The sequence below is a fragment of the Bombina bombina genome, chromosome 2 (genome assembly GCF_027579735.1).
Source record: "Bombina bombina isolate aBomBom1 chromosome 2, aBomBom1.pri, whole genome shotgun sequence".
Taxonomy (NCBI): domain Eukaryota; kingdom Metazoa; phylum Chordata; class Amphibia; order Anura; family Bombinatoridae; genus Bombina; species Bombina bombina.
Window position 1 is genome coordinate 389,236,264 of NC_069500.1, and position 72,089 is coordinate 389,308,352.

General features: G+C 42.0%; 1 protein-coding gene across 2 annotated transcripts; it reads left to right on the top strand.

Annotated features, from left to right (window-relative positions):
- Positions 1-24,727: 24,727 nt before the first annotated feature.
- Positions 24,728-45,357, top strand: RAN (RAN, member RAS oncogene family). Of its 2 annotated transcripts, none has more exons than XM_053701859.1 (7): positions 24,728-24,831; positions 26,235-26,279; positions 26,369-26,453; positions 27,317-27,442; positions 28,530-28,717; positions 43,660-43,830; positions 44,014-45,357. In XM_053701859.1, the coding sequence occupies exons 2-7, from the start codon at positions 26,244-26,246 to the stop codon at positions 44,056-44,058; spliced, it is 651 nt and encodes a 216-aa protein (XP_053557834.1). In that variant the 5' UTR covers positions 24,728-24,831; positions 26,235-26,243; the 3' UTR covers positions 44,059-45,357. The 2 variants fall into 2 exon arrangements, with proteins under 2 accessions (XP_053557834.1, XP_053557835.1); XM_053701860.1 differs by having other exon boundaries at positions 24,748-24,831; positions 26,232-26,279.
- The last annotated feature ends 26,732 nt before the right edge of the window (positions 45,358-72,089 follow it).

A 72,089-nucleotide genomic window follows, 5' to 3' on the forward strand; every position in this document is an offset into this window, starting at 1 on the left:
TTTACAAACAGCTTGTGCAATTATGGCACAAATGGTTGTAAATGCTTCTCTGGGATCCCCTTTGTTCAGAAATAGCAGACATATATGGCTTTGGGGTTGATTTTTGGTAATAAGAAGGCCGCCAAATGCCGCTGCATTTCACACGTGTATTATGGCTAGCAGTGAAGGGGTTAATTATGTAGCTTGCAGGGTTAATTTTAGCTTTAGTGTAGAGCTCAGCCTCCCACCTGAAACATGAGACCCCCTGATCCCTCCCAAACAGCTCTCTTCCCTCCCCCACCCCACAATTGTCCCCGCCATCTTAAGTACTGGCAGAAACTCTGCCAGTACTAAAATAAAAGCTATATTTGGGCTTTTTTTTTTTTTTTTTTTTTGGCATATTTACATATGCTGCTGTGTAGGATCCCCCCTTAGTCCCCAACCTCACTGATCCCCCACCAAACAGCTCTCTAACCCTCCCCCTCTGCCTTAATGGGCGCCATCTTGGGTACTGGCAGCTGTCTGCCAGTACCCAGTTTAGCAACAAATGTGCCTTTTTTTTTTTTAAAAAATGCCCTTTTCTGTAGTGTAGCTTCCCCCCCCCCCAAGACCAACCCCCCACCCCGTCTTGATCCCTTAGATGTTTATTTCTATATTTGAAAACATTTTATTCTTAACTTTTACCACTTTTATTTTTCTGTAGTGTAGCGGTTCCCTCCCGCCCCGTGCACGCGCCCCCCCCCCCCCCCCCCGTGCACGCGCGCGCTCCCGTCCCCCCCCCCGCCCCCGATCCCGCCCCCCCTTCCCTCCACTCGGCACATCGATGGCCGCCCACCCGCCTCCCAGACTTGCTCCCACCCACCAACGATACCGGCCACCGATGTCCGGTGCAGAGAGGGCCACAGAGTGGCTCTCTCTGCATCGGATGGCCAAGGGGGGTTATTGCAGGATGCCTCCATATCGAGGCATCACTGCAATAACCGGAAAGCAGCTGGAAGCGAGCAGGATCGCTTCCAGCTGCTTTCCAGACCAAGGACGTACGCCACACGTCCTCGTCATTAACTGTATTTTTTTTGAGGACGTGTGGCGTACGTCCTTGGTCATTAAGGGGTTAAAGGGCCACTAAACCCAAAATCTTTCTTTCATGATTCAGATAGAACATACACATTTAAACAACATTACAATTTACTTCTATTATTTATTTTGCTTAATTTTTTAGATATCCTTATTTGAAGAAAAAGCAATGCACATGGGTGAGCCAATCACATGAGGCTTCTATGTGCAGCAACCAATCAGCAGCTACTGAGCATATCTAGATATGCTTTTCAGCAAAGAATATCAAGAGAATAAAACAAATTAGATAATAGAAGTAAATTAGAAAGATGTTTAAAATTGCATTCTCTTTCTAAATCATGAAAGAAAAAAACATAATTTATGCTTACCTGATAAATTCCTTTCTTCTGTTGTGTGATCAGTCCACGGGTCATCATTACTTCTGGGATATAACTCCTCCCCAACAGGAAATGCAAGAGGATTCACCCAGCAGAGCTGCATACAGCTCCTCCCCTCTACGTCACTCCCAGTCATTCGACCAAGGACCAACGAGAAAGGAGAAACCAAGGGTGAAGTGGTGACTGTAGTATAATTTAAAAAATATTTACCTGCCTTAAAAAACAGGGCGGGCCGTGGACTGATCACACAACAGAAGAAAGGAATTTATCAGGTAAGCATAAATTATGTTTTCTTCTGTTATGTGTGATCAGTCCACGGGTCATCATTACTTCTGGGATACCAATACCAAAGCAAAAGTACACGGATGACGGGAGGGCTAGGCAGGCTCATTATACAGAAGGAACCACTGCCTGAAGAACCTTTCTCCCAAAAATAGCCTCCGAAGAAGCAAAAGTGTCAAATTTGTAAAATTTTGAAAAAGTATGGAGCGAAGACCAAGTTGCAGCCTTGCAAATCTGTTCAACAGAGGCCTCATTCTTAAAGGCCCAAGTGGAAGCCACGGCTCTAGTAGAATGAGCTGTAATTCTTTCAGGAGGCTGCTGTCCAGCAGTCTCATAGGCTAAACGAATTATGCTACGAAGCCAGAAGGAAAGAGAGGTAGCCGAAGCCTTTTGACCTCTCCTCTGACCAGAGTACACGACAAACAGGGAAGACGTTTGTCGAAATTCCTTAGTTGCCTGCAAATAGAACTTGAGGGCACGAACTACATCCAGATTGTGCAGAAGACGTTCCTTCTTTGAAGAAGGATTCGGGCACAAAGAAGGAACAACGATCTCCTGATTGATGTTCCTGTTAGTGACTACCTTAGGTAAGAACCCAGGTTTTGTACGCAGAACTACCTTATCTGAATGAAAAATCAAATAAGGAGAATCACAATGTAGGGCTGATAACTCAGAGACTCTCCGAGCCGAAGAAATAGCCGTTAAAAATAGAACTTTCCAAGATAACAACTTTATATCAATGGAATGAAGGGGTTCAAACGGAACTCCTTGTAAAACGTTAAGAACCAGGTTTAAACTCCATGGCGGAGCAACAGTTTTAAACACAGGCTTGATCCTAGCTAAAGCTTGACAAAAAGCCTGGACGTCTGGAATTTCTGACAGACGCTTGTGCAACAAAATGGACAGAGCTGAGATCTGTCCCTTTAATGAACTAGCCGATAAACCCTTTTCTAAACCTTCTTGTAGAAAAGACAATATCCTAGGAATCCTAACCTTACTCCAAGAGTAACCTTTGGATTCGCACCAGGATAGGTATTTACGCCATATCTTATGGTAAATCCTTCTGGTAACAGGCTTCCTAGCCTGTATCAGGGTATCAATAACCGACTCAGAAAAACCACGTTTTGATAAAATCAAACGTTCAATTTCCAAGCAGTCAGCTTCAGAGAAGTTAGATTTTGATGTTTGAATGGACCCTGAATCAGAAGGTCCTGTTTTAGAGGTAGAGACCAAGGTGGACAGGATGACATGTCCACTAGATCTGCATACCAAGTCCTGCGTGGCCATGCAGGCGCTATTAGAATCACTGATGCTCTCTCCTGTTTGATTCTGGCAATCAATCGAGGAAGCATCGGGAAGGGTGGAAACACATAAGCCATCCCGAAGGTCCAAGGTGCTGTCAAAGCATCTATCAGAACCGCTCCCGGATCCCTGGATCTGGACCCGTAGCGAGGAAGTTTGGCGTTCTGACGAGACGCCATGAGATCTATCTCTGGTTTGCCCCAACGTCGAAGTATTTGGGCAAAGACCTCCGGATGAAGTTCCCACTCCCCCGGATGAAAAGTCTGACGACTCAAGAAATCCGCCTCCCAGTTCTCCACTCCCGGGATGTGGATTGCTGACAGGTGGCAAGAGTGAGACTCTGCCCAGCGAATTATCTTTGATACTTCCATCATTGCTAGGGAGCTCCTTGTCCCTCCCTGATGGTTGATGTAAGCTACAGTCGTGATGTTGTCCGACTGAAACCTGATGAACCCCCGAGTTGTTAACTGGGGCCAAGCCAGAAGGGCATTGAGAACTGCTCTCAATTCCAGAATGTTTATTGGAAGGAGGCTCTCCTCCTGATTCCATAAACCCTGAGCCTTCAGAGAATTCCAGACAGCGCCCCAACCTAGTAGGCTGGCGTCTGTTGTTACAATTGTCCAGTCTGGCCTGCTGAATGGCATCCCCCTGGATAGATGTGGCCGATAAAGCCACCATAGAAGAGAATTTCTGGTCTCTTGATCCAGATTCAGAGTAGGGGACAAATCTGAGTAATCCCCATTCCACTGTCTTAGCATGCACAATTGCAGAGGTCTGAGATGTAGGCGAGCAAAAGGTACTATGTCCATTGCCGCTACCATTAAGCCGATCACCTCCATGCATTGAGCTACTGACGGGTGTTGAATGGAATGAAGGACACGGCATACATTTTGAAGCTTTGTTAACCTGTCTTCTGTCAGGTAAATCTTCATTTCTACAGAATCTATCAGAGTCCCCAAGAAGGGAACTCTTGTGAGTGGAAAGAGAGAACTCTTCTTTTCGTTCACCTTCCATCCATGCGACCTTAGAAATGCCAGTACTAACTCTGTATGAGACTTGGCAGTTTGAAAGCTTGGAGCTTGTATCAGAATGTCGTCCAGGTATGGAGCTACCGAAATTCCTCGCGGTCTTAGGACCGCTAGAAGAGTACCCAGAACCTTTGTGAAGATTCTTGGAGCCGTAGCCAATCCGAATGGAAGAGCTACAAATTGGTAATGCCTGTCTAGAAAGGCAAACCTTAGATACCGGTAATGATCCTTGTGAATCGGTATGTGAAGGTAAGCATCCTTTAAATCCACTGTGGTCATGTACTGACCTTTTTGGATCATGGGTAAAATTGTCCGAATAGTTTCCATTTTGAACGATGGAACTCTTAGGAATTTGTTTAGGATCTTTAAATCCAAGATTGGCCTGAAAGTTCCCTCTTTTTTGGGAACTACAAACAGATTTGAGTAAAACCCTTGTCCTTGTTCCGACCGCGGAACCGGATGGATCACTCCCATTAATAAAAGACCCTCAAAAGAAGTTTTGAAGACCCCTGAGTTCTGTAGAGATGAACCGGATCATGCAGGAAATACAATGAGTAACTGACTGGAAATTTTGATGCGTAGCAAAGAGCGCCAAAAACGGCCCCTCCCCCTCACACACAGCAGTGAGGGAGAAACGAAACTGTCATAATTAGAATAAGCAACTGCCAAGTGGAAAAATAGCCCAAACATTTATTCACTCAGTACCTCACTAAATGTAAACGATTCTACATTCCAGCAAAAACGTTTAACATAATCAATACATATAAAAAATTCTTATGTACTTTTTACAGAGTAATTCCAGTGAAGTACCATTCCCAGAATACTGAAGTGCAAAGTATACATACATGACATTATATCGGTATGGCAGGATTTTCTCATCAATTCCATTGTCAGAAAATAAAAACTGCTACATACCTCTATGCAGATTCATCTGCCCGCTGTCCCCTGATCTGAAGTTTTTACCTCTCCTCAGATGGCCGAGAACAGCAATATGATCTTAACTACTCCGGCTAAAATCATAGTAAAACTCTGGTAGATTCTTCTTCAAACTCTGCCAGAGAGGCAATAACACACTCCGGTGTCATTGTAAAATAACAAACTTTTGATTGAAGTCATAAAAACTAAGAATAATCACCATAGTCCTCTTACACATCCTATCTAGTCGTTGGGTGCAAGAGAATGACTGGGAGTGACGTAGAGGGGAGGAGCTGTATGCAGCTCTGCTGGGTGAATCCTCTTGCATTTCCTGTTGGGGAGGAGTTATATCCCAGAAGTAATGATGACCCGTGGACTGATCACACATAACAGAAGAAATGTGGGTTTCATGTCCCGTTAACTCCTCTGTCAGTTTTCACTGATGTCCAGCCAGGCATTGTAGGGAGTTGCGGTGCGACAGGGGTGACACCATCAGAGGAGATTAATACTTGTTTGATGGTGTCAAGAACCACCAACATCTTCTTGAGGACCACCAGTGTTCGGCGACCGCTGCTCTAGCTGAATCATGGAAGTTTAGTTTTGACTTGTATATCCCTTTAAAGGACCATAATAAATAACCCTAATGTGTATGCAATTAAATTATATAAGTTATTTTTAACCTCTTCCTGACACTAGGACGTTCCATGCCGTCCTAACTGCGCTGGGCTTTAGCGCCCTTAGGACGGCATGGAACGTTCTAGCTATTTGGCTGTACTGAAGCCAACGGCGCTTTGTGAATGGGATCGCGGTCTGGAGGGCATGCCTAGCATCATAGGTAAGCCCCCCTAACCCAATTCCATCATTGAAATCTCGCGATTGCATGCAAGATTGCGTGATTTCCATTTGTTTACATTGGAGCGTTGTTCCGATGTAGACAAATTAGCCCGGCCATGAAAGGCCCATAACAAGCTTTTCTAAAACACCCCAGAAATAGGCGTTTTCCCCCCTCTTTTCCCATGTCCAATCAGCATTGCCTTGCTGATCAGACATGGGAGCGCGTACGCAACAGCGCGCTGACAGTGGATCAAAGTGCACGCCTACTGACACGCTAGCAGAGGAACTTGTTGCCCCTAGCAACATTTACTCCAGCTCTCCTAGCGTGTCAGTTTCAGCAATGAATAACTATGGAAAGATGAGTGAAACTATAATCCAATAAAATACCCCTTGTCTAACATCTGATCTGCACAATGCAGTTTTCACAGGCCAGCATATATATCGCCCTTTAGCGATCCAAAAACTCACACAGGTCAAACGTGTCAGTGATTTATACAAGCAATGTAAGCACTTATATAACATGCATACCATATTAACTTTAGAAAGAACTGTGTTATTTTGTTTGAAGCAACAATGGCAACATCTGTGAGGGATACTATAATACAATACATAGTTATAATATCCGTGTATGGAGATGTAAATACCAAAAATCAAATGACTCTTGCAAGCTCCCAAATATTTTTTTTAGCTCTGTGAAGCTCCTTATATACAGAGAATGAACAGCTCTGAGGACGCTTAAAAAGGTTGCTATAGCAACCATTGCCTATCAGCTCATTTGTGAACGAGCAGAGGGGCTGAATCTGCTTTTAAGTGATATTGCTGCAGCCTGCGCTTCAGAATATTCAGTGAGAGCAGCTGCTTTATGCTGGAGTGCGCATGCTCCGACCTCCATGTCGGTCGTGCGACACAGATAATTATTGGATGTGGAAACTGCAATTTTGGTGGGCACAGAAATCAATAAAGAATTGTAAGAGCAATATCTTTAATACTTAACAATTTATTTAATAGGTGTATATTGATGAATTGTTATGCCTCATAAACTTTTGATTAAGCCTTTGATAAAAAACGATTATAATGGCCCTTTTGTTTGGACCCTTGTATGTGTCATGAAGGTAATTTTATTACAAATAACCCATTGCACCCAAAATAATATTGTGACAGTGTTGTTCTTTTTGTGAATACACACTTGCATATATATGAAGTTATTTGTGATACATGATTTACCAGACTTTTCCCTCTGCATCATTTTCTACCCTTCAACCATTTTGTGTTCAATTTGATGAATTTACAAATTATAATTTGATCAAAAAGAAAAAGTGTAAGGCTACTGAGCATCAGTAAAACGGTGTGTTTATTTCAAAAATTAAAAAATACACATGAAAGTGAACAAAGTCACAACAAACAAGGAAGGAGACAGCAGTCTTACATGTTTCACGCACACTTGCGCTTAATCATAGATGCTGGGGACAAGTATAGACAGCTGCTTCATTTAAAGGGACAACACACCAATAGAAACATTCATGTAGTTAAATCATGCAATCATTGGTTATCAACTTGTACATTTGTTTTGTAAAGTGTGTGTCCACAGTTAATGATGCAGATCAGATAAAAACGAAATACAAAATACTTATGAAGGGGGAACAAAATCTGGCACATATGTAAAAGATATAGGGACACACACTTTACAAAACAAATGTACAAGTTGATAACCAATGATTGAATGATTTAACTACATGAATGTTTCTATTGGTGTGTTGTCCCTTTAAATGAAGCAGCTGTCTATACTTGTCCCCAGCATCTATGATTAAGCGCAAGTGTGCGTGAAACATGTAAGACTGCTGTCTCCTTCCTTGTTTGTTGTGACTTTGTTCACTTTCATGTGTATTTTTTAATTTTTGAAATAAACACACCGTTTTACTGATGCTCAGTAGCCTTCCACTTTTTCTTTTTGTGCATTTTTTGCGGTAGTCCGCCGCTACCCTTTGGTTGGCTCCACACCATTCCCCTTGTTCACACATGGTTTGATCCGCTCTGCTTCCTGTGCCTGGCGGATGATCACTGCAGCAGCACTTCCTCTTCACTAATAATTTGATCACTATTGTTTCAGAGTAGACCTAAAGGAGGAAACTCAATGTTGAGATCTCTCACACCATACTTCACTGTAGCTTGTGAGCCATATGCCCAATGGAGACCTCAAGTCAAATTACATTGTGTGTTGATCCGATCAGTTACAGATTACATAGCAAGGTTTATGTCTGTGGCATTATTAAAACTCAGATTGCATCAACTCAATTATAGCAACTCTCTTAATTTGGGTTATTTTAGTAAACTCACCTTGGTAAAATCTTAGTTTAGCTAAAATCTTAGTTTAGCGTTCTAAATCATTTTCTCAGCCATATCTCATTATTTTCCTACAAAAATTGGTGTGGGGGTTCAGATGAGGGCTACCAACAATGTCTACCTATGTGAAGTTGCCACCCCATGTTTGTAAAAACTGAATTAAAATATACCATTCATTTGTGCTACGTTTGTGCTGATTTGTGCCGTAAAAACCAACGTTTGTGCCGGTTTGGTTTAGGAGATATTGCACATTATTTTTTTATGAAACCCCGCCCACTTTGCACCCCATGTTATGCAATTTTAAAAACAAATATACCATTTGTTTGTGCTGCGTTTGTGCTGATTTGTGCCGCAAAAACTAACGTTTGTGCCGGTTTGGTTTAGGAGATATTGTGCATTATTTTTTAATGAAACCCCACCCACTTTGCACCCCATGTTATGCAATTTTAAAAACAAATATACCATTTGTTTGTGCTGTGTTTGTGCTGGTTTGTGCCGCAAAAACGAACGTTTGTGCCGGTTTGGTTTCCGAGATATAGCACATTATATTTGCTGAAACTCCGCCCACTTTGCACCCCATGTTATGCAATTTTAAAAACAAATATACCATTTGTTTGTGCTGCGTTTGTGCTGGTTTGTGCCGCAAAAATGAACATTTGTGCCGGTTTGGTTTCGGAGATATAGCGCATTATATTTGCTGAAACTCCGCCTACTTTGCACCCCATGTTATGCCATTTTAAAAACAAATATAGCATTTGTTTGTGCTGCGTTTGTGCTGGTTTGTGCAGCAAAAACGAACGTTTGTGCCGGTTTGGTTTCGGAGATATAGCGCATTATATTTGCTGAAACTCCGCCCACTTTGCACCCCATGTTATGCAATGTTAAAAACAAATACACCATTCGTTTGTGCTGCGTTTGTGCTGATTTGTGCCACAAAAACTAACGTTTGTGCTGTTTTGGTTTCGGAGATATAGCGCATTATTTTTTAGGAACCCCGCCCACTTTGCACCCCATGTTATTCGATTTTAAAAACAAATATACCATTTGTTTGTGCTGGTTTGTGCCGCAAAAACGAACGTTTGTGCCGGTTTGGTTTCGGAGATATAGCGCATTATATTTGCTGAAACTCCGCCCACTTTGCACCCCATGTTATTCAATTTTAAAAACAAATATACCATTCGTTTGTGCTGCGTTTGTGCTGATTTGTGCCGCAAAAACTAACGTTTGTGCCGGTTTGGTTTAGGAGATATTGTGCATTATATTTTAATGAAACCCCGCCCACTTTGCACCCCATGTTATGCAATTTTAAAAACAAATATACCATTTGTTTGTGCTGCGTTTGTGCTGATTTGTGCCGCAAAAAACATAATTTATGCTTACCTGATAAATTCCTTTCTTCAGTAGTGTGATCAGTCCACGGGTCATCATTACTTCTGGGATATTAACTCCTCCCCAACAGGAAGTGCAAGAGGATTCACCCAGCAGAGCTGCATATAGCTCCTCCCCTCTACGTCACTCCCAGTCATTCGACCAAGGACCAACGAGAAAGGAAAAGCCAAGGGTGAAGTGGTGACTGGAGTATAAATTAAAAAATATTTACCTGCCTTAAAACAGGGCGGGCCGTGGACTGATCACACTAAAGAAGAAAGGAATTTATCAGGTAAGCATAAATTATGTTTTCTTCTGTTAAGTGTGATCAGTCCACGGGTCATCATTACTTCTGGGATACCAATACCAAAGCAAAAGTACACGGATGACGGGAGGGATAGGCAGGCTCTTTATACAGAAGGAACCACTGCCTGAAGAACCTTTCTCCCAAAAATAGCCTCCGATGAAGCAAAAGTGTCAAATTTGTAAAATTTGGAAAAAGTATGAAGCGAAGACCAAGTTGCAGCCTTGCAAATCTGTTCAACAGAGGCCTCATTCTTAAAGGCCCAAGTAGAAGCCACAGCTCTAGTGGAATGAGCTGTAATCCTTTCAGGAGGCTGCTGTCCAGCAGTCTCATAAGCTAAACGAATTATGCTACGAAGCCAAAAAGAAAGAGAGGTAGCAGAAGCTTTTTGACCTCTCCTCTGCCCAGAGTAAACGACAAACAGAGAAGACGTTTGTCGAAATTCCTTAGTTGCCTGTAAGTAAAATTTTAGAGCACGGACTACATCCAGGTTGTGCAGTAGACGTTCCTTCTTCGAAGAAGGATTTGGGCATAAAGAAGGAACAACAATCTCTTGATTGATATTCCTGTTAGTAACTACCTTAGGTAAGAACCCAGGTTTAGTACGCAGAACTACCTTATCCGAATGAAAAATCAAATAAGGAGAATCACAATGTAAGGCTGATAACTCAGAGACTCTTCGAGCCGAGGAAATAGCCATTAAAAATAGAACTTTCCAAGATAACAACTTTATATCAATGGAATGAAGGGGTTCAAACGGAACGCCCTGTAAAACATTAAGAACAAGGTTTAAACTCCATGGTGGAGCAACCGTTTTAAACACAGGCTTAATCCTGGCCAAAGCCTGACAAAAAGCCTGGACGTCAGGAACTTCTGACAGACGTTTGTGTAACAGAATGGACAGAGCTGAGATCTGTCCCTTTAATGAACTAGCGGATAAACCCTTTTCTAAACCTTCTTGTAGAAAAGACAATATCCTAGGAATCCTAACCTTACTCCAAGAGTAACCCTTGGATTCACACCAATATAGGTATTTACGCCATATCTTATGGTAAATCTTTCTGGTAACAGGTTTCCTAGCCTGTATTAAGGTATCAATAACTGACTCAGAAAACCCACGTCTTGATAAAATCAAGCGTTCAATTTCCAAGCAGTCAGCTTCAGAGAAGTTAGACTTTGATGTTTGAAGGGACCCTGAATCAGAAGGTCCTGTTTCAGAGGTAGAGACCAAGGTGGACAGGATGACATGTCCACCAGATCTGCATACCAAGTCCTGCGTGGCCACGCAGGTGCTATTAGAATCACTGATGCTCTCTCTTGTTTGATTCTGGCAATCAATCGAGGAAGCATCGGGAAGGGTGGAAACACGTAAGCCATCCTGAAGTCCCAAGGTGCTGTCAGAGCATCTATCAGGACTGCTTCTGGATCCCTGGATCTGGACCCGTAACGAGGAAGCTTGGCATTCTGTCGAGACGCCATGAGATCTATCTCTGGTTTGCCCCAACGTCGAAGTATTTGGGCAAAGACCTCCGGATGAAGTTCCCACTCCCCCGGATGCAAAGTCTGACGACTTAAGAAATCCGCCTCCCAGTTCTCCACTCCCGGGATGTGGATTGCTGACAGGTGGCAAGAGTGAGACTCTGCCCAGCGAATTATCTTTGATACTTCCATCATAGCTAGGGAGCTTCGTGTCCCTCCCTGATGGTTGATGTAAGCTACAGTCGTGATGTTGTCCGACTGAAACCTGATGAAACCCCGCGTTGTCAACTGGGGCCAAGCCAGGAGGGCATTGAGAACTGCTCTCAATTCCAGAATGTTTATTGGCAGGAGACTCTCCTCCTGACTCCATTGTCCCTGAGCCTTCAGAGAATTCCAGACGGCACCCCAACCTAGAAGGCTGGCGTCTGTTGTTACAATTGTCCAGTCTGGTCTGCTGAATGGCATCCCCCTGGACAGATGTGGCCGAGAAAGCCACCAAAGAAGAGAATTTCTGGTCTCTTGATCCAGATTCAGAGAAGGGGATAAGTCTGAGTAATCCCCATTCCACTGACTTAGCATGCACAGTTGCAGTGGTCTGAGGTGTAGGCGTGCAAAGGGTACTATGTCCATTGCCGCTACCATTAAGCCGATTACCTCCATGCATTGAGCCACTGACGGGTGTTGAATGGAATGAAGGGTGCGGCAAGCACTTTGAAGTCTTGTTAACCTGTCCTCTGTCAGGTAAATCTTCATTTTTACAGAATCTATAAGAGTCCCCAGGAAGGGAACTCTTGTGAGTGGAACGAGTGAACTTTTCTTTTCGTTCACCTTCCATCCATGTGACCTTAGAAATGCCAGTACTAACTCTGTATGAGACTTGGCAGTTTGAAAGCTTGAAGCTTGAATTAGAATGTCGTCTAGGTATGGAGCTACCGAGATTCCCCGCGGTCTTAGTACCGCCAGAAGAGCACCCAGAACCTTTGTGAAGATTCTTGGAGCTGTAGCCAATCCGAATGGAAGAGCCACAAACTGGTAATGCCTGTCTAGGAAGGCAAACCTTAGGTACCGGTAATGATCTTTGTGAATCGGTATGTGAAGGTAAGCATCTTTTAAATCTACAGTGGTCATGTACTGACCCTCTTGGATCATAGGTAAAATTGTCCGAATAGTCTCCATCTTGAACGATGGAACTCTTAGGAACTTGTTTAGGATCTTTAAGTCCAGGATTGGTCTGAAAGTTCCCTCTTTTTTGGGAACCACAAACAGATTTGAGTAAAACCCCTGTCCCTGTTCCGATCGTGGAACTGGGTGGATTACTCCCATTAACAAGAGCTCTTGTACGCAGCGTAGAAACGCCTCTTTCTTTGTCTGGATTGTTGACAACCTTGACAGATGAAATCTCTCTCTTGGAGGAGAGTATTTGAAGTCCAGAAGGTATCCCTGAGATATTATTTCTAGCGCCCAGGGATCCTGGACATCTCTTGCCCAAGCCTGGGCGAAGAGAGAAAGCCTGCCCCCCACTAGATCCGATCCCGGATCGGGGGCCCTCAATTCATGCCGTTTTAGGGGCAGCAGTAGGTTTCCTGGTCTGCTTGCCCTTGTTCCAGGACTGGTTAGGTTTCCAGCCTTGTCTGTAGCGAGCAACAGCTCCTTCCTGTTTTGGTGCAGAGGAAGTTGATGCTGCTCCTGCTTTGAAATTACGAAAGGAACGAAAATTAGACTGTCTAGTCTTAGATTTGGCTTTGTCCTGAGGCAGGGCATGGCCTTTACCTCCTGTAATGTCAGCGATAATCTCTTTCAACCCGGGCCCGAATAAGGTCTGCCCTTTGAAAGGTATATTAAGCAATTTAGACTTAGAAGTAACATCAGCTGACCAGGATTTTAGCCACAGCGCCCTGCGTGCCTGAATGGCGAATCCTGAATTCTTCGCCGTAAGTTTAGTTAGATGTACTACGGCCTCCGAAATGAATGAATTAGCTAGTTTAAGGACTCTAAGCCTGTCCGTAATGTCGTCCAGAGTAGCTGAACTAATGTTCTCTTCCAGAGACTCAATCCAGAACGCTGCTGCAGCCGTGATCGGCGCAATGCATGCAAGGGGTTGCAATATAAAACCTTGTTGAACAAACATTTTCTTAAGGTAACCTTCTAATTTTTTATCCATTGGATCTGAAAAGGCACAGCTATCCTCCACCGGGATAGTGGTACGCTTAGCTAAAGTAGAAACTGCTCCCTCTACCTTAGGGACCGTTTGCCATAAGTCCCGTGTGGTGGCGTCTATTGGAAACATTTTTCTAAATATCGGAGGGGGTGAGAACGGCACACCGGGTCTATCCCACTCCTTAGAAACAATTTCAGTAATTCTCTTAGGTATAGGAAAAACCTCAGTACTCGTCGGTACCGCAAAATATTTATCCAACCTACACATTTTCTCTGGTATTGCAACTGTGTTACAATCATTCAGAGCCGCTAACACCTCCCCTAGTAATACACGGAGGTTTTCCAGTTTAAATTTAAAATATGAAATATCTGAATCCAGTTTTGGATCAGAACCGTCACCCACAGAATGAAGTTCTCCGTCCTCATGTTCTGCAACCTGTGACGCAGTGTCTGACATGGCCCTAATATTATCAGCGCACTCTGTTCTCACCCCAGAGTGATCACGCTTACCTCTTAGTTCTGGTAATTTAGCCAAAACTTCAGTCATAACAGATGACACAGGTATCTTCCTCTGAATCAGACATGTTTAACACACTAGCAAATAAACTTGCAACTTGGAATACAATTCAATTAAAAACGTACTGTGCCTTTAAGAAGCACAGAAAATCTATAACAGTTGAAAATTAATAAATTGAAACAGTTATAGCCTCAATCCTTGTAAACAACACAACTTTAGCAAAGGTTTAATCCCAATAGCAAAGATAACAAATTCTGAAAGCAGGAAACAATTACAGAATAAACGTTTTTTATCACAGTCAACTATAATTCTCACAGCTCTGCTGAGAGAAATTACCTCCCTCAAAATAAGTTTGAAGACCCCTGAGTTCTGTAGAGATGAACCGGATCATGCAGGGAATACAATGAGCTGCTGACTGAAATAACTGATGCATAGAAAAGGCGCCAAAAAACGGCCCTTCCCCCTCACACTGACAGAAAAAGATTAAGCAACTGCCAAGTGGAAAAATGGTGCCCAAACATTTATTCACTCAGTACCTCAGCAAATGAAAACGATTTTACATTCCAGCAAAAACGCTAAACATAATTTCTAGTTATTAAACAGCTTTATGTACTTCTTACAGTGTAATTCTAGTGAAGTACCATTCCCCAGAATACTGAAGTGTAAAGTATACATACATGACATTATATCGGTATGGCAGGATTTTCTCATCAATTCCATTGTCAGAAAATAAAAGCTGCTACATACCTCTATGCAGATTCATCTGCCCGCTGTCCCCTGATCTGAAGTTTACCTCTCCTCAGATGGCCGAGAAACAGCAATATGATCTTAACTACTCCGGCTAAAATCATAGCAAAAACTCTGGTAGATTCTTCTTCAAACTCTGCCAGAGAGGTAATAACACACTCCGGTGCTATTTTAAAATAACAAACTTTTGATTGAAGATATAAAACTAAGTATAATCACCATAGTCCTCTCACACCTCCTATCTAGTCGTTGGGTGCAAGAGAATGACTGGGAGTGACGTAGAGGGGAGGAGCTATATGCAGCTCTGCTGGGTGAATCCTCTTGCACTTCCTGTTGGGGAGGAGTTAATATCCCAGAAGTAATGATGACCCGTGGACTGATCACACTTAACAGAAGAAACAAATGTTTGTGCCGGTTTGGTTTCGGAGATATAGCGCATTATATTTGCTGAAACTCCGCCCACTTTGCACCCCATGTTATGCAATTTTAAAAACAAATATACCATTCGTTTGTGCTGATTTGTGCCGTAAAAATGAACGTTTGTGCCGGTTTGGTTTAGGAGATATTGTGCATTATATTTTAATGAAACCCCGCCCACTTTGCACCCCATGTTATGCAATTTTAAAAACAAATATACCATTTGTTTGTGCTGCGTTTGTGCTGATTTGTGCCGCAAAAACGAATGTTTGTGCCGGTTTGGTTTCGGTGATATAGCGCATTATATTTGCTGAAACTCCGCCCACTTTGCACCCCATGTTATGCAATTTTAAAAACAAATATACCATTCGTTTGTGCTGCGTTTGTGCTGATTTGTGCCGCAAAAATGAACGTTTGTTCCGGTTTGATTTCGGAGATATTGTGCATTATGTGTACATATACTGTTTGATTCAAAAGTATTATCACAACTACAATGTTTGTAAGTACAAATAGAATGATAAAACTTTGGGGTATACAAAAGAACAGATGTGACTTCCACACCAGAAAAAAATATTTAAGAACATGTGGGTGAGATTACATCCCTGGCAACTGGAAAAAAAAACCTGTTTCAGTTTTCTATGCAGCGCAGCAGTCTAGTTACGCTGCATAGAAAACTAGTGAGACAATTTTTTCCCCATCGCCAGGGATGTAATGCCCCCCTAAATATTTAAAAAAAAAAAAAAAAGCGACTAAAAAAGAATTGACTTATATAAGAAAACTTGCTTGAGTGCTTTTAAGCGCTTGTTAAATCTAAGCAAGTTAATATTGGGCTGTCTGTGGTTAACATGACATTACAGGCGATAAATATGGCAACAAAGAGGTTAAATTGGCTAAAGGAGGTTTATTAGGCCTAATGGGGTTGAAGAGGGCTTTACTGCAATTTAATTGAAAATTTCCTTTTTCAATTAAGTAGTGGGTTTCTACGTATTCACTTTGCAGTTAAATTACTTAAAGGGACACTAAACCCAAACATTTTCTTTCATGATTTAAGAAGAGAATACAATTTTAAATAACATTCCAGTTTACTTCTATCTAATTTGCTTCATTCTTTAGATATCCTTTTTTGAAGAAATAGCAATGCACATGGGTGAGCCAATCACACGAGGCATCTGTGCATCTACCAATCAGCAGCTACTGAGCATATCTAGATATGCTTTCAGCAAAGAATATCAAGAAAATTAAGCAAATTAGATGATAGCAGTAAATTGGAAAGTTGTGTACAATTGCATGCTTTTTCTAAATCATGAAAGAAAAAATGTGGGTTTCATATCCCTTTTAAGGGACACTGAACCCAAATTTTTCTTTTGTGATTCAGATAGAGCATGAAATTGTAAGCAACTTTACTCCTATTATCAAATTTTCTTCATTCTCTTGGAATCTTTATTTGAAATGCAAGAATGTAAGTTTAGATGCCGGCCCATTTTTGGTAAACAACCTGGGTTGTCCTTGCTGATTGGTGGATAAATTCATCCACCAATAAAAAAGTGCTATCCAGAGTTCTGAACCCAAAAAAATCTTAGATGCCTTCTTTTTCAAATAAAAATAGCAAGAGAATAAATAAAAATTGATAATAGGAGTAAATTAGAAAGTTGCTTAAAATTGCATGCGCTATCTGAATCACGAAAGAAAAAAATTGGGTTCAGTGTCCCTTTAAGCTATGGTTTGGGCTTCTTCCAATCCATTACTCTTCAATAACCCCATGTATGTCGTATAAACCGGTATGTTACCATGTTAATCCTTTAATGCCCAGGGCTGGATTTACATTTCGGGTGCCCATAGGCACAGAGTGCACTAAACAGAGCACATCCCCCTTGTTTTCTGTTACCGGCGGCTTCCGTGGTGCCAGTGAAACGCCTGCCTGTGCTGGACAGACTTTTTAATAGGCAGCCTACACCGAGGTCCCTCTCTGCCCCCACGGAAGCCGCCGGTCATGGAAAAGAAGGAGGTGCGCTCTGAATAGTGTTCTTTATAGAGCACACCCTCCTTGTTGTTGCCGCTGTTCTGTCGAATTAATTGACAGAACACCAGCAATAAGGCACGGCTCCCCTCTATGGAGGGCGCCTGCGGGCACATGCCTACTCTGCCTCATTACAAATCTGGCCCGGTAAATGCCACAATATTAACCCTCTTACATTTTACTTTCTGGTGCAGTGTTAAAGGGACAGTATACACCAATTTTCATATAACTGCATGTAATAGACACTATTATAAAGAATAATATGCACAGATACTGATATAAAAATCCGGTATAAAACCATTAAAAAACTTACTTAGATGCTTCCAGTTTAGCTCTGTTTAAAAGGTTACTGGAGCACCCATTGCAAGTGGGAAATATCCAACACTCCCCCTCCCCCTTCCTTTGCATATGAAAAGACCCTTTACACAAACAGAAGCAAGGTGGAGTAGGTATACTTCGGTATTCTCCTAAAACTTTGGGGCTTGGTTAGGAGTCTCAAAATCAGAGCAATGTTATTTAAGAATAAGCAAAAACTATCAGTTAAAAAAAAAAACAAAAAAAAACAACTTTATGGGCTATATAAATAGATCATCTACAAAACATTTATGCAAAGAAAAAATGAGTGTATAATGTCCCTTTAATCACTGGTGTTCTATATTCGTTTTTGCTGCACAAATCAGCACAAACACAGCACAAACAATCGGTATATTTGTTTTTAAAATTGAATAACATGGGGTGCAAAGTGGGCAGGGTTTCATTAAAAAAATGCACTATATCTCTGAAACCAAAATGGCACAAACGTTCATTTTTGCTGCACAAATCAGCACAAACACAGCACAAACAAATGGTATATTTGTTTTTAAAATTGCATAACATGGGGTGCAAAGTGGGCGGAGTTTCAGCAAATATAATGCGCTATATCTCCGAAACCAAACCGGCACAAACATTCATTTTTGCGGCACAAATCAGCACAAACGCAGCACAAACAAATGGTATATTTGTTTTTAAAATTGCATAACATGGGGTGCAAAGTGGGCGGAGTTTTCGCAAATATAATGCGCTATATCTCCGAAACCAAACCGGCACAAACATTCGTTTTTGTGGCACAAACGCAGCACAAACAAATGGTATATTTGTTTTTAAAATTGAATAACATGGGGTGCAAAGTGGGCAGGGTTTCATAAAAAATAATGCACTATATCTCCGAAACCAAAACAGCACATACGTTTGTTTTTGCAGCACAAATCAGCACAAACGCAGCACAAACAAATGGTATATTTGTTTTTAAAATTGCATAACATGGGGTGCAAAGTGGGCGGAGTTTCAGCAAATATAATGTGCTATATCTCCGAAACCATACCGGCACAAACATTTGTTTTTGCGGCACAAATCAGCACAAACGCAGCACAAACAAATGGTATATTTGTTTTTAAAATTGCATAACATGGGGTGCAAAGTGGGCCGAGTTTCAGCAAATATAATGCGATATATCTCCGTAACCAAACCGGCACAAATGTCCGTTTTTGCGGCACAAACCAGCACAAACGCAGCGCAAACAAATGGTATATTTGTTTTTAAAATTGCATAACATGGGCTGCAAAGTGGGCCGAGTTTCAGCAAATATAATGCGCTATATCTCCGAAACCAAACCGGCACAAACATTTGTTTTTGCGGCACAAATCAGCACAAACGCAGCACAAACGAATGGTATATTTGTTTTTAAAATTGAATAACATGGGGTGCAAAGTGGGCGGGGTTTCATAAAAATAATGCGCTATATCTCCGAAACCAAAACAGCACAAACGTTCGTTTTTGCAGCACAAATCAGCACAAACGCAGCACAAACAAATGGTATATTTGTTTTTAAAATTGCATAACATGGGGTGCAAAGTGGGCGGAGTTTCAGCAAATATAATGCGCTATATCTCCGAAACCAAACCGGCACAAATGTTCATTTTTGCGGCACAAACCAGCACATACGCAGCACAAACAAATGGTATATTTGTTTTTAAAATTGCATAACATGGGGTGCAAAGTGGGCGGGGTTTCATAAAAAAATAATGTGCAATATCTCCTAAACCAAACCGGCACAAACGTTGTTTTTTGCAGCACAAATCAGCACAAACGAATGGTATATTTTAATTCAGTTTTTACAAACATGGGGTGCCAACTTCACATAGGTACAATGTCTCCAGGAACAAAAAGTGAAGCTATATTTTGGGGTGTAAAGTCCCTGTTTTCCTCATAGACTTTCCACAACCAGCCAGCTCTGCTCACCTACATGGATACATTGTATCAAACCACCTGCAGGTTTTTATACATTTGTAACTGTTTACTGTACACAGACACTTAAAGCAGCCCTCTCGGTAACAACTGTACAAACTTCTGAGGAAATAATGTTCACACAGCCTTAAAGGGCAGGATAGCACCTGGTCACACAATCTTAAAGGGACAGACAAAAAAAACCACACAGCCTTGAAAGGGTCAACTAGCACCACACGCACACAGTCTTAAAGGGACAGATTGCAGTAATGTTCACGCAGCGCAACCTTAAAGGGCAGCTCGACACCTGCGCACAGAGCCTTAAAGGGACAGATCACCGTAATGTACACGCAGCGCAACCTTAAAGGGCAGCTCGACACCTGCGCACAGAGCCTTAAAGGGACAGATCACCGTAATGTACACGCAGTGCAACCTTAAAGGGCAGCTCGACACCTGCGCACAGAGCCTTAAAGGGACAGATCACCGCAATGTACATGCAGCGCAATCTTAAAGGGCAGCTGGACACCTGCGCACAGAGACTTAAAGGGACAGATCACCGTAATGTGGACACAGCGCAACCTTAAAGGGCAGCTCGACACCTGCACACAGAGCCTTAAAGGAACAGATCACCATAACGTGCACGCAAGACACAATCTTAAATGGCAGCTCGACACCTGCGCACAGAGCCTTAGTAAGGGACAGATCACCGTAATGTGGATGCAGCACAACCTTAAAGGGCAGCTCGACACCTGCGCACACAGCCTTAAAGGGACAGATCATCGTAATGTGCACCCAGCACAACCTTAAAGGGAAGCTCGACACCTGCGCACAGAGCCTTAAAGGGACAGATCACCGTAATGTGCACGCAGCGCAACCTTAAAGGGCAGCTCGGCACCTGCTCACAGTCTTAAAGGGGCAAGCACACACAACCTTTTAGTGAGTTTACGCGCACAGTTTTAAAGGGAGCGATAGTATGCATCCCCATGTGGTGCATGCAGCCTTAAAGGGACGCTCTGTCTTAACGGGACAGGGGCACGTGCACGCACACAAACACACAGAGCACTCTCAGCCTTTAAAAGGACAACTTGCACTACATGCATACAGCCTAGTGGACAGATCACCGTAATGTTCATGCAGCACAACCTTAAAGGGCAGCTTGGCACCTGCGTACACAGTCTTTAAGGTACAGGCACACACAACCTTTAGTGGTTAAACGCACACAGTTTTAAAGGGAGTGATAGTATGCATCCAAACGCAAAGCACACCACCTTAAAGGGACGCTCTGTCTTAAAGGGGCAAGGGCACGTGCACAGCCTTTAAAAGGACAACTTGCACCATAACCACACAGTGTTAAAGGAACAGCTCACACCATACACACCTAGCGCAGCCTTAAAGGGCAGCTCACCGCCTGCTCACACAGTCTTAAAGGAGCAGGCACACACAACCTTTAGTGGGTAAAGTCACACCACACGCTCCCCCTTTAAAGTCTGCGTTTGTGACTGTCACTTTAATACTGGGTGCCCCTTTAAGGCTGTGTGCATTTGGGTATGCTTCAAAGCCTGTGTGCCTGCCCCTTATAGACTGTGCATGGTGTGAGATGTTCCTTTAAGGCTGTGTGCGTTGTGTGTGGATGTATACTGTTATCGCTCCCTGTAAGACTGTGTGGTGTGACTTTACCCACTAAAGGTTGTATGTGCCTGCCCCTTTAAGACTGTGTGAGCAGGCGGTGAGCTGCCTGTTAAGGCTGCGCTAGGTGTCAGCTGTTCCGTTAACACTGTGCCATTATGGTGCAAGTTGTCCTTTTAAAGGCTGTGCATGTGCCCCCGTCCCTTTAAGACAGAGTGTCCCTTTAAGAGGCTGTGCTTTGCGTGTGGATGCATACTATCGCTCTCTTTAAAACTGTGTGCGTTTAACCACTAAAGGTGGTGTGTGCCTGTACCTTAAAGACTGTGTGCGCAGGTGCCGAGCTACCCTTTAATGTTGCGCTACGTGCACATTACGGCGATCTGTCCCTTTAAGGCTCTGTGTGCAGGTGTCGAGCTGCCCTTTAAGGTTGTGCTGCCTGCACACTACGGTGATCTGTCCCTTTAAGGCTATGTGCGCAGGTGTCGAGATGCCCTTTAAGGTTGTGCTGCTGCGTGCACATTACGGGGATCTGTCCCTTTAAGGCTCTGTGTGCAGGTGTCGAGCTGCCCTTTAAGGTTGCGCTGCGTGCACATTATGGTGATCTGTCCCTTTAAGGCTCTGTGCGCAGGTGTCGAGCTGCCCTTTAAGGTTGCGCTGCGTGCACATTACGGTGATCTGTCCCTTTAAGGCTCTGTGCGCAGGTGTCGAGCTGCCCTTTAAGGTTGCACTGCGTATACATTACGGTGATCTGTCCCTTTAAGGCTCTGTGCGAAGGTGTCGAGTTGCCCTTTAAGGTTGCGCTGCGCCCCTCTGTCTCTCTCTCCCCTCTCTCTCCCTCCCCCTCTGTCTCTCTCCCTCCCCCTCTGTCTCTCTCCCTCCCCCTCTGTGTCTCTCTCTCCCCCCTCTGTCTTTCTCTCTTCCTCTGTCTCCTATCGCTCCCCCTCTGTCTCTTTATCCCTATCCCCCTGTCTCTCTATCCTTCTCCATCTGTCTCTCTCTCTCCCCTCTGTCTCTTTCTCTCCCCCCTGTCTCTCTCTCTCTCCCCTCTGTCTCTCTCCCCTCTGTCTCTCTATATCCCCTCTGTCTCTCTCTCCCTCCCCCTCTGTCTCTCTCTCTCCCCTCTGTCTCTCCCTTTCTCCCTCCCCCTCTGTTTCTCTCTCCCCCTCTGTCTCTCTCTCCCGTCTCTCTCCTCTGTCTCTCCCCTCTGTCTCTCTCTCTCCCCTCTGGGTCTCTCTCTGTCTCTCCCTCTGTCTCTCTCCCCCTCTGTCTCTCTCTCTCCCTGTCTCTCTCTCCTCTGTCTCTATCTCTCTCCCCTCTGTCTCTTTCTCTCCCCTCTGTCTCTCTCCCCCTCTGTCTCTCTCTCTCCTCTGTCTCTCTCTCTCCTCTGTCTCTATCTCTTCCCCCCTCTGTCTCTCTCTCTCCCCTCTCTCTCTCCCCTCTGTCTCTTTCTCTCCCCTCTGTCTCTCTTCCCCCTCCCCCTCTGTGTCTCTCTATCTCTCCCCTCTGTCTCTCTCTCTATCCCTCCCCCTTTGTCTCCTACCCCTCCCCCTCTGTCTCTTTATCCCTATGTCTCTCTATCCCTGTCTCTCTCTCTCCCCTCTGTCTCTCCCTTTCTCCCTCCCTCTCAGTCTGTCTCTCTCCCCTCTGTCTCTCTCTCTCCTCTGTCTCTCCCTTTCTCCCTCCCCCTCTGTCTCTCTCTCTATCCATCTCTCTCCCACCCCCTCTGTCTCTCTCCTTATGTATCTCATTCTCCCCATGGTCTCTTTCTCTGTCTCTCTCTCCCCTCTGTCTCTCTATCTCTCTCTGCCACCCCCTCTGTCCAATTTACATCTAATTTCCTTCATTCCCTTGATATCCTTTGTTGAAATCATATCTAAATATGCTCAGTAGCTGCTGATTGGTGGCTGCACAATAGATACCTTGTGTGATTGGCTCACCCATGTACATTGTTATTTCTTCAACAAAGGATATCTAAAGAATGAAGGCATATCCTAGCCAGTGCCTCACCTGTCTATGACCTCAGTGATGTGCAGTCACTAGAGGCAGGTGAGGCAGTGCTTCACCTCTCATATGGGCAAAAATATATTTTTTTTATTGGCTTTAAAAAAAAAATTGTAAATTATTTCCCCCAGCATTTTTTTTTCTCACAGCTATATGTTGTGCAATGAAGAGGCACAATCAGGTCTGCCCACCATTACACAACATGCTGCGCCATCTACTGGATGCAAGTGGTTAAGATCATTGCATGGCTCATTAACTGCTTATTTGAGGCAGTCCTATTTGGGCTGAACCAATCCAGTGAGAGGCATTAGTAAGTGGAACATAGGGTTGGGGCTGGATGTTAAATCATATAAAACAAAACAAAAACGCAAAAAAACAACTTTCATATATTTTGTTGCTGTCCTGTGAACCTGCTAGCTTTGCTAAAGTGAAAAAGAGAGTTCTGTTCTTCCCCTCTAAGTGCAGTGGAATGTGCCACTGTCACTTCCTGAATCCTTACAGAGCAGGAGAGAGGCACAGAGAGCAGTGTTTCACCCACATCTTATTAAAGTAAGATTTTACTGAAAGATTCTGTTAGTTAAAATGATAATTTAATGAATGTGGTTTAGTGTTTTTTTACTCTTTTACAGCAAAGGATCGTTTTTGTATTTTGTTTACTCAAACTTTACACCCACTAACTTAGCAGCTTGCCTCTGTACTTCACACTAAATTATAGACTAATTTTCTGAACTCTCTGTAGCTCTGCTGTTTTATTACTTTAAAATGCAGTGGTCCCCCCCCCCCCCCCCTGTGTGTGTGTGTCTCTATCTATCCATCTCTCTCCTTATGTGTTGTTCTCCCCCATGGTCTCTTTCTCTCTCTGTCTCTCTTCCTCCCCCTCTGACTCTCATCCCTTATGTAATGAAAGAATCTATAAGCATAATTTGCAGCATCACTGCACGTCACCCGTGCTATCCTGCCCTTTAAGGCTGTGTGAACATTATTTCCTCAGCAGTTTGTACAATTGTTACCGAGAGGGCTGCTATAAGTGTCTGTGTACAGTAAACAGTTACAAATGTATAAAAACCTGCAGGTGGTTTGATACAATGTATCTATGTAGGTGAGCAGAGCTGGCTGGCTGGCTAAAGTCTATGGGGAAAACAGGGACTTTACACCCCAAAATATGGCTCCCCTTTTTGTTCCTGGAGACACAAACACTGCAGTATTGTTGGTAGCCCTCATCAGAACCCCCTACGACATTTTTTGTAGAAAAATAATGAAATATGGCTGAGAAAATCATTTAGAACGCTAAACTAAGATTTTACCCTCACCTTTTGCGATTTACTCATGTAAAGTACACAACGCAAACTAATTTATGAGTTTGAGAAAAAAAATGCTGTTAGCAGTTTACACACATGTACTAGTTACATACTTTATTTGCTTTAACGTTGTTCTGCATTTATACATTTAAAACGGTCCTTTATTCATTTGTTTTATGATATTGCTGTGATGTCATAAAATATATTATACTAGACGCGTGGTATAATGCAATAGTTATCCAATATTACATAGCATACTTACAATGAAAACCATTACTAAACTCTGTACATTACAATTTCCTAAATGACTTTTGTACAAAACATTGACTTCTTTCGATTCCGAACGCGCCTCCCATTTAATCTTCCCGCCCTTCTCTCTCAGAGCGCCGCAGTGTCCCCTGCAATGACGTCAGGCCAGTTGACGTGACGCTCCTCCCCAAGCGCGCCTTGGTATTTGAATCCTGTTTCCGCCATTTTCTTTCGCTGCTTCACAGACGCTTCTGGAAGGTGAGATACTGAACCTGCGGGTAGATTGTAGATACGGTTTGTTCATCCGCGCTGTATCCTGGCCATCCTTGATTGCAAAGCGTTGTGGATACTTTTGAGCACCTGTTTTAATTTAACACTGCAATCCCTCAGGTTTTGGGTGGGATTTTCTCGGCGAGTTTAGACAGGACCGGGCGGCGGCGGCTGGTGGTTCTCTTCATTGGGGGCGGGGGTGTCCGACATCCTTGGCGCGCTTTTCTTTCGCTACAGTTTTGTGTCGTAAACGTATTTAACTTTTTTAATCCTGCTGTGGATTTATGTATGCTGTGATAAACGTTGTATATCAGGCGATAACGTAAGTATCTGGGCCTCGCATCACAGAGCGTAGATCCCCCCCAGTTTTCTCAATTCGGGCCTTCCTCCTGTTTCATGACTTAGCCATTATTAAGGACTTTTGCAATATATGTTGTAATAGTGTAAAATGTAAACCGTAGTGGTTTGAAGTTAGGGCCTGGTCCTTCCCGCCATTACTGAATCAGAAAGTGTTAAGCGCGGGGTTAACAGACCTGGGGAAGTGAACTATATATAGGGGCGCAACCCGCCAATAGGTTAGTGCCGAAGTCACGCATTATGATTCATTGCATCAATTACGATTCTGTATTACTTAAACTTGCTGGTACCTACAGCCAGTTTTAAAAGCTTAATGCAAGGCTATGTCTACCCTGATGATCTTTGCCTCGTACACGCGGTCCTTAAAAAGAGCCCTTTTGTTCCGGTCATGTAACATTTTGACTTAATTATTGGTTATTGTTGATTGCCAAATCTTATATTTATTATTTTCTTATCTATAGTAAGTTTTGTTATAGCAGATAACCTATTTTGTGCAGCATAATTAAGCGTATGTAGTGCAAGTTATGTTTAATATTTAGCTTCCCGTTTTCATGCAATTTGATTTTTTTTTTCCAGTTTGCGTCTTTTTAATTAAGCCCAGCGTATCTCTAACTATCAATATTGTGTGATGTTCCTTCTCAGGAAAACGTTCTGATATTTTCAGTGAACTGAAAGTTGTATAACTGTACATGTTTGTCACCACCTAAATTAACTTATGGTAAAAATATTTGTATGGGCCTTTACTTCCTGAGGCCTATCAAAAAGGTCTCATAACTGTTTAATATACATGTTTGTACTGAATGTGTACATTATGAACAGTTCATTCATACATTGCTTCCTTTAACTATTCACAAGCAAGAGGTGGATATTTAGGGAGGGGGGTGGAGTGACTAACATTCCTGGTTTTGACTGAATAAGGTCTAAAGCTTGATGTCCTGGAGGGATGAGTGGCCTATTATATAGTCATTGCAGTTGCACATGTTGCTGACACTACCAATTTTTTGCTTCAACTTGTTTTTTCCCCCTTTAAGCAGACACATACCATGGCATCCCAAGGTGATCCCCAAGTTCAGTTCAAGGTAAATAAAATCAGTAAATAAAATGAACAATTCTAGTGGTTACAATATTGTATTGTGACAGGTTTTAATGAAATGCTTTGTCTTTACAGCTTGTTCTAGTTGGTGATGGTGGAACTGGCAAAACAACCTTTGTGAAGCGTCACTTAACTGGTGAATTTGAAAAGAAGTATGTAGGTAAGTTGACGTCTGTTTATTTAAAGGGACAGATACTCCCTTTATTACCCATTCCCCAGTTTTGCACAGCCAACAGGGTTATATTAATACATTTTACCTCCCTTATTTACCTTTGTATCTAAGACTCTTCTGACAGCCCCCTGATCACATGGCTTTATTTATGATCTATTTGGCTTGCATTTTATACAACTGTCTGCCACAACTCACAGGCGTGAGCACACTTGTGAAAAGCTAATAAAAAAAGTGATAAGCGGCGGTCTTTAGTGGCTTAGAAACAGCCAGGCATTTTAAAGTTTAAAGGTTATAAAGTATACTAATATAACAGTGTTGGTTGTGCAAAGCTGGGGAATGGGTAGTAAAGGCGTTATTGATCTTTATAATCAATTACAATTTTGGTGTTACTGTCACTTTAAGATGGTTAGTGATGGAGCACATAGCCTTGATTAAAGGGACAGTGTACACTAATTTTCATATAACTGCATGTAATAGACAATACTTTAACGATTATGCACAGACACTGATCTAAAAATCCAGTATAAAGTCTTTTTAAATGTAGAACCTACCAGTTTAGCACTGTTGATGGTTAGGTTGTGACACCAACTGAAAGGGACTGAGAATGGAGAGCAGACTCTGTCCCCACACAAACAGGAGCAATCAGGAATCTTTAGACTTCAAGTCTACATCTGATACTTTGGGGCTTGGTTAGAAGTCTGAAAATCAACACAATGTTAAACAAAAAAAGTATAACTATATACAATCAATCCCAGATGGGCTATATAAACTAATTTGCAAAACATTTATTCAAACAATCTAGTGCACAATGTCTTTAAGTTGTCACATTTCAGTAATTTCTCTCTTTTTAGCAACACTTGGGGTTGAAGTACATCCTCTTGTGTTCCACACAAATAGAGGACCTATAAAATTCAATGTATGGGATACAGCAGGGCAAGAGAAATTTGGTGGCCTTCGTGATGGTTATTACATCCAGGGTAAGTTTATTTATCTTCTCCTCCCCCCCCAATTATTTAATGCTTTGCTCATGGGGTGCTAAAATTATTCCATACTTGTGATTTTTTTTTTAAAAAAAAAAAAGATTGGTTTGCAGTTTTCATGATTCAGACCGCATAACCATTTGACTTTCACATTTACTTCATATCCTTTGTTGAAGGCGCATCTATGTACCACAGTTTGGAAGGAAAGTTTTTAAAATTGTGTGCTATCTGTATCATGAGATTCTATTTTATTTGAATCTGCTTTTCCACTTCCCTTTGAAACCTACATGTCTCAGAATTTCTCCCATGTGTCTCAGTTTTCCTTTTTTTATTTATTTACCCCATTCATACTCTTTACACTGCTTTATAGTAAATTAAAGGGCCGTAATAGTCCAAAATTACATGCTTTAATAAGTTAGTGCATATCATTTTAAAACTATCAGCCCTCTTCTGTTTAAGCACACAGTAGAAGGACCAGCAGCGCACTGCTTGTCCCAACTTGATCAGCAGTGCTATATAAACACCTGAGTTGAGACTAGTGCTGCTGATTTAGGGCTCGATTTATCATGCCCCTACAGCTGTAAGTTCTCACGAGAACTTGCTCGCTGTGGTTTATCAAGCAGCGGTCACCAGACCGAAATGAAATCTCCTTGGTCGAGTCTGACCGAGGAGATTGACAGCTCCTGCCGAGTCGGGATTGCACGCGAGCGCCAAATTGCGCTCCTGTGCAATGGCGAATACCTGTGGGTAATTTTGCCCCACCACAGACGAGCTGAGGCGTACAGGGGCGTGTACGCGTCTCTGTACGCCACAGTGTTAATAAATCTAGCCCTAAATCTTCGGCTTGTTCCACTGTACACTATGCTTCCCGAATGGCCCTTCTGCAGTGTAACTTTTGGTTGCAGGGGTTAAACACACAGAGCAGGGTAGATATTTGTGAAATTGCATGCTTTAATGTATTGGAGCATGCAATTTTTAAAAAAAAATTTTTTTTTTTTGTCCCACGACAATTTAAGTGTTTTAAGGTTTGATGTTTGTATAATAGTGTTCAATTGTGTGGATTTTTTTTCCCTCTCTCCTCCAGCTCAATGTGCAATTATAATGTTTGATGTTACATCAAGAGTTACATACAAGAACGTACCAAACTGGCATAGAGATCTTGTAAGAGTGTGTGAAAACATACCTATAGTCTTGTGTGGCAACAAAGTTGACATTAAGGACAGGAAAGTAAAGGCCAAATCAATTGTTTTCCACAGGAAGAAGAATCTTCAGGTGAGTTTAATTTATAATTTTCTTACTGTATCTTCAGTAAAGGGTAGCCTTTGCCCTTGAGACATACAGACCATTCTGCAGTAGAGGACCACATCTTTTGGGAACAAAAAATAAATAAATCATGAAGCATTTGTGTATAGCTGAGAGTTTAACCCATTAATTCCCTTTGTAGCTGATATAAGTAAGACATGGCTGGTTTTAGAGCTGCAACAACTAATCGATCTAACCGATAATAGATTATGAAAATAGTTGTCAATGAATCTTATAATAGATTAGTTGGTCTGTGCACAGCACCAACTGCTTCACTGCAATGAGCTCCTGTACATATTTGTGTTTTTTTTTGGTTATGCCTTTACAGATGTTTACTTTACACTTTTTCAGAACAGTATACATTTACACCTACTCCTGGCTTATGTGCAACCCAGAAATAAAATAGGAGTTATCATTTGGATTGTTTATATTAATCAGGTGATTTGGGACTATGCTTTGCATGATATAGTGCCGAGCTTGTTTACACCTAGATTGATGGGATTTATTTGAATTGATGTGCAATATTATCTGTTTGCACAATTATTAGCAGATTGCTTGCTATTGCTGATTATATGTACAGGTGGCCCTTGGTTTACACCGGTTCAATTTGCGCTGTTTCAGAATAACTTTTTTTTTTTTTTTTTTTTTCAGTCATGTGTACTAATTAAGATATCCAGTAGCTGGAGCTGTCCACTTGTTTTGCAGTAAAGTTATGCAACTTAACAGGTCTGAAATTGATCTGTGTACACAGACAAGACATTAGCTATCGAGCAGCCACTTCCCAATTATCTTCCTGTCCAGCTGCTTGAGGTGAAGGTGCCTAGTAGATTAAAATGCATAGAATAGGTGTAGACCCAATATTATCTAACATGCTAACAATGCAGAGAACTGATTGCAGAAAAATGCAAGTAAAAAAACGTTTTTGTTCATTAAACTTAGTTTGATACAATCTATATTAGGTTTATAATGCTGTTTAGCATTTAAAGTCTTCATTTCAAAGCTTTAAAAATAATTTATTAGGTGTTATGACAATTTTGAGAGGGGCCTGGAACCTAACTCCCTCACTTCCCATTGACTTACATTATAAACTGGGTTTCAATTTACAATGGTTTCAATTTACAACCATTCCTCCTGGTACCTAACCCCGGCGTAAACTGAGGGCTACCTGTACTGAATAAATAAATGTGTAAGGCGTTGTCCTGTTGATATATATAGTCCTTGGCGCTTTTGACTTTTCTGTTTTTTTTTTTTTTTTTTTTTTTTTTAATTGTAATATGCTCCAAATTAAACCTAAGTACACAATTGTTTTAAGAGCAGACTAGATTTATTTTTTTTCTTTTCTCCAACATAGGTGTGTCCGGTCCACGGCGTCATCCTTACTTGTGGGATATTCTCTTCCCCAACAGGAAATGGCAAAGAGCCCAGCAAAGCTGGTCACATGATCCCTCCTAGGCTCTGCCTACCCCAGTCATTCTCTTTGCCGTTGTACAGGCAACATCTCCACGGAGATGGCTTAGAGTTTTTTAGTGTTTAACTGTAGTTTTTATTATTCAATCAAGAGTTTGTTATTTTAAAATAGTGCTGGTATGTACTATTTACTCAGAAACAGAAAAGAGATGAAGATTTCTGTTTGTATGAGGAAAATGATTTTAGCAACCGTTACTAAAATCCATGGCTGTTCCACACAGGACTGTTGAGAGGAATTAACTTCAGTTGGGGGAACAGTGAGCAGTCTCTTGCTGCTTGAGGTATGACACATTCTAACAAGACGATGTAATGCTGGAAGCTGTCATTTTCCCTATGGGATCCGGTAAGCCATGTTTATTAAGATTGTAAATAAGGGCTTCACAAGGGCTTATTAAGACTGTAGACTTTTTCTGGGCTAAATCGATTCATTATTAACACATATTTAGCCTTGAGGAATCATTTAATCTGGGTATTTTGATAAGTTTATATCGGCAGGCACTTTTTTAGACACCTTTCTCTTTAGGGGCTTTCCCAAATCATAGGCAGAGCCTCATTTTCGCGCCGGTGTTGCGCACTTGTTTTTGAGAGGCATGACATGCAGTCGCATGTGTGAGGAGCTCTGATACATAGAAAAGACTTTCTGAAGGCGTCATTTGGTATCGTATTCCCCTTTGGGCTTGGTTGGGTCTCAGCAAAGCAGACACCAGGGACTGTAAAGGGGTTAAAGTTAAAAACGGCTCCGGTTCCGTTATTTTAAGGGTTAAAGCTTCCAAATTTGGGGTGCAATACTTTTATGGCTTTAAGACACTGTGGTGAAATTTTGGTGAATTTTGAACAATTCCTTCATATTTTTTCGCAATTGCAGTAATAAAGTGTGTTCAGTTTAAAATTTAAAGTGACAGTAACGGTTTTATTTTAAAACGTTTTTTGTACTTTGTTATCAAGTTTATGCCTGTTTAACATGTCTGAACTGCCAGACTGTGTTCTGAATGTGGGGAAGCCAGAGTTCCTTCTCATTTAAATAAATGTGATTTATGTGACAATGACAATGATGCCCAAGATGATTCCTCAAGTGAGGGGAGTAAGCATGGTACTGCATCATTCCCTCCTTCGTCTACACGAGTCTTGCCCACTCAGGAGGCCCCTAGTACATCTAGCGCGCCAATACTCCTTACTATGCAACAATTAACGGCTGTAATGGATAATTCTGTCAAAAACATTTTAGCCAAAATGCACACTTATCAGCGTAAGCGCGACTGCTCTGTTTTAGATACTGTAGAGCATGACGACGCTGATAATAATGGTTCTGAAGGGCCCCTAAACCAGTCTGATGGGGCCAGGGAGGTTTTGTCTGAGGGAGAAATTACTGATTCAGGGAACATTTCTCAACAAGCTGAACCTGATGTGATTACGTTTAAATTTAAGTTGGAACATCTCCGCATTCTGCTTAAGGAGGTATTATCCACTCTGGATGATTGTGACAAGTTGGTCATCCCAGAGAAACTATGTAAAATGGACAAGTTCCTAGAGGTCCCGGGGCTCCCAGAAGCTTTTCCTATACCCAAGCGGGTGGCGGACATTGTAAATAAAGAATGGGAAAGGCCCGGTATTCCTTTCGTCCCTCCCCCCATATTTAAAAAATTGTTTCCTATGGTCGACCCCAGAAAGGACTTATGGCAGACAGTCCCCAAGGTCGAGGGAGCGGTTTCCACTTTAAACAAACGCACCACTATACCCATAGAAGATAGTTGTGCTTTCAAAGATCCTATGGATAAAAAATTAGAAGGTTTACTTAAAAAGATGTTTGTTCAGCAGGGTTACCTTCTACAACCAATTTCATGCATTGTCCCTGTCGCTACAGCCGCGTGTTTCTGGCTCGATGAGCTGGTAAAGGCGGTCGATAGTGATTCTCCTCCTTATGAGGAGATTATGGACAGAATCAATGCTCTCAAATTGGCTAATTCTTTCACCCTAGACGCCACTTTGCAATTGGCTAGGTTAGCGGCTAAGAATTCTGGGTTTGCTATTGTGGCGCGCAGAGCGCTTTGGTTGAAATCTTGGTCAGCTGATGCGTCTTCCAAGAACAAGCTACTTAACATTCCTTTCAAGGGGAAAACGCTGTTTGGCCCTGACTTGAAAGAGATTATCTCTGATATCACTGGGGGTTAGGGCCATGCCCTTCCTCAGGATCGGCCTTTCAAGGCCAAAAATAAACCTAATTTTCGTCCCTTTCGTAGAAACGGACCAGCCCAAAGTGCTACGTCCTCTAAGCAAGAGGGTAATACTTCTCAAGCCAAGCCAGCTTGGAGACCAATGCAAGGCTGGAACAAGGGAAAGCAGGCCAAGAAACCTGCCACTGCTACCAAGACAGCATGAAATGTTGGCCCCCGATCCGGGACCGGATCTGGTGGGGGGCAGACTCTCTCTCTTCGCTCGGGCTTGGGCAAGAGATGTTCTGGATCCTTGGGCGCTAGAAATAGTCTCCCAAGGTTATCTTCTGGAATTCAAGGGGCTTCCCCCAAGGGGGAGGTTCCACAGGTCTCAGTTGTCTTCAGACCACATAAAGACAGGCATTCTTACGTTGTGTAGAAGACCTGTTAAAAATGGGAGTGATTCATCCTGTTCCATTAGGAGAACAAGGGATGGGGTTCTACTCCAATCTGTTCATAGTTCCCAAAAAAGAGGGAACGTTCAGACCAATCTTAGATCTCAAGATCTTAAACAAGTTTCTCAAGGTTCCATCGTTCAAAATGGAAACCATTCGAACAATTCTTCCTTCCATCCAGGAAGGTCAATTCATGACCACGGTGGATTTAAAGGATGCGTATCTACATATTCCGATCCACAAGGAACATCATCGGTTCCTAAGGTTCGCATTCCTGGACAAGCATTACCAGTTCGTGGCGCTTCCTTTCGGATTAGCCACTGCTCCAAGGATTTTCACAAAGGTACTAGGGTCCCTTCTAGCTGTGCTAAGACCAAGGGGCATTGCTGTAGTACCTTACTTGGACGACATTCTGATTCAAGCGTCGTCCCTTCCTCAAGCAAAGGCTCACACGGACATTGTCCTGGCCTTTCTCAGATCTCACGGATGGAAAGTGAACGTGGAAAAGAGTTCTCTATCTCCGTCAACAAGGGTTCCCTTCTTGGGGACAATAATAGACTCCTTAGAAATGAGGATTTTTCTGACAGAGGCCAGAAAAACAAAACTTCTAGACTCTTGTCGGATACTTCATTCCGTTCCTCTTCCTTCCATAGCGCAGTGCATGGAAGTGATAGGTTTGATGGTAGCGGCAATGGACATAGTTCCTTTTGCGCGCATTCATCTAAGACCATTACAACTGTGCATGCTCAGTCAGTGGAATGGGGACTATACAAACTTGTCTCCGAGGATACAAGTAAATCAGAGGACCAGAGACTCACTCCGTTGGTGGCTGTCCCTGGACAACCTGTCACAAGGGATGACCTTCCGCAGACCAGAGTGGGTCATTGTCACGACCGACGCCAGTCTGATGGGCTGGGGCGCGGTCTGGGGATCCCTGAAAGCTCAGGGTCTTTGGTCTCGGGAAGAATCTCTGCTACCGATAAATATTCTGGAACTGAGAGCGATATTCAATGCTCTCAAGGCTTGGCCTCAGCTAGCAAAGGCCAAGTTCATACGGTTTCAATCGGACAACATGACAACTGTTGCATATATCAACCATCAAGGGGGAACAAGGAGTTCCCTGGCGATGGAAGAAGTGACCAAAATCATTCTATGGGCGGAGTCTCACTCCTGCCACCTGTCTGCTATCCACATCCCAGGAGTGGAAAATTGGGAAGTGGATTTTCTGAGTCGTCAGACATTGCATCCGGGGGAGTGGGAACTCCATCCGGAAATCTTTGCCCAAGTCACTCAACTGTGGGGCATTCCAGACATGGATCTGATGGCCTCTCGTCAGAACTTCAAAGTTCCTTGCTACGGGTCCAGATCCAGGGATCCCAAGGCGGCTCTAGTGGATGCACTAGTAGCACCTTGGACCTTCAAACTAGCTTATGTATTCCCGCCGTTTCCTCTCATCCCCAGGCTGGTAGCCAGGATCAATCAGGAAAGGGCGTCGGTGATCTTGATAGCTCCTGCGTGGCCACGCAGGACTTGGTATGCAGATCTGGTGAATATGTCATCGGCTCCACCATGGAAGCTACCTTTGAGACGAGACCTTCTTGTTCAAGGTCCGTTCGAACATCCGAATCTGGTCTCACTCCAGCTGACTGCTTGGAGATTGAACGCTTGATCTTATCGAAGCGAGGGTTCTCAGATTCTGTTATCGATACTCTTGTTCAGGCCAGAAAGCCTGTAACTAGAAAGATTTACCACAAAATTTGGAAAAAATATATCTGTTGGTGTGAATCTAAAGGATTCCCTTGGGACAAGGTTAAGATTCCTAAGATTCTATCCTTCCTTCAAGAAGGATTGGAAAAAGGATTATCTGCAAGTTCCCTGAAGGGACAGATTTCTGCCTTGTCTGTGTTACTTCACAAAAAGCTGGCAGCTGTGCCAGATGTTCAAGCCTTTGTTCAGGCTCTGGTTAGAATCAAGCCTGTTTACAAACCTTTGACTCCTCCTTGGAGTCTCAACTTAGTTCTTTCAGTTCTTCAGGGGGTTCCGTTTGAACCCTTACATTCCATTGATATTAAGTTATTATCTTGGAAAGTTTTGTTTTTAGTTGCAATTTCTTCTGCTAGAAGAGTTTCAGAATTATCTGCTCTGCAGTGTTCTCCTCCTTATCTGGTGTTCCATGCAGATAAGGTGGTTTTACGTACTAAACCTGGTTTTCTTCCAAAAGTTGTTTCTAACAAAAACATTAACCAGGAGATTATCGTACCTTCTCTGTGTCCGAAACCAGTTTCGAAGAAGGAACGTTTGTTGCACAATTTGGATGTTGTTCGCGCTCTAAAATTCTATTTAGATGCTACAAAGGATTTTAGACAAACATCTTCCTTGTTTGTTGTTTATTCCGGTAAAAGGAGAGGTCAAAAAGCAACTTCTGCCTCTCTCTCTTTTTGGATTAAAAGCATCATCAGATTGGCTTACGAGACTGCCGGACGGCAGCCTCCCGAAAGAATCACAGCTCATTCCACTAGGGCTGTGGCTTCCACATGGGCCTTCAAGAACGAGGCTTCTGTTGATCAGATATGTAGGGCAGCGACTTGGTCTTCACTGCACACTTTTACCAAATTTTACAAGTTTGATACTTTTGCTTCTTCTGAGGCTATTTTTGGGAGAAAGGTTTTGCAAGCCGTGGTGCCTTCCATCTAGGTGACCTGATTTGCTCCCTCCCATCATCCGTGTCCTAAAGCTTTGGTATTGGTTCCCACAAGTAAGGATGACGCCGTGGACCGGACACACCTATGTTGGAGAAAACAGAATTTATGTTTACCTGATAAATTACTTCCTCCAACGGTGTGTCCGGTCCACGGCCCGCCCTGGTTTTTTAATCAGGTCTGATAATTTATTTTCTTTAACTACAGTCACCACGGTTTCATATGGTTTCTCCTATGCAAATATTCCTCCTTAACGTCGGTCGAATGACTGGGGTAGGCGGAGCCTAGGAGGGATCATGTGACCAGCTTTGCTGGGCTCTTTGCCATTTCCTGTTGGGGAAGAGAATATCCCACAAGTAAGGATGACGCCGTGGACCGGACACACCGTTGGAGAAAGTAATTTATCAGGTAAACCTAAATTCTGTTTTCCTTTTTATAGCTGGTTATTTACTATTGCATATAGATATTATGTTAGAATGAAGTCCAGGCTTACTTTAAGAGGCCCATTGCATTGGTGGTGAGTTAACAAAGATAAATTACCCCCCAATTGGCAAAACACTACTTATGCATCTCGGGTACCTCAACACCATCTGAGCACCTTCTTCTGCAGGCAAAATAGCTTGCAAAAAGTGAGCCAGTCTCAGCAAGGAGCATGTCATTGTCATTTTTGCATTTCACTGCAAAGTTTGAGAGAGTGAATAACAGAATGTTATACAGTTATAGTCTACCTCTCTCTAGTTTTACCTCTTTTTTGAAAGTGTGTGGGGGTTTTTTTTTCTTAATTATAAAATTGTTCTGCCTGTTTGAAAATGGAACAAACAGTTGTGTTAATGTAAAGTCTTAGTCTAGGGCTGCAACTAACTATTATTTTCATAATCGATTAGTTGGTCGATTATTTTTTTTCGATTAATCGGATAAAACAGAACCACTGAACAATATACCATTTGTAAAAAAAAAAATATAATTTAATGAACATACACTTTTTTTTTTTTTTTTTTGAGTATTAAAAAAAACTGCATTACTGCAGAGATACAAATAGTTAAACTTTGTATCTTACCAAGTTCATTGTACACATACAGCCAGCCATATTAAAGGGACACTGAACCCAATTTTTTTCTTGTGATTCAGATAGAGCATGCAATTTTAAGCAACTTTCTAAATTACTCCTATTAGCAAATGTTCTTCATTTTCTTGGTATCTTTATTTATAAAGCAAGAATGTAAGTTTAAATGCCGGCCCATTTTGCTGAACAACTTGGGTTGTTCTTGCTGATTGGTGGATACATTCATCCACCAATAAACAAGTGCTGTCCAAGGTTCTGGACTTTCTTTTTCAAATAAAGATGGCAAGAGAATGAAGAAAAAAATGATAATAGGAGTAAATTAGAAAGTTGCTAAAAATTGCATGCTCTATCTGAATCACAAAAGAAAAAATTTGGGTTCAGTGTCTCTTTAAGGATTGTATGGGTGGAGTTAGACTAAAGCTGTATTCAGAGATATTTTTTTTTTTTTTTTTTTTTCTCTCTCATTCACTTCTGAGTTCTTCACCCCCATGTCTAACCCTAAGTTCATGTCAGAGATATAGATAGAGAGATATATATCTATATATCTCTTATGCCACTGACTATAACTTACTTAAAGGGACAGTACACTGTAAAATTGTTTTTATATGAATGTATTTCCAATGACTTGTTATACCAGCTGCAGAGTAACATTTATGAGAAATTGCATTTTCAGGTTTGTCTATATAAATTAGCTGGTTTTCTGCTTTTAAACCACAGCCTATTACAATCGGTTGAGCTTCAGGTAATTTCAGATCTCATTATGTTATCACTTTATGTACACACACTTGCTTATTTATCTTATATTTGTCTGGAAAACTAAAGCTCAATACATAGAGAGAATAATGGGAAATGATAATTTTATTAACTATCCTGCACCCCACTGTGAGTGTAATCTCTTCTGCTGGCTGTGTTTACTTAGGCTATTCAATAGCATATACTCCAGTATCAAAACATTCAGTATAGGTTGGGAAACCACAAGCTAAATTGGCTATTTCAAAGGCCGAAATAGGGATAAAGGAGCTACTTGTAAACAATTTAATACACTCCAGCAGGCAAAATGGAACATTGGGGACAATTTAAATGGGAGAAAATGTTTAGGTGAACTGTCCCTTTAACTTACAACTTGCCAGAAATTAAAGGAAATGCATGGCAAAGGCAAAAGACTAAGTAATCATGCTTCTCTTGGTGACTCGAGGATCAGGAAAAAAGAGGGCATTGTGGGACAAGAACCTGTTCGGTAGTACATTTAGTATGGATGCTGCTGGTTAATAATTTTTATATAGCTCAGCTGTAGCTGGCTGCCAAGTTGAAGACAATTTGACATGTTTGTTTTTTTTAATCTGCTAACAGACAGTAAGCTCTTTAGATTTAAGAAAAAAGCTGATCAACTGCTGACTGTCACTGCAGTGCACACTGCATACAACACACTGCTGTACTGTGACTGTAGGGCTGAGACTGCTTTTACTGTTAGGGAGTATAGCACAGGGCCAGGGTGTGAGGGGATCGTCGGCACTGGGTCATGGGAGGGGCTAAGGTGAGGGTCTGGATCAAGTAACTTGCTGGGAGGTGGAGCCAAGAGGATTAAGACAGCTCTGGTCTGTTTTTGTATGCGAACAAGGAATGAAAAAAGGAGCACAAGCAGCGGTTTCAATGCACATAACATTTATTTACAAATGCCAAACATAGCGCCATGGCGCTCAAAGTGAAGAAAAGAAAAACAACACGTTTGTCAAACAGAACAAAATCGTGAGAGGGGATAACACACCCCGGGGTAAATACTGACAAAAATCAATAGGACTAGCTTAAAGAAGGTATTGCACCAATTCAACCTGACCGCATTATCACGCCCTTCACCTGGGATACAAACGGAAGGAGGAGCTACCCACCGCAGCCGTCAGAGTTCACTCAGGTTTACCGCAGGAGCTGGATACCGATTGAATTACATGTCCAATACATAATAAGGAGGACTGATATTCTACCACAATGGACTGTCGCTCAGGATCCAGCAGCACACAGGTATGAGTTGTGGACTCTTGGCATATATATATTCATTATATTCACTAGACATCTAGTGTGTTTGCATTTTTTTATATTTGTGCATCCAGCGGAGGTATATGAACCTCACCGGTCTAAGTTTGAGGTAGGGAATACTCACTGGACCTGGTCATTCAATCCTGTGAATTTCCAAACATTACACACATTGTGATTTTGGGAGCTAGCTGACTAACACACTGCTCTCAAGTGGATTGACACACTTCACCGTGGTTACTCTCTATCTAAGTGACTTTTCCCTTGTTTTTCTGCTCTGTTTTTGTATGCTTGCGCTTCTGTTGGCTTGGAGTTTGTACTGTTTTTTTATTTTTTTTTTTTTTTTCTTTTTTTTTTTTTTTCTTTCTCCTCTTGGCTCCCAGCAAGTTACTTGATCTGGACCCTCGCCTTACTAGCCCCTCCCCTTCTCCTCACAGCTCACACCCTGCAATGTGCTGCTATCCTAACAGTTACAGAAGCTAGCAGTCACAGGAGTGTTTAAACAGTGAGACAGCCAGAGCTTATATATTAGCAAGTTACTTGATCCGGAGTCGGACCCTCACCTTAGCCCCTCCCCTTCCATGCCCGCGATCTCAGTCAAGTAGCAGCCAGCGGAATCCGATAATGTTATATCCCTCCTCTATCATCCTCATCAGTGTGCAATTGTCTGACTCTGTGCTAGTACTTATTACCCAACCCAAGTTATTACCACCTTGCAGCAGATTGTCACACACTCTTCCCACACGTCTTCTCTGATCTTCTCCCAGTCCTCAGGAAATAGGCACTCCTCTAGTGTGGCTGCAGCAAGCAGCCCAACTAATCGATAGACCAACTAATCGATAATGGAAATTGTTGACAGATATTTGCATTATCGGCTATCGATTAGTTGTTGCTGCCCTATCTTAGTCTGAAGTTTATATTTAACTCAGTATGTGGAATTTATTTTAAATATAGGATTTTTTTTAATCCGATTAATCGAAAAAATAATCAGCCGATTTTAATAGATTATGAAAATCGTTGCAGCCCTAGCTGGTTTCTCCTATATTTGGTGAGGCACTGGCTGATATGCCCAAGAAGCACATATATGAACCCAATAGAAGTAGCTTAATTAGCCTGTGATAAGCAGAATTCTCCTGCCAGGTGAAGCTTTTATATAAGTATAAATTAGGGCTGGGCGATATGGGCAAAAATGAAAATTGCGATTTTGGACCCAAAAAATGATTTTCTTATAAATGACTAACACCATAATTTTTCAATTAAATAATTTTTTTTTAACACTACAGAATCTTAATGTACATGTTTCTCAATGTCCAATAAAATCTGGGAGCATAAAAATATAAACTTAAAATAAATTAGCTGCCTGTGCTGACACTAGCCAGTTTTTTAGGTCTTCTGGGACAACATTGTCATGTTTTTTTGTGCAGTCAATCTCTGTGGTACAATTAACATGAATCAGTGTAAGCATGGATAAACCTGAAACGTTCTGACTTTACAGCATTATAATTTATGTATAACTGCAGTAAAGGTAGTACAATGCACACACTGCTGCATTTGTTATTTAGATCAGTGACTGTCCACGCAAACATGAGGGATGTGGCATTGACGAGGTCAATCCTGGCAGCCTTTCATATTACATCACACAGCTAACACTAAGAACAGTTATAGTTAGAGTACATAATACGAACGAGTGAACGCAACACATACAAAGCTAATTGAAATGAAATTAGTTTGCCAGTTCTTACCACATTGTCCATGTTTTCTAGGGCAGTCAGTCTAGCTGTGCTATGGGTAACATGAAGCAGAATGCATGGAGAAACCTGAAAAGTGCTGACTGTTGAGCAGCATGATTTGTGTTTCTAAGTGCAGTAAAGGTAGTACAATGCACACTGCTTCATGTTAGTCATTTAGCTGAGTGACTGTCCAGGAAAACATGGATGTCATTGACTGTCCTCCCTCTCTGCCTCAGTTTTCATGACTAACAAACATTTTTGTTTTCTTTAAAAATCGTTTACTCTTGATGATTTAAATTGCATATGCGATTAATCGTGCAGCCCTAGTACAAATCTAAACAAGTTCTGACCCAATACCTGCAGACTCAGAATTTTACAGTAACTGCATCAATTAGGGCTGCAACTATTTTCATAATCTATTAATTGGCCAATATTTTTTTTCGATTAATCAGATAAAAAGAATCTAATTGTTTCTCTTTTTTTTTTTTTTTTTTTTTTTATCCACATACTGAGTTACAAATATAAACTTCAGACAGACTATCACTGTTTTCAACATTGTTGTTCACTCTTTCAGAAACTTTGCATTGAAATGCAAAAATCTCAACATATCTACATGCTCCTGGCTAAGGCTGGTTCTCTCTTTGCAGCTATATTTCCTGCAGCATAAAAGAGGCACTCAGGGTTTTGAGATGCATAAGTAGGGTTTTGCCAATTTCGCCAAAGTGGGATACTTATCTTTGTTGGCTCTTCACCAATGAAAAGTGTTTTTCACCTTGGCAAGGGGCCTCTAAAAGTAAGCACAGACCTCATTCTAACAACATTTATATTCAAGATATATATTTTTTTTTATGGTTAATAACCAGCTATAAGGTTAGGGGGGAAATATCTAGTCCTCTAAAAATAAGATATATAATTATAAAGGTTGACTCTGGTACATATCTTTATTAAAAATATATATAAATAAAAATAAAGCGCTTAAGACTTTATATCAATAACAGGACAAAGCCTTACACATTTGTCTATACAGTGCATATAATTAGCAATAGCAAGCAATCCGCTAATAATTGTGCATCAATTTAATCAACTCCCATCAATCTAGGGCTAGATGTAAATAACAAGCTCGGCATTATATCATGCAAAATATAGTCCAAAATCAACTTATTTAATATAAACAATACAAATGACTATTACATCTAGGTTGCGCATAAGCCAGGAGTAGTTGTAAACTTGTACTGTCATGAAAAATAAACATTCATAGATGTCCTTTAGGCTAAGAACAGAACCATAAAACACAATACCAAGTGCAGGAGCTCATCGGAGTGAACTAATTGCAAACCAACTAATCAATTGAGATTCGTTAACTCTTAACTCTTTATCCATTTTATGACTATTAGTTGTTGCAGCTCTAGCATCAATATATTTTACGAAGACACCAGATAATTACTGTAATAATGACAAGAAAAAAGCAAGTTAATTTAAAGGGATTAAATAGTCTTCAGGATTGAAATGATTCCATTTAAATTTTAAAGAACCATTTGAGCAATATGCTGCCCTAGCAACAACTGCTGCTAGAAAAAGTTACTGCTGGTTCAGCAGAATACGCAAATATGCCACTCATTACTTTTGCAACAGCATTCAAACATAATGCCACAGTGCTCAGAGCAGGTGCTATGTGAATGAGGGTCCAGGGGACAGTAATGTCTTTCTAGTATCATTTTTTGCTAATGTGAATGTAGTGCAAAGATGCATTTTAAATTGAAATGAAAGAATGCATGTTTTAATTAGGCCCCTTTAACATATATGCCCCATCAAATAAAATAGTGAATGTATTTTTAATTTTGTGTATGTGTATATCTCTCTGAAAATGTTGCTGCTGGATCTGTCGGTGAAAATTTGAATAGAGGGAGTCTGTCCCTGATTGTAGTTCTGGCCTGGTGGTTAATAAGTTTATCGACTATTAGCAGCCTACACCATTATTATTACTGCAGCATGCAACATACAATTTTTGATACACCTCAATGGGTCTTGGTGGTGTTGGAACAGGGACTATAGAATTGTATCTCAGCAGCAGTGCTAAGTCAGTCTCATCTCGGTGACTCTTCCTCCTGATCTCATTCGTAATGCAACCTTGCACTTCTGTTCCTTGCTTTTCCCACATCTTCCTCCAGTCAGTGCAGTGGTGGTTGTCCAAATGTGAGAGCGAGTTCTTGCACTAATCACCAGGGAAGGTAATAATTTGCATAATGAGCTTAAAACTTCAAAATATTATCCAATTTGACCTAAAGGTCTAGTTTGGTTTAAACTGCATTGTGGCACTGGAAGTAGACTAAAGTATACAATAGTTGCAAAAAAATTGCATCTTGTATTTTCCCAGTTGAACTAGCTATCTGACAAGTCCACAGCATATCAGTTGTTGCAGCTCTAGAAAATACCCTTTACACAAACAGAAGCAAGCTGGTGTAGGTATACATCCGTATTCTACTAAAAAATTGGAGATTGATTAGGAGACTGAAAATCTCCAGTTTATTATTTAAAATATGCAAAACTATCCATTAAAAAAACAAATTTTATGGGTTATATTAAAGTGAATGTAAATTTTGATGCTAAAGTGCCCGGTTTTTAAAAATTTGATTAAAAACAGGGGCACTTTAATTCATCAATTTACATTTCACTTGTGAAAAAATACTTGCCTTTTTAATCTTGAAAGCCGCATAGCCTCTTCCTGCCTCTAAAATGAGGAATCGGGTTTCCTCCAATCACGGCTTCGAATCACACCGATTCCCCCGAGGGGAAGCCGGGATTCTAGGATGACCGATCCATCATTTCTGACATCAGATGGCTTTGACAACCGGGGGAAGCTGGAGCGGCTGTCAAGTTTAAAAGGTATTTTTTTCACGATCAAAACGTAAATTTTGATGAATTAAAGTGCCTCTGTTAATCTAATTTTAAAAAAACCGGGCACTTTAGCATCAAAATTTACATTCACTTTAATAAATTATCTACAAAACATTTATGCACAGAAAAAAAGTATGTCCCTTTAAGCACATCAAGCATAATGGCATTAATATAATGGTTTGTTCTTTTAATGCAGTAAAATACATTTTCTGCTAGTCCATCTCATCCCTCAGTTAAAGGACCAATGAGCACAGATTTGCATAATGAAGAAATAGACAATGTAATAGCTCTGTCAGAAAAAGATCCACTGCTCGATTTGAAGTTCTGAAAAATTTCAGTTATGTATTTTATCTCCTGTTTCATGTGACATCAATCAGCCAATCACAAGTGCATATACATATAAAGTTTTTTATTTTTGTTCTCAGTACTATGACATCTCTGCGAAGAGTAACTACAACTTTGAGAAGCCCTTCCTTTGGTTAGCCAGAAAGCTGATAGGTGATCCAAATCTTGAGTTTGTAGCCATGCCTGCCCTTGCACCACCAGAAGTTGTCATGGATCCTGCATTGGCAGCACAGTATGAGCAGGATTTACAGGTAAACTTGGACATGTTTGCTTGCTATTGAGTTAAGATATTTCCAGTGTGTCTTGTAATTCTGTATGGATTCTTTTTTGCTGTTTTGAATGGAGTTTTTATTTAAGACTTGGCTTTGTGCTAGATTAACATTAAGGCAGTACAGATGTAAATGTTAATTTACTAATGACTTTTCTTTTTTTAGATTGCTCAGACCACTGCACTGCCAGACGAAGATGATGATCTGTGAGAAGAGAGAAGCTGGAGCCCAGCGTCAGAAGTCTAGTTTTATAGGCAACTGTCCTGTGATGTCAATGGTGCAGCGTGTTTGCCACTTTATCTAGCTGAGCAGAACATGTGCTTTAATCTTTTTTGGGATGCTGAAGGAGATGAATGGGCTTCGGAGTGAATGTGGCAGTAAAAATTAATTCCTGCATATTTTGGACCTGCATATTTAGCTGTTTGGGACTGCAAATACTCTTCCTTCAAGTTTGAAATCTTAAGTTAAGACTGCTGCAGTCACATCACAATATTCAGTGGTGAATCTCGTTTGTTACGGTCATTCCCATACCTTTTTTTTTTTTTTTTTTCGTTTAGATCATAATAAAGTTGTATTTCAAATACCCTAGCAATTTTTCTATTGTGTTTTTGGAAATCTGATTAAGACTTTAAAGTCCAGAATAAATTGGCTTGTATAGAGGAAAGCTAAAGCAGTTGCAGAACATTTAGTATTCCTTCTTAAAACCCAGCTGTACAGATAAATTGTTGGCCTCAGAATAAAATTAAACATCCTTATTATATTAAAAGGACAGTCAACACAAGTTTGTTTAAAAAAATAGACAATGCCTTTACTACCCATTCCTCGGCTTTGCACAACCAACATGGTTATATTAACATACTTTAAACCTCTTTAAAAAAGAAAAATCTAAGTCCATAAAGACAGCCCCATAATCACATGCTTTTCACATCAGGGGAAGCTAGTTCATGTGAGCCATATAGATAACCTACTAATGCCCGTGTATTCTAACACAGCACTAATAGGCTTAAATGTAAGTCAATAGATGGTCATGTGATCAGGGGGCTGTCAGAAGAATCTTAGAAACAAGGTAATCAGAGGTAAAAGGTGTGTTAATATAACAAGGTTTTCTGTAGAAAACTGGGGAATTGGGTAATAAAGGGATGTTTTATCTTTTAAAACAATAAAGAAAAATTGACTCTCCCTTTAACTTTTTAAATAGTTTATCATGTGTGTATTAGTTTTATTGTCTATTTCCTTAAGCAACAAGTAAATATTTAGCAGCAGTTGGATTCAAGGAAGATACCTGAGCGCTACATGATCTTGCTCACATTTCAAAGTAGACTGTAACTGTCATATACACAATCTGCCTTTTAACAGACCTTTTTCCAGTTGTTGCTTAACTTGAAACTTGTATAATTTTGTGAGAACCTTAATGAAATGTATATAAATGCAAAAAGTACAAACTACTTGACCATTGCTATGAAATTTCTCAGCATTGATGGGTTAATAAAATGCTGTAACAAATTCAAACTTATTTTATTTACTGGAATTCTGTAGGCTGCTAAAATAGAAACCCTATGAAAATATGTATACTGAAGATAAAACTGCTCATGCACATGGAGTTACCACTGATTGGCTTAAATGCAAGTCTGTCAAAAGAACTGAAATAAGTGGGGAATTTGTAGAGGCTTAGATACAAGGTAATCACAGGGTTAAAAAGTGTATAACTAGTTTATGCAAAACTGGGGAATGTGGGTAATAAACAGATTATCTTTTTAACCCCCTTCACCTGATACGTGTATATATATATATATATATATATATATAGCTAGCTATCGTGCAGCACTTTGGCTATCGTATTGCACCATGTATATACACATTGTTGCTTCAGGATGCTCAAGTACCCTTGGCTGTTAAAGTTACAGCCAAGATATGGAGCTTCAGGCATCTGCCTTATATGGAGCCGGAGCGTTCTACCTGTGCTCTGGCTTCATATGAGGGCAGATGCCTGAACTTTACAGATGGTGACACTGTTACCGTCTGTAACGGTTAGTGCCAGTGGGAGGTGAAGGCTGTCCAGCAGGTTAGGCGTGAGGGAGGACCCTACCTACGAAAAAATAAAAATTAAAGGGACAGTGCAGCTATAGCACATAAAAGGGGATTTAGGGTGTAGGGGTCCCCTAACAGATTGAGGGTGGGTGGACATTATGCTACAGAAATGGAGCTAAAAACAAAACATTTTGGGGGGAAAATGCCGATTTCTTTTGCAAAATGTACAGTCTACGGATTCATCCTAACTTGTGGGATATTGTCCTTCCTGACGGGAAGTAGCAGAGCACCACAGCAGAGCTGTCTATTTAACTCCACCCCCAGTCATTCTCTTTGCTGGTTCTAAGCAGGAAGAATAAAGAGAAGAGGTGTTAAACTGTTAGTTTTTATTTTATCTTCAATCAAGAGTTTATTTTTAAATGGTACCGGTGTTGTACTATTTACTCTCAGGCAGGACATAGATGAAGATCTCTGCCTGGAGGATCTTAGCATTTGTAACTAAGGTCCACTGCTGTTCCCACAGAAGCTGAGGAGTACAGGAAAACTTCAGTGTGAGGAACGGTTCTTGCTATACAGCAATGAGGTATGTTCAGTCATTTTTCTGCAGAGACTGTGTTAACTCAGAAAGGCTGACAGTATCCCCTTTAGGGGAAGGGGAAGCAGTAATCCTAGTGTTTGAGGTTTTACTAGCTTGCATAAAGGGCTTATTTGGTTTTTTGGGCACTCGGTTTGTATGAGAGATTGGGACAAACGTTTGGGTGTTCTGGGAGTAACGTTTTATATTGATGGGACATTTGCATGAGGGTACATTTGGCTTATTTGGGGTTGTATAACCCACATGGCTTTCAGACAAGGTTTGTTGGATTTGTGTAGGCCCCAGCCACATCAAGTGTGGTGGGCTGGGCCTATTTTCGTGCCTCTGTTGTGCATTTAGTTATACTGTCAAGCAGCAAGCAACTTCTCCTGACGTCCTGATATTCTCCTGAGGGCCTAATCGAAGCTTTAACATCATTTTATCGTTCCCTAAGGGCAGTTAGGGCCACAGCAGAGCTGTGGCAAGGTGCTAATAGAGGTTTAAACCGGTTTTAGACCTTTTTCAATCCGGTTTTGTCAATTGGGGGTTTATTGCTTATTTACTTGTGGTGCAATCCTCCTAAAGCTTAGTAGGTACACTGTTAACATTTCAGAAAATTTGAAGCTATTTTGACCTGTTTTGCAAATTGTGTTTTTTTTCATTAAATAAAGTGCTTTCCAAGCTTGCTTGTCTCATTACTAGCCTGTTAAACATGTCTGACATTGAGGAAGCTCATTGCTCAATTTGTTTAGAAGCCATTGTGGAACCCCCTCTTAGAATGTGTCCCACTTGTACTGATATGTCTATAAATTGCAAACCGCATATTTTGACTTATAAGAGTTTGGCATTGGATGATTCTCAGACAGAAGGAAATCAGGTTTTGCCATCTAGTTCTCCCCGAGTGTCACAACCAGTAACGCCCGCACAAGCGACGCCAAGTACTTCTAGTGCGTCTAATTCTTTCACCTTGCATGATATGGCCTCAGTTATGAATACTACCCTCACAGAGGTTTTATCTAAACTGCCAGGGTTGCAAGGGAAGTGCAGTAGCTCTGGGTTAAGAACACACATGCTGAGGCTTCTGGCGCTTTAGTAGCCATATCCGATATTCCCTCAATGTTCTGAGGTAGGGATGAGCTATCTGAGGGAGAGATTTCTGATTCAGGAAGGATATTCCCTCAGACAGATTCAGATATGACGGCATTTAAATTTAAGCTAGAGCACCTCTGCTTATTGCTCAGGGAGATCTTAGCTACTCTGAATGATTGCGACTCTATTGTAGTTCCAGAGAAATTGTGTAAAATGGACAAATAGTTAGAGGTTCCTGTTTACACTGATGTTTTTCCAGTCCCTAAGAGGATTTCGGACATTGTTACTAAGGAGTGGGATAGACCAGGTATTCCGTTCGCTCCCCATCCTGTTTTTAAGAAAATGTTTCCCATATATGACACCATGAGGGACTCATGGCAGACGGCCCCTAAGGTGGAGGGGAGCTATTTCTACTCTGGCTAAGCGCACAACTATACCTATTGAAGACAGTTGTGCTTTCATTGATCCTATGGATAAAAAAATTAGAGGGTCTCCTAAAGAAAATTTTGTTCATCAAGGTTTTCTTCTTCAACCTATAGCGTGCATTGTTCCTGTAACTGCTGCAGCTGCCTTCTGGTTTGAGGCTCTTAAGGTGGAGACCCCACTAGATGATATTCTGGACAGAATTCAGGCTCTTAAACTAGCAAACTCTTTTATTACAGACGCCGCTTTTCATCTCGCTAAGTTAGCGGCAAAGAATTCAGGTTTTGCCACTTTAGCGCGTAGAGTGTTATGGCTTAAGTCCTGGTCGGCTGATGTGTCATCTAAATCTAAGCTTTTGACCATCCCTTTCAAAGTTAAGACCCTATTCGGGCCTGCACTGAAAGAGATCATTTTGGACATCACTGGGGGGAAGGCCTCCCTCAAGATAAGTCGAATAAGACAAGGACCAAACAAAATAATTTTCATTCCTTTAGAAACTTCAAGGGTGGTCCCGCTTCTCCTGCTGCAAAGCAAGAGGGGAACTTTGCTCAATCCAAACCAACCTGGAGACCTAACCAGGCTTCGAACAAGGGTAAACAGGATAAAAAGCCTGCTGCTGCCACTAAGACAGCATGAAGGCGTATACTGTGCCCACTTGCCCAGTGCCACCACTCATATCTGGTGTAACATTAGTGTAAATTTAAAAAAAACTAAACTTTTTTGACTGTGAAACATCAGTCTGCTTGTGTAATCTAATTGCAGTTGCCTGCTTGCCAGCGTGTGCCAGGCCCACTTGCCCAGTACCACCACTCATATCTGTTGTAACAGTAGTGTAAATTTAAAAAAAAAAAAATTTTTTGACTGTGAAACATCAGTCTGCTAGTGTAATCTAATTGCAGTTGCCTGCCAGCTTGTGTGCCAGGCTCACAGCGTATACTGTGCCCACTTGCCCAGTGCTACCACTCATATCTGGTGTAACAGTAGTGTAAATTTAAAAAAAAAAAAACTTTTTTAACTGTGAAACATCAGTCTGCTTGTGTAATCTAATTGCAGTTGCCTGCCTGCCAGCGTGTGTGCCAGGCTCACAGCGTATACTGTGCCCAGTGCCACCACTCATATCTTGTTTAATAGTAGTGTAAGTGTACATTTAAAACAAAAAAAAACTTTTTGGACTGTGAAACATCAGTCTGCTTTTTTGTGTCAGGCTCACAGCGTATACTGGGCCCACTTGCCCAGTGCCAACACTCATATCTTGTTTAATAGTAGTGTAAGTGTACATTTAAAACAAAAAAAACTTTTTTGGACTGTGAAACATGTCATCTCTACCACCATGGACACTGCCACTGCGACGGGACCTTCTAATTCAAGGTCCGTTCCAGCATCCAAATCTACTTTCTCTGCAACTGACTGCTTGGAGATTGAACGCTTGATTTAATCGGTCATCGATACCCTGATTCAGACTCGAAAGCCTGTCACCAGGAAAATCTATCATAAGATATGGCGTAAATGTCTTTTTTGGTGCGAATCCAAAGGCTACTCATGGAGTAAGATCAGGATTCCTAGGATTTTGTCCTTTCTTCAAGAAGGATTGGAAAAAGGATTGTCAGCTAGTTCCCTAAGGGGACAGATATCTGCTTTGTCTATCCTATTGCACAAGCGTCTGGCTGATGTCCCAGACATTCAGGCTTTTTGTCAGGCTTTAGTTAGAATCAAGCCTGTGTTTAAACCTGTTGCTCCGCCATGGGCCTCGATCCGATATACAGCGTCGCCCGCAGAAGCCGGCGACTCCAAAATTTGCACGGGTTTGGTATCCTATATACGGCGTAACCTAGAAGTTACGCTCTTATATTTCTGCCTTCGCCCGTAGTTTTTTGGGCCATAGGCAGGTATACCAAACCCGCGCAGTTTGGTATCCAATATACAGCGTAAGGACTTACGTGGCGAAAATGGAGAAATCTTACTCCATTTTCACCTCGCCATAAAATGCAGCCATAGTAAGCCTTACGCTGTCTATAGGAGCCCCGTAACTCCCTAAACTAGCTGCCAAATAAAACCTAACGCATGCACAATGAATATCTACCTGTCAACCGCGATTTGTTTAATAAAACCTAACGCATGCGCAATGTGTACCTGTCAACTGCGATCCCCGCCGCAATCCCTAATAAAGTATTTATCCCCTAAACCGCCGCTCCCGGACCCCGCCGCCACCTACATTAAAAATATAACCCCCTAATGTGATCCCCCTACACCGTCGCCAGCTACATTACATACCCCCTAATGTGAGCCCCTTACACCGCCGCCATCTACATTATCTACCCCCTAATGTGAGCCCCTTACACCGCCGCCATCTACATTATCTACCCCCTAATGTGAGCCCCTTACACCGCCGCCATCTACATTATCTACCCCCTAATGTGAGCCCCTTACACTGCCGCCAGCTACATTAAACTACTCCCTAATGTGAGCCCCTTACACCACCGCCAGCTACATTAAACTACCCCTAATGTGAGCTCCTACCCCGCCGCCAGCTATATTAAATGTATTAACCCCTAATCTAATCCCCCTACACCGCCGCCAGCTATATTAAATGTATTAACCCCTAATCTAATCCCCCTACATCGCCTCCAGCTATATTAAATGTATTAACCCCTAATCTAATCCCCCTACACCGCCGCCAGCTATTTTAAATTAATTAACCCCTAATCTAATCCGCCTACACCGCCGCCAGCTATATTAAATACATTAACCCCTAATCTAATCCCCCTAAAGTAATCACCTCTATTACCAGTAGTGATGTCCCGAATAGTTCGCCGGCGAATAGTTCCTGGCGAACATAGCTTGTTCGCGTTTGCAACGGCGGGCGAACATATGCAATGTTCAATCCGCCCCCTATTCGTCATCATTGAGTAAACTTTGACCCTGTATCTCAGTCTGCAGACACATTCCAGCCAATCAGCAGCAGACCCTCCCAGCTCCTGGACAGCAGCCATTTTAGATTAATTCGGAAGCTGCTTTCTTAGTGAGAGGAGGGACAGTGTAGCTGCTGCTGATTTAATAGGGAAATTGATAGCTAGGCTAGTATATTCAGTGTCCACTACAGTCCTGAAGGACTCATCTGATCTCTGCTGTAAGGACAGCACCCCAAAAAGCCCTTTTTAGGGCTGCTTTTTTTTTTCTCCTGTGTAATCTAATTGCAGTTGCCTGCCAGCGTGTGTGCTAGGCTCACAGCGTATACTGTGCCCACTTGCCCAGTGCCACCACTCATATCTGGTGTAACATTAGTGTAAATTTAAAAAAACAAAACTTTTTTGACTGTGAAACATCAGTCTGCTAGTGTAATCTAATTGCAGTTGCCTGCCTGCCAGCGTGTGTGCCAGGCCCACTTGCCCACAGTGCCACCACTCATATCTGTTGTAACAGTAGTGTAAATTTAAAAAAAAAATACTTTTTTGACTGTTAAACATCAGTCTGCTCGTGTAATCTAATTGCAGTTGCCTGTCTGCCAGGGTGTGTGCCAGGCTCACAGCGTATACTGTGCCCACTTGTCCAGTGCCTCCACTTATATCTGGTGTAACATTAGTGTAAATTTAAAAAAAAAAAAACTTTTTTGACTGTGAAACATCAGTCTGCTTGTGTAATCTAATTGCAGTTGCCTGCCTGCCTGCCAGCGTGTGTGCCAGGCCCACTTGCCCAGTGCCACCACTCATATCTGTTGTAACAGTAGTGTAAATTAAAAAAAAAAAAAACTTTTTTGACTGTTAAACATCAGTCTGCTAGTGTAATCTAATTGCAGTTGCCTGCCAGCGTGTGTGCCAGGCTCACAGCATATACTGTGCCCACTTGCCCAGTGCCACCACTCATATCTGGCGTAACATTAGTGTAAATTTAAAAAAAAAATGTTTTGACTGTGAAAAATCAGTCTGCTTGTGTAATCTAATTGCAGTTGCCTGCCTGCCAGCGTGTGTGCCAAGCACACTTGCCCACAGTGCCACCACTCATATCTGTTGTAACAGTAGTGTAAATTAATAAAAACAAAACTTTTTTGACTGTTAAACATCAGTCTGCTAGTGTAATCTAATTGCAGTTGCCTGCCTGCCAGCATGTGTGCCAGGCTCACAGCGTATACTGTGCCCACTTGCCCAGTGCCACCACTCATATCTGGTGTAACATTAGTGTAAATTTAAAAAAACAAAACTTTTTTGACTATGAAACATGTCTGCTTGTGTAATCTAATTGCAGTTGCCTGCCTGCCAGCGTGTGTGCCAGGCCCACTTGCCCACAGTGCCACCACTCATATCTGTTGTAACAGTAGTGTAAGTTTAAAAAAAAAATGTTTTTGATTGTTAAACATCAGTCTGCTAGTGTAATCTAATTGCAGTTGCCAGCGTGTGTGCCAGGCTCACAGCGTATACTGTGCCCACTTGCCCAGTGCCACCACTCATATCTGGTGTAACATTAGTGTAAATTTAAAAAAAACAACTTTTTTGACTGTGAAACATCAGTCTGCTTGTGTAATCTAATTGCAGTTGCCTGCCTGCCAGCGTGTGTGCCAGGCTCACAGCGTATACTGTGCCCACTTGCCCAGTGCCACCACTCATATCTTGTTTAATAGTAGTGTAAGTGTACATTTAAAACAAAAAAAACTTTTTGGACTGTGAAACATCAGTCTGCTTTTTTTTTGTCAGGCTCACAGCGTATACTGTGCCCACTTGCCCAGTGCCAACACTCATATCTTGTTTAATAGTAGTGTAAGTGTACATTTAAAACAAAAAAACTTTTTGGACTGTGAAACATCAGTCTGCTTTTTTGTGTCAGGCTCACAGCGTATACTGTGCCCACTTGCCTAGTGGCACCACTCATATCTTGTTTAATAGTATTGTAAGTGTACATTTAAAAAAAAATGACAGGCAGAGGCAGGCCACCCCGCAGGTGCCATTGTGGTCGTGGTTCTGTGATTCCCTTTGGCCCTAGAATAATGCCCAGTGTTCAGAGACCACGTTCCATGAATTCAAAAAGTTCTGAGGAGGACATAGTTGACTTTTCAACACAGGACACCCAATCTTCTATAGCTTCCGCTCCGAACCTTGACGCACCATCCTCCAGCTTATCTATGGGCACCTCTCAAGTTACCACTCGCCCGCCTGCCGCCACCACCAACACTAGCACCACAGCCGCTTCACTTGATCTGGCAGAGGAGTTATTTACACATCATTTGGAAGAAATGAGTGATGCGCAACCATCATTGACAGAGGATGTAGATAACAGTAATATGTCTCAGTCAGGCAGCATTACAGACATGGACGTACGGTGTGATGATGATGATGTTGTACCCGCTGCTGCTTCCTTTGTTGATTTGTCAGATACAAGTGAAGCGGTTGATGATGACGATGCGTCCGTGGATGTCCCGTGGGTGCCCGCTAGAAGAGAAGAAGAACAGGGGGAAAGTTCAGATGGGGAGACAGAGAGGAGGAGGAGACGAGTTGGAAGCAGGGGGAGGTCGTCGCAAGGAGCTAGTGGCACAGTCAGACAGCATGCATCGGCACCCAGGGCCAGCCAGACAGCACGCCAATCAACGCATGCTGTTGCCACCACCAGAATGCCGTCATCGCAGAGCTCAGTCAGCAGTGTGGCATTTTTTTGTGTGTGTCTGCCTCTGACAACGGTGATGCCATTTGAAACCTGTGCCAAAAGAAACTGAGTCATGGGAACTCCAACACCCACCTAGGTACAACTGCTTTGCGAAGGCACATGATCGCACATCACAAACGTCTATGGGATCAACACATGAGTAGAAGCAGCACACAAACTCAAAGCCGCCATCCTCCTCCTGGTCCAGCATCTTCAGCCACGTCAACCACTGCTGTCCTCCTTGCCCCCTTTCAACCATCCGCCACTCCGTCTCTCTTCCGGAGCATTTCCTGCTCATCTGCCCACAGTCAGGTGTCTGTCAAGGACATATTTGAGCGTAAGAAGCCAATGTCACAAAGTCACCCCCTTGCCCGGCGTCTGACAGCTGGCTTGTCTGAACTCTTAGCCCGCCAGCTTTTACCATACAAGCTGGTGGAGTCTGAGGCGTTCCAAAAATTTGTAGCTATTGGGACACCGCAGTGGAAAGTACCCGGATGAAATTTCTTTTCACAAAAGTCAATACCCAACCTGTACTCGATTGTGTGATAGGAAGTAATGGCGTGTCTGGCACACAGTGTTGGGGCAAGGGTCCATCTGACCACTGATAGCTGGTCTGCAAAGCATGGTAAGGGCAGGTATATCACCTACTGCGCATTGGGTAAACCTGCTGACGGCTGACAACCATGGAATGCGTGGCTCTGCAGAATTAGTGACACCGCCACGACTTGCAGGCAGGCCTGCTGCCACCTCCTCTACTCCTCCTACTCCATCCTCTTCCATAACCTCCTCGGCTGAGTCCTCTTCTGCTGCTGCGTCTTGCTCCACATTGTTACGGTTGCCTCCAGGCTGGCTGGAAGTTGGACCGTAGAAAAGGATGCTCCTAGCGCTCCCCTACAAACATGAGTCAAAGCTGCAAGTTAGAGGGTCAAAAATAGGTCTGATGTGCTGGAGCACACAGCCTGCTTTTTATTGAGGTTACATGCAAACAGGACACTCTCAGGGGGAGGCATAAAATCCCCCATCACACATTTGATATTAGAGAGACACTCCCTTTGACAGGCCACAACATTACTTCAGCAGATAACAAGTTACACACCATAAAACAATGCAGTCCACCTTATCACTAGCAGTCTGATTAGACAATGGTAAGGTTTATCACTAAACCTAATTAGAGCTGATCCCAGCAAACTTGTATTTAGAATTGAACAAAATTAACTCTTAATGGCACACAATGAAACTGAACCAAGTGGGAGAAAGCCAGGGACAAGTCATTTCACAGGTCTGGGGACATAGTCTTAAAGGGACAGTTTACTCAAATATTTTCTCCCCTTTAATTTGTTCCCAATGATCCACTTTACCTGTTGGAGTGTATTCAATTGTTTACAAGTAGCTCCTTTACCCTTATATTGGCAATTGAAATTGTTAATTTAGCATGTGGTATCTCCACCTATTCTGAAAGTTTGTGGCTGCGCGTACCAGCTATAGATAAGCTTTGTAAACACAGCCAGCAGAAGAAATTACACTCCCAGTGTGATAAAGCAGAGATAAGGTAATAAAATGTTGATTTTCCATTGTTCTCTCAAAGTATTGGTGATTGTTTTAAGGACAGATATAAGATAAAGAAGCAGGTATATGTACACAATGTGATACAGTAATGAGATCTGATTATACCTACAAGCTCAACCTATTTTATTAGGCTGTGGCTTCAAAACACAAAATCAGAGCTTTAATATACAGAAATAAACCTTAAAAAGCTAATTTTCATACATTTTTTACTCTGCAGTTGGTAAAAAAAGCAATTGTAAACACATTAAGGGAAAAACTATTTTACAGTATACTGTCCCTTTAAAGGGGCATTGTTCACCAAAGTCACAATATGTCCCCAGACGGTTCTTAAAGGGCCATACACACCCAATAAAAGTTAATATACTCTCAGGGGCACAATCTTCCAGGGGCCATAGTCATGAGGAAGGAGGCTGGCAGATAGGCTTCTCCAAAATCCAGGGAAGCAGGGCAATTTTCCATTTAAAGGGCCAGTTACAAATAGCAGTTTGTAACATATCTCCCCTTTTGGAGGGAGACTAACCAGGCACCTGACCTTCTGTCGGTCAGTGCCTAAGTTAGTCTCGTAACCCACCCACAAATAAACATTAGCAGCAAAGTAGCCCCCCCCCACAATAAGTAGTACTGGCCTGTAGGTTCCAGGTTGTAGGATGAAAGTGTAGCATCCTCGGCCTTCCTGGCGCAGCTGGGCAAATAGCTGGTGGTACTTGGGGGCAGAGGCCAGCGGCACTCTGCCCTGGTGCCAGCGCTTCTGCTGGGGTGAGGGGTTTGCAGGCCAGCCCTGTAACAAGGGGGTCTGTAGGGCAGAGGCCAGCAGCGCTCTGTCCTAATGCCAGCTCTTCTGCTGGGGGCATTGGGGCATAGTCCTGCCCGGTGGCAAAGGGAACGTGGGGGTCAGTGGGGGTTAACATCTCCACTGTTAACCCTGGGCCCAAGTTAGGAGTTAGCTGGAGAATGGAGACTGGTCTCCCAATCCACTGCATCTCACTCTGCTGATGGGGGACAGGAGCAACTGTCTCTGCCCCCTGTGCTGTAAGTGCAGAGACCACGGTCCCATCTGCACGGTTGTGGGGCTTACTGTCTCCCCCTGGTGCGTTAAGCTGCCGCTGGGGAGAGGGGGCTACAAGCTCCTCTCCCATACTTACTTCCAGCCGCTGGGGAATGGAGTCTGGGCTCCCAATTCCCTGCATATTCCTCTGCTGCTGGGGGACAGGACCAACTGTCTCTGCCCCCTGTAACTCAGCCTGCCGCTGGGAAATCGAGTCTGGGCTCCCAATTCCCTGCAATTCACTCTGCTGCTGGGGGACAGGACCAACTGTCTCTGCCCCCTGTAACTCAGCCTGCCGCTGGGGAATGGAGTCTGGGCTCCCAATTCCCTGCAATTCACTCTGCTGCTGGGGGACAGGACCAACTGTCTCTTCCCCCTGTAACTCAGCCTGCCGCTGGGGAATGGAGTCTGGGCTCCCAATTCCCTGCATATTCCTCTGCTGCTGGGGTACAGGACCAACTGTCTCTGCCCCCTGTAACTCATTTTCTCGCTGGAGAGCAGGTGTCCATACCCCCAAACTCCACAGTTGGCGCTCAAAGGCTCGTGCCGCTTCGTTCTCAGTAGCCAATTTTCAGATGATTCGACTGACTACCTCCTGCGCAGGGTCTGGACCATATCGGACTAGCCGCCTCTTTACCTCTGGAACAAAATCAGCGCCCTCATAGCGACGGATCAGGTTGAGGTGCTCTTCACAGGGTTCTGACCAGTGTCTTGTCATCTCCATGCTGCTGTAGGTAGGGACGCTGCGCAGTGGCTAGCGTTGCCCTCAATAACTCTCCTACGATACCAGTGCTGTTGGGGTGCTGCTCCTTGCGCTAGGACGCCATCCCACCGCTGCCGCCAAATGTTACGGTTGCCTCCAGGCTGGCTGGAAGTTGGACCGTAGAAAAGGATGCTCCTAGCGCTCCCCTACAAACATGAGTCAAAGCTGCAAGTTAGAGGGTCAAAAATAGGTCTGATGTGCTGGAGCACACAGCCTGCTTTTTATTGAGGTTACATGCAAACAGGACACTCTCAGGGGGAGGCATAAAATCCCCCATCACACATTTGATATTAGATAGAGAGACACTCCCTTTGACAGGCCACAACATTACTTCAGCAGATAACAAGTTACACACAATAAAACAATGCAGTCCACCTTATCACTAGCAGTCTGATTAGACAATGGTAAGGTTTATCACTAAACCTAATTAGAGCTGATCCCAGCAAACTTATATTTAGAATTGAACAAAATTAACTCCTAATGGCACACAATGAAACTGAACCAAGTGGGAGAAAGCCAGGGACAAGTCATTTCACAGGTCTGGGGACATAGTCTTAAAGGGGCATTGTTCACCAAAGTCACAATATGTCCCCAGACGGTTCTTAAAGGGCCATACACACCCAATAAAAGTTAATATACTCTCAGGGGCACAATCTTCCAGGGGCCATAGTCATGAGGAAGGAGGCTGGCAGATAGGCTTCTCCAAAATCCAGGGAAGCAGGGCAATTTTCCATTTAAAGGGCCAGTTACAAATAGCAGTTTGTAACACACATCAACGGCACCCCCCCAGCTCCCCAGGTACTATTCCACATCCCGGATACGGCAGTGTCACGCCGTCTTGGGGCTGACTTGCCTGAAAGCAGAGAGTCACACTGGACCAGCACTCCTGTCCGCCCTGAACGCACAGGTGGATCAGTGGCTGACTCCGCACCAACTGGAGATCGGCAAAGTGGTTTCTGACAACAGTAATTTGGTGACGGCATTGAAATTGGGCAAGTTGACACATGTGCCGTGCATGGCACATGTGTGTAATCTGATCCTACAACGCTTTGTGCATAAGTACCCAGGCTTACAGGACGTCCTGAAGCAAGCCAGGAAGGTATGTGGCCATTTCAGGCGTTCCTACACGGCCATGGCGCACTTTTCTGATATCCAGCGGCAAAACAACATGCCAGTGAGGCGCTTGATTTGCGACAGCCCGACACGTTGGAATTCAACACTCCTAATGTTTGACCGCCTGATCCAACAAGAAAAAGCAGTAAACGAGTATTTATATGACCGGGGTGCTAGGACAGCCTCTGCGGAGCTGGGAATTTTTTTGCCACGTTACTGGGCGCTCATGCGCAATGCCTGTAGGCTCATGTGTCCTTTTGAGGAGGTGACAAACCTAGTCAGTCGCACCGAAAGCACCATCAGCGTCATCATACCATTTGTTTTCTTCCTGGAGCGTGCCCTGCGAAGAGTGCTGGATCAGGCCGTAGATGAGCGTGAAGAGGAAGAGTTGTGGTCACCATCACCACCAGAAACAGCCTTATCAGCATCGCTTGCTGGACCTGCGGCAACGCTGGAAGAGGATTGTGAGGAAGAGGAGTCAGAGGAGGAATGTGGCTTTGAGGAGGAGGAGGAAGACCAACCACAACAGGCATCCCAGGGTGCTCGTTGTCACCTATCTGGTACCTGTGGTATTGTACATGGCTGGGGGGAAGAAGATAACTTCAGTGAGATCACTGAGGACGAGGAACGGGACATGAGTAGCTCGGCATCCAACCTTGTGCAAATGGGGTCTTTCATGCTGTCGTGCCTGTTGAGGGACCCTCGTATAAAAAAGCTGAAGGAGAATGACCTGTACTGGGTGTCCACGCTACTAGACCCCCGGTGTAAGCATAAAGTGCCTGAAATATTACAGAATTACCGCAAGTCGGAAAGGATGCAGCAGTTCCAAAATAAATAAAAAAAGTATGCTTTACACAGCGTATAAGGGTGATGTCACAGCACAACGGGGAAGAGGTGAAAGTAATCCTCTGACTCCCATGACCACGCCGGCAATGACAGGATGCTTTACAGACGTGTTGTTGATGGAGGACATGTGGAGCTTTTTAAGTCCTATGCATCGCCACAGCCCTTTGGGGTCCACCCTCAGAGAACGACTCAACACTCTGAGGAGCGATGAACCCCTTGACTACTGGGTGTGCAGGCTTGACCTGTGGCCTGAGCTATCCCAATTTGCGATAGAACTTCTGGCCTGTCCCGCTTCAAGTGTCCTGTCAGAAAGGACCTTCAGTGCAGCAGGAGGTATTGTCACTTGGAAGAGAAGTCGCCTAGGTCAAAAAAGTCTAGATTACCTCACCTTTATTAAGATAAATGAGGGATGGATCCCAAGGGACTGACATTGGGCGATACATTCGACTAAAAAAGGCCTGATGAGATGAGCTGCCTTGGGCTAAAAATGGTCCACACGCTGCTGTATTTTATCTTCGAATGCCGGATAACTTGCGTGACTTATCCGCCACCAACTTCGGTTCAAGCCGCAATGTTTTAGGGCACTTTCTGCCTGGGAAACGAACATCAATTTTTCTGGCCGCTGCTACAGCAGCGGCTGCAACAATACTTAATTTTTCAGGCATGTGTACAATACATGCCAAATTTTTCTGGCCTCTGGTGCTGCACTGTGGCTTCAAAAACCACACCACTCATATCTGGTGGCACAGTAGATTGCACGCGCAGTGCCCCAAATTTAAAGTAGGAGGACCAACCAAGCATCTTTTCCCATCTCCCGGTTCCTAAAATCCATGCTATATACACATCCCCTGATAGGGGGCGTAACAGGTATTAAACTGATCAGAATAGTACTACTGAACACACCACTCATATTTGGTGGCACAGTAGTAGATTGCATGCGCAGTGCCCCAAATTTGAAGTAGGTGGACCGACCAAGCATCATTTTCCATCTACCGGTTCCTAAAATCCATGCCATATACACGTCCCCTGGCACCGCAACTGCCTCTGGGAACCTTACCATGGGTCCCAGACCGCACGTCTTGTAATTCTCTGTCTGGGAAATTATCTATCTATCAAATCTATCTATTTATCTATCAAATCTATCTATCGTATCGATCAAATGTATATTGCACCTATTGATCTATCTATCTATCTAATCTATCTATCTATCTATCTATCTATCAAATCTATCTATCTCGTGGCAGGACTGTTTTGTGACAGCCACTTGTGTTTTGGCCAAATGTCCGTCGGCCAAATGTCCGTCGGCTTAAAGTCCGGCCACGATTGCATGCGCAGTGCCCCAAATTTGAAGTAGGAGGACCGACCAAGCATCTTTTTCCATCTCCCGGTTCCTAAAATCCATGCCATATACACGTCCCCCGATAGGGGGAGTAACAGGTATTAAACTGATCAGAATAGTACTACTTAACACACCACTCATATCTGGTGGCACAGTAGATTGCACGCGCAGTGCCCCAAATTTGAAGTAGGAGGACCGACCAAGCATCTTTTTCCATCTCCCAGTTCCTAAAATCCATGCCATATACATGTCCCCTGGCGCCGCAACTGCCTCTGGGAACCTTACCATGGGTCCCAGACCGCACGTCTTGTAATTCTCTGTCTGGGAAATTATCTATCTATCAAATCTATCTATTTATCTATCAAATCTATCTATCGTATCGATCAAATGTATATTGCATCTATTGATCTATCTATCTAATCTATCTATCTATCTATCTATCTATCTATCAAATCTATCTATCTCGTGGCCGGACTGTTTTGTGACAGCCACTTGTGTTTTGGCCAAATGTCCGTCGGCCAAATGTCCGTCGGCTTAAAGTCCGGCCACGATTGCATGAGCAGTGCCCCAAATTTGAAGTAGGAGGACCGACCAAGCATCTTTTTCCATCTCCCGGTTCCTAAAATCCATGCCATATACACGTCCCCCGATAGGGGGAGTAACAGGTATTAAACTGATCAGAATAGTACTACTTAACACACCACTCATATCTGGTGGCACAGTAGATTGCACGCGCAGTGCCCCAAATTTGAAGTAGGAGGACCGACCAAGCATCTTTTTCCATCTCCCAGTTCCTAAAATCCATGCCATATACATGTCCCCTGGCGCCGCAACTGCCTCTGGGAACCTTACCATGGGTCCCAGACCGCACGTCTTGTAATTCTCTGTCTGGGAAATTATCTATCTATCAAATCTATCTATTTATCAAATCTATCTATCTATCTATCGTATCTATCAAATGTATATTGCATCTATTGATCTATCTATCTAATCTATGTATCTATCAAATCTATCTATCTCGTGGTTGTGCAAATGGACTGTTTGCGGTTGTTTGCGGTGCGTTAAACAGGGAGTTTGGTCTGTCACTGTGAAGCGGGCGTAACCCTTACACTACCTGATCGATACAACATCATACCTGATGTTTTAAAGCACGTTATTCCAAACAATTTAGGAATGTTAGGTGATTTATGCCCTTTATGGATTAAAACCAGACTCTGCATCAACTATGTAATTTTACGTGGGAGTTTTGCCATGGATCCCTCTCCGGCATGCCACAGTCCAGGTGTTAGTGCCCTTGAAACAACTTTTCCATCACTATTGTGGCCAGAAAGAGTCCCTGTGGGTTTTAAAATTCGCCTGCCTATTGAAGTCAATGGTGGTTCGCCCGTTCGTGAACAGTTGCGGACGTTTGCGTTCGCTGTTCGCGAACGGAAAATTTTCAGTTCGCAACATCACTAGTTACCAGCCCTTAAAAGGGCCTTTTGCGTGACATTGCCCCAAAGTAACAGCTCTATTGCCAGCCCTTAAAAGGGCTTTTTGCGGGGCATGCCCCAAAGAAATCAGCTCTTTTACCAGCCCTTAAAAGGGCTTTTTGCGGGGCATAGTCACAAAGAAATCAGCTCTTTTGCATCTAATCTAAATCCCCCTACACCGCCGCCACCTATAATAAATGTATTACCCCCTAATCTAATCCCCCTACACCGCCACCACCTATATTAAATAGATTAACCCCTAATCTAATCCCCCTACATTGCCGCCAGCTATATTAACCCTAATTATATTAGGGTTAATCTAGTTAATATAGTTATTATATTATATATTTTAACTATATTAACCCTAATTATATTAGGGTTAATATAGTTAATATCGTTATTATATTATATATATATATTAAGTATAATAACCCTATCTAACTCTTACATCCCTAACTAAATTCTTATTAAAATAAATCTAATTAATATTAATAATATTAATTAAAATATTCCTACTTAAATCTAAGTACTTACCTATAAAATAAACCCTAAGATAGCTACAATGTAATTAATAGTTAAGTTGTAGCTATTTTAGGGTTTATATTTATTTTACAGGTAACTTGGTATAAATTTTTTTTTTTCAAATATAAATGGATCTGGGAGGGGGAGGGGGGTGGGGGTATTGTGGAGGGGCTGCTACACTACAGAAAGAGTTAATTTAAAAAATAAAATAAAAATACTTTGTTTCTTTCATGTAATTAGCAAGAGTCCATGAGCTAGTGACGTATGGGATATACATTCCTACCAGGAGGGGCAAAGTTTCCCAAACCTTAAAATGCCTATAAATACACCCCTCACCACACCCACAATTCAGTTTTACAAACTTTGCCTCCGATGGAGGTGGTGAAGTAAGTTTGTGCTAGATTCTACGTTGATATGCGCTCCGCAGCAAGTTGGAGCCCGGTTTTCCTCTCAGCGTGCAGTGAATGTCAGAGGGATGTGAGGAGAGTATTGCCTATTTGAATGCAGTGATCTCCTTCTACTGGGTCTATTTCATAGGTTCTCTGTTATCGGTCGTAGAGATTCATCTCTTACCTCCCTTTTCAGATCGACGATATACTCTTATATATACCATTACCTCTGCTGATTCTCGTTTCAGTACTGGTTTGGCTTTCTACAAACATGTAGATGAGTGTCCTGGGGTAAGTAAATCTTATTTTCTGTGACACTCTAAGCTATGGTTGGGCACTTTGTTTATAAAGTTCTAAATATATGTATTCAAACATTTATTTGCCTTGACTCAGAATGTTCAACTTTCCTTATTTTTCAGACAGTCAGTTTCATATTTGGGATAATGCATTTGAATTAATCATTTTTTCTTACCTTCAAAAATTTGACTCTTTTTTCCCGGTGGGCTGTTAGGCTCGCGGGGGCTGAAAATGCTTCATTTTATTGCGTCATTCTTGATGCTGACTTTTTTGGCGCAAAAATTCTTTTCCGTTTCCGGCGTCATACGTGTCGCCGGAAGTTGCGTCATTTTTTTGACGTTATTTTGCGCCAAAAATGTCGGCGTTCCGGATGTGGCGTCATTTTTGGCGCCAAAAGCATTTAGGCGCCAAATAATGTGGGCGTCTTATTTGGCGCTAAAAAATAAGGGCGTCGCTTTTGTCTCCACATTATTTAAGTCTTATTTTTTCATTGCTTCTGGTTGCTAGAAGCTTGTTCTTTGGCATTTTTTCCCATTCCTGAAACTGTCATTTAAGGAATTTGATCAATTTTGCTTTATATGTTGTTATAGTGCTGGAGCTACCAAGCTAAGTGTATCTGCTATAATTTTTGGTATCTGTTTCTCCAGCTGTTGTTTGTATTGCATGTCATGACAAACTTATTAATGCAGATAAAATTTCCTTTAGTACTGTTACATTACCTGTTGCTGTTCCGTCAACATCTAATTTTCAGAGTGTTCCTGATAAACATAAGAGATTTTATTTTTTAAATCCATTAAGAAGGCTATGTCTGTTATTTCTCCTTCTAGTTTACATAAAAGTCTTTTAAAACTTCTCTTTTTTCAGATGAATTTTTAAATGAACATCATCATTCTGATACTGATAATGGTTCTTCTGGTTCAGAGGTTTCTGTCTCAGAGGTTGATGCTGATAAATCTTTGTATTTGTTCAAGATGGAATTTATTCGTTCTTTATTTAAAGAAGTATTAATTGCATTAGAAATAGAGGATTCTGGTCCTCTTGATACTAAATCTAAACGTTTAAATAAGGTTTTTAAATCTCCTGTAGTTATTCCAGAAGTGTTTAATCTCCCTGATGCTATTTCTGAAGTAATTTCCAGGGAATGGAATAATTTGGGTAATTCTTTTACTCCTTCTAAACGTTTAAGCAATTATATCCTGTGCCATCTGACAGATTAGAGTTTTTTGGGACAAAATCCCTAAGGTTATGGGGCTGTCTCTACTCCTGCTAAATGTGCTACTATTCCTACGGCAGATAGTACTTCATTTAAGGATCCTTTAGATAGGAAAATTGAATCCTTTCTAAGAAAAGCTTACTTATGTTCAGGTAATCTTCTTAGACCTGCTATATTTTTAGCGGATGTTGCTGCAGCTTCAACTTTTTGGTTAGAAGCTTTAGCGCAACAAGTAACAGATCATAATTCTATAGCATTATTATTATTCTATAACATGCTAATAATTTTATTGGTGATACCATCTTTTGATATCATTAGAGTTGATGTCAGGTATATGTCTCTAGCTATTTTAGCTAGAAAAGCTTTATGGATTAAACTTGGAATGCTGATATGTCTTCTAAGTCAACTTTGCTTTCCCTTTCTTTCCAGGGTAATAAATTATTATCTCAACTGTTTCTGGAAGGAAGGGAACTTTTTTACCAAAGGATAAAAAATCTAAGGTAAATTTAGGTCTAATAATCATTTTCGTTCCTTTCCTCACAATAAGGAACAAAAGCCTGATCCTTCATCCTCAGGAGCGGTATCAGTTTGGAAACTATTTCCAGTTTGGAATATATCTAAGCCTTATAGAAAACCTATAGCCAGCTCCTAAGTACCCATGAAGGTGCGGACCTTATTCCAGCTCAGCTGGTATGGGGCAGATTATGTTTTCTTCAAAGAAATTTGGATCAATTCCGTTCTCAATTTCTGGTTTCAGAACATTGTTTCAGAAAGGTACAGAATTGGCTTCAGTTAAGGCCTCCTGCTAAGAGATTTTTTTCTTTTCCGTGTCCCAGTTAACACAGCAAAGGCTCAGCATTTCTGAAATGTTTTTCAGATCTAGAGTTGGCTGGAGTAATTATGCCAGTTCCAGTTCTGGAACAGGGGCTGGGGTTTTATTTTATCTCTTCATTGTACCAAAGAAGGTCAATTCCTTCAGACCAGTTCCGGATCTATCAATATTGAATCGTTATGTAAGGATACCAACGTTCAAGATGGTAACTGTAAGGACTATCTTGCCTTTTGTTCAGCAAGGGCATTATATGTCCACAAAAGATTTACAGGATGCATATCTGCATATTCCGATTCATCCAGATCATTATCAGTTCCTGAGATTCTCTTTTCTGGACAAGCATTACCAGTTTGTGGCTCTGCCGTTTGGCCTAGCTACAGCTCCAAGAATTTTTACAAAGGTTCTCGGTGCCCTCTGTCTGTAATCAGAGAACAGGGTATTGTGGTATTTCCTTATTTGGACGATATCTTGGTACTTGCTCAGTCTTTACATTTAGCAGAATCTCATACGAATCGACTTGTGTTGTTTCTTCAAGATCATGGTCGGAGGATCAATTTACCAAAAAGTTCATTGATTCCTCAGACAAGGGTAACCTTTCTGGGTTTCCAGATAGATTCAGTGTCCATGACTCTGTCGTTAACAGACAAGAGACGTCTAAAATTGATTTCAGCTTGTCGAAACCTTCAGTCACAATCATTCCCTTCGGTAGCCTTATGCATGGAAATTCTAGGTCTTGTGACTGCTGCATCGGACGCGATCCCCTTTGCTCGTTTTCACATGCGACCTCTTCAGCTCTGTATGCTGAATCAATGGTGCAAGGATTACACAAAGATATCTCAATTAATATCTTTAAAACCGATTGTTCGACACTCTCTAACGTGGTGGACAGATCACCATCGTTTAATTCAGGGGGCTTCTTTTGTGCTTCCGACCTGGACTGTAATTTCAACAGATGCAAGTCTCACAGGTTGGGGAGCTGTGTGGGGATCTCTGACGGCACAAGGAGTTTGGGAATCTCAGGAGGTGAGATTACCGATCAATATTTTGGAACTCCGTGCAATTTTCAGAGCTCTTCAGTTTTGGCCTCTTCTGAAGAGAGAATCGTTCATTTGTTTTCAGACAGACAATGTCACAACTGTGGCATACATCAATCATCAAGGAGGGACTCACAGTCCTCTGGCTATGAAAGAAGTATCTCGAATTTTGGTTTGGGCGGAATCCAGCTCCTGTCTAATTTCTGCGGTTCATATCCCAGGTGTAGACAATTGGGAAGCGGATTATCTCAGTCGCCAAACGTTGCATCCGGGCGAATGGTCTCTTCACCCAGAGGTATTTCTTCAGATTGTTCAAATGTGGGAACTTCCAGAAATAGATCTGATGGCGTCTCATCTAAACAAGAAACTTCCCAGATATCTGTCTAGATTCCGGGATCCTCAGGCGGAGGCAGTGGATGCATTATCACTTTCTTGGAAGTATCATCCTGCCTATATCTTTCCGCCTCTAGTTCTTCTTCCAAGAGTAATCTCCAAGATTCTGAGGGAATGCTTGTTTGTTCTGCTGGTAGCTCCGGCATGGCCTCACAGGTTTTGGTATGCGGATCTTGTCCGGATGGCCTCTTGCCAACCGTGGACTCTTCCGTTAAGACCAGACCTTCTGTCGCAAGGTCCTTTTTTCCATCAGGATCTGAAATCCTTAAATTTAAAGGTATGGAGATTGAACGCTTGATTCTTGGTCAAAGAGGTTTCTCTGACTCTGTGATTAATACTATGTTACAGGCTCGTAAATCTGTATCTAGAGAGATATATTATAGAGTCTGGAAGACTTATATTTCTTGGTGTCTTTCTCATCATTTTTCTGGGCATTCTTTTAGAATACCGAGAATTTTACAGTTTCTTCAGGATGGTTTAGATAAGGGTTTGTCTGCAAGTTCCTTGAAGGGACAAATCTCTGCTCTTTCTGTTCTTTTTCACAGAAAGATTGCTATTCTTCCTGATATTCATTGTTTTGTACAAGCTTTGGTTCGTATAAAACCTGTCATTAAGTCAATTTCTCCTCCTTGGAGTTTGAATTTGGTTCTGGGAGCTCTTCAAGATCCTCCCTTTGAACCTATGCATTCATTGGACATTAAATTACTTTCTTGGAAAGTTTTGTTCCTTTTGGCCATCTCTTCTGCCAGAAGAGTTTCTGAATTATCTGCTCTTTCTTGTGAGTCTCCTTTTCTGATTTTTCATCAGGATAAGGCGGTGTTGCGAACTTCTTTTGAATTTTTACCTAAAGTTGTGAATTCCAACAACATTAGTAGAGAAATTGTGGTTCCTTCATTATGTCCTAATCCTAAGAATTCTAAGGAGAAATCATTGCATTCTTTGGATGTTGTTAGAGCTTTGAAATATTATGTTGAAGCTACTAAATCTTTCCGAAAGACTTCTAGTCTATTTGTTATCTTTTCCGGTTCTAGAAAAGGCCAGAAAGCTTCTGCCATTTCTTTGGCATCTTGGTTGAAATCTTTAATTCATCTTGCCTATGTTGAGTCGGGTAAAACTCCGCCTCAGAGGATTACAGTTCATTCTACCAGGTCAGTTTCTACTTCCTGGGCGTTTAGGAATGACGCTTCGGTTGATCAGATTTGCAAAGCAGCAACTTGGTCCTCTTTGCATACTTTTACTAAATTCTACCATTTTGATGTATTTTCTTCTTCTGAAGCAGTTTTTGGTAGAAAAGTACTTCAGGCAGCAGTTTCAGTCTGAATCTTATGCTTATGTTTTTCATTAAACTTTATTTTGGGTGTGGATTATTTTCAGCAGGAATTGGCTGTCTTTATTTTATCCCTCCCTCTCTAGTGACTCTTGTGTGGAAAGATCCACATCTTGGGTAATCATTATCCCATACGTCACTAGCTCATGGACTCTTGCTAATTACATGAAAGAAAACATAATTTATGTAAGAACTTACCTGATAAATTCATTTCTTTCATATTAGCAAGAGTCCATGAGGCCCGCCCTTTTTTTGTGGTGGTTATGATTTTTTTGTATAAAGCACAATTATTCCAATTCCTTATTTTATATGCTTTCGCACTTTTTTCTTATCACCCCACTTCTTGGCTATTCGTTAAACTGAATTGTGGGTGTGGTGAGGGGTGTATTTATAGGCATTTTAAGGTTTGGGAAACTTTGCCCCTCCTGGTAGGAATGTATATCCCATACGTCACTAGCTCATGGACTCTTGCTAATATGAAAGAAATGAATTTATCAGGTAAGTTCTTACATAAATTATGTTTTTTTGGGGCCAAAGTGGGTACTGGCAGACAGCTGCCAGTATCCAAGATGGCGGTAATTAGGTAGGGGAGAGGGTTAGAGAGCTGGAGGGGGGATCAGGGAGGTTGGGGCTAAGGCAGGGGTCCATCCCAGCTAAAAGATTTTATTATTTTTATTTTTAAAAAAAAGCAAAACTCTTATTTAGTACTGGCAGACTTTCTGCCAGTACTTAAGATGGCGGTAACAATTGTGGGGTGGGGGAGGGAAAAGAGCTGTTTGGGAGGGATCAGGGGGTGGGATGTGTAAGGTGGGAGGCTGATCTCTAAAATTAACCCTGCAAGCTCCCTACAACCTACCTAATTTAACCCCTTCACTGCTGGGCATAATTCACGTGTGGTGCGCAGCAGCATTTAGCGGCCTTCTAATTACCAAAAAGCAACGCCAAAGCCATATGTCTGCTATTTCTGAACAAAGGGGATCCCAGAGAAGCTTTTACAACAATTTCTGCCATAATAGCACAAGCTGTTTGTAAATTATTTCAGTGAGAAACCTAAAATTGTGAAAAATGTAAAGTTTTTTTTTTATTTGCTCGCATTTGGCGGTGAAATGGTGGCATAAAATATACCAAAATGGGCCTAGATCAATACTTGAGGTTGTCTACTACACTACACTAATGCTAAAATTAACCCTACAAGCAACCTAATTAACCCCTTCACTCCTGGGCATAAAACACGTGTGGTGCGCAGCGGCATTTAGCGGCCTTCTAATTACCAAAAAGCAACCCCAAAGCCATATAAGTCTGTTATTTCTGAAAAAAGGGGATCCCAGAGAAGCATTTACAACCATTTGTGCCATAATTGCAGAAGCTGTTTGTAAATAATTTCAGTGGGAAACCTAAAGTTTGTGACAAAATTTGTGAAAAAGTTAACTTTTTTTTTTTTGATCGCATTTGGCAGTGAAATGGTGGCATGAAATATACCAAAATGGGCCTAGATCAATACTTTGGGTTGTCTTCTAAAAAAAAATATATACATGTCAAGGGATATTCAGGTATTCCTGACAGATATCAGGGTTCCAATGTAACTAGCGCTAATTTTGAAAAAAAGTGGTTTGGAAATAGCAAAGTGCTACTTGTATTTATTGCCCCATAAATTGCAAAAAAGCAAAGAATGTGTAAACATTGGGTATTTCTAAACTCAGGACACAATTTAGAAACTATTTAGCATGGGTGTTTTTTGGTGATTGTAGATGTGTAACAGATTTTGAAGTTAGAAAAAGTGTGTTTTTTTTCATTTTTTCCTCATATTTTATTTTTTTTTTTTTTTAGTAAATTATAAGATATGATGAAAATAATGGTATCTTTAGAAAGTCCATTTAATGGCGAGAAAAATGGTATATAATATGTGTGGGTACAGTAAATGAGTAAGAGGAAAATTACAGCTAAACACAAACACTGCAGAAATGTAAAAATAGCCATTGTCATTAAGGGTAATTAAATTGAAAAATGGTCCGGTCATTAAGGGGTTAAAAGGGCCTTTTGTGGGGCATGCCCCAAAGAAATCAGCTCTTTTGCCTGTAAAAAAACAACCCCCCCATTACAACCCACCACCCACATACCCCTATTCTAACCCACCCAATCCCCTCTTAAAAAAACCTAAGTCTAACCCCCAAGTGCTCCTTACCTGTCCTGAAGATTGGCGGAGAAGGTCCTGTTCCAGGCGGAGATGTCTTCTTCCAGGCGGCGACCTCTTCTTCTTCCAGGATCCAGCCGGAGCGGACAGCGGTGATCGTATGAAGAGGATCCTCCACGTTCCAGCTCCGGTTTTCAGTTCCAGAGGTCTTCGGTTCCAGCGTCGCCGATCTTCAGTTCCAGATGGACGGTCTTTAGCTCCGCGGTCATCGGTCTTCAACTCCTCCGCTCCGCGCCGGCTGGATCCTGGAAGAAGACGAGGTCGCCGCCTGGAACAGTACCTTCTCCGCCGGTCTTCAGGACAGGTAAGGAGCACTTGGGGGTTAGACTTAGGTTTTTTTAAGGGGGGATTGGGTAGGTTAGAATAGGGGTATGTGGGTGGTGGGTTGTAATGGGGGGTGTTGTTGTTTTTTACAGGCAAAAGAGCTGATTTATTTGGAGCTGTTAACTTTTGTAATTTAGATAAGGGTAGGGAATTTTTTTTATTTTGGGGAGCGTTGTTATTTTATTAGGGGGCTTAGAATAGGTATAATTAGCTTAAAATTCTTGTAATATTTTTTTATTTTTTGTAATTTAGTGGGGGTTTTTTTTTGTAATTTAGTTTAGCGTATTTAATTGTAGTTTAGTTTAGATATTTGTAGTTTATTTAATTTATTGATAGTGTAGTTGTATTTGTAACTTAGGTTAGGATTTATTTTACAGGTAAATTGGTAATTATTTTAACTAGGTAGCTATTAAATAGTTATTAACTATTTAATAGCTATTGTACCTAGTTAAAATAAATACCAAGTTACCTGTAAAATAAATATAAACCCTAAAATAGCTACAATGTAATTATTAATTACATTGTAGCTATCTTAGGGTTTATTTTATAGGTAAGTATTGAGATTTAAATAGGAATATTTTAACTAATAATATTAATATTAATTAGATTTATTTTAATAAGAATTTAGTTAGGGATGTTAGAGTTAGATAGGGTTATTATACTTAATATATATATAATATAATAACGATATTAACTATATTAACCCTAATATAATTAGGGTTAATATAGTTAATATATATAATATAATAACTATATTAACTAGATTAACCCTAATATAATTAGGGTTAATATAGTTAATATAGCTGGCGGCGGTGTAGGGGGACTAGATTAGGGGTTAATGTATTTAATATAGGTTGTGGCGGTGTAGGGGGATTAGATTAGGGGGTAATACATTTATTATAGGTGGCGGCGGTGTAGGGGGATTTAGATTAGATACAAAAGAGCTGATTTCTTTGTGACAATGCCCCGCAAAAAGTCCTTTTAAGGGTTGGTAAAAGAGCTGATTTCTTTGGGGCATGCCCCACAAAAAGCCCTTTTAAGGGCTGGCAATAGAGGTGATTACTTTAGGGGGATTAGATTAGGGGTTAATGTATTTAATATAGCTGGCGGCGGTGTAGGGGGATTAGATTAGGGGTTAATTAATTTAATATAGCTGGCGGCGGTGTAGGGGGATTAAATTAGGGGTTAATTATTTTAATATAGCTGGCGGCGGGGTAGGAGCTCACATTAGGGGGTAGGTAATATAGATGGCGGCGGTGTAAGGGGCTCACATTAGGGGGTAGGTAATATAGATGGCGGCGGTGTAAGGGGCTCACATTAGGGGGTAGGCAATATAGATGGCGGCAGTGTAAGGGGCTCACATTAGGGGGTAGGTAATATAGATGGCGGCGGTGTAGGAGCTCACATTAGGGGGTAATATAGATAAAATAGGTAGCGGCGGTGTAGGGGGCTCACATTAGGGGGTAATATAGATAATGTAGGTGGCGGCGGGGTCCCGGAGTGGCAGTTTAGGGGTTAATAACTTTATTAGGTGCGGCGGGGTCCGGTAGCGGTGGTTTAGGTGTTAATATATTTATTATTATTAGGAGAGTGAGGGGGGATAGCGGATAGAGGGGTATACATGTCGGGCTATGTTTGGGAGGCGTGTTAGACAGTAAGGGTGATTTAATAACGTAGTCAGGTTTTTTTATGCAGCGGCAGTTTCTAAAGTGCCGTAAGTCACTGGCAACTCCAGAAATTTGTACTTACGCAGATTTCTGGACATTGCTGGTTTGTGAGACTTACGGCACTTTAGCCTCTGACGGCGCCATATATGGGATAGCTCGAGTTGCG

Coding starts and splice junctions, on each gene's coding strand:
- RAN (XM_053701859.1), top strand. CDS start 26,244: ATGGCATCCCAAGGTGATCCCCAAGTTCAGTTCAAG. Junction 28,718..43,659: donor ACAGGAAGAAGAATCTTCAG/GTGAGTTTAATT, acceptor TTTTGTTCTCAG/TACTATGACATCTCTGCGAA. Junction 43,831..44,013: donor AGTATGAGCAGGATTTACAG/GTAAACTTGGAC, acceptor TTCTTTTTTTAG/ATTGCTCAGACCACTGCACT.